This window comes from Akebia trifoliata, chromosome 12 (assembly GCF_017979445.1).
Source record: "Akebia trifoliata isolate Shusen 1 chromosome 12, ASM1797944v1, whole genome shotgun sequence".
NCBI lineage: Eukaryota > Viridiplantae > Streptophyta > Magnoliopsida > Ranunculales > Lardizabalaceae > Akebia > Akebia trifoliata.
Genome location: NC_141386.1, coordinates 9597472 through 9669560, shown reverse-complemented (window position 1 = coordinate 9669560; position 72089 = coordinate 9597472). Strand labels below are relative to the sequence as shown.

The window sequence follows — 72089 nt, the reverse complement described above, 5'->3', positions numbered from 1 at the left end:
TAACGACATTTTTTTTAGGCCTCAACAGCCTCAAGGGTTAGCGGGAATTCTTTCCAATTATTTAGAACTTCCCCTTCTCTAAGAGGGTGAATGAGATGAGCAAGTGATTTGTTGGATGATTTGATTGGTGGTTCGGAGATGACCATGATCTCTGATTGATTGTTGTCAGATTTGGGCATAGTCCCTCCCAAGCTTGGTGGGATGACCACTAATGCCCAGTCGATGCCAGTGGGGAAGGGTGATTTTTTCTCTTGGCTCGTGGTGGTTTCCACTTTTGTGGATTCTAGAACGGTCTCTGAGAGACTTTCATCGGAATCCCTATTGAATAAGACATCAATGCCTTCTATGAAGGATGATTAGGACTTAACAACTAAGTCTTCTTGACTGTGCGCAGGTTTGAAATTTACCATTTTTGACTTTTTTGCTGGTGGTGGTTCTGATAAGTTGTCGGGTCTGATATGTGATTTTGGGAAGCTAACGCTGATATGTGGAACTCCGCCTAGATTCCAAACATTCGGTTCACAATTTTGCCTTCTCGCTAGTCGAAGCTCTTTTTTCTTGTCATTCATTTATGTAATATCCCTTTTTATGGGCCTAAACCCCAGACCAAAATAAGGAGTATGCTTTCTTGCTTCGACTGGTATATCTCTTCATCTTCCTCCCGGTCCCAACCCTTGCTTGGGTCGATAACCTACCATTTTCATAACCCGACCAATGATCAGATTTGTTCTTGATAGCTTTGCCCTTACCTTCTCTTTCCCCTTCTCAATATGATTGACAGCAGCGAATTGATAAGAGTGGTACATCGCCTTATCCTTCGTCATCTCAATGTCGATGAATGGCACATCTGGAACTCTCCCTACTGGGATAAGATTTTCTACCAGTACCGATATCATTCTCTGCCCCATAATGAATTTGATTATTTGGTGCAACGAAGATGGTACAACCCCTACTATTGGATCCATGGCCTGCCCAGTAATAAATTGAAAGTTGTCGGTATCTCCATGACCTCAAATGTCACTTCAAAGGTGCAAGGACCTATTGTGTTCGATAAATCCACTTCTCCCAAGGAATCTCTTCTTGAACTGTACAAGCCTCAGACAACCTTGTTGTTTCGCTTGACATGTGACCAATCAACGTTGAGTTTCCGGAAGGTCTCAAGAGGACAAACATTAAGTGCTGAGTCATTATGAATCAGCACCCTGGCAACCATCATGCCCTTGCATATGACCATAATGTTTAATGGCTTGACGTGTCCCGTTCCTTCCGACACAAATTCATTTTTAATAAAAATAATGGGATTGGGCCATTATCTGGCCAACTGTCTGTTCTAACTGTGCTAGCGAAGTTGTTGCAGGTACATGCGATTTTTCCAAAACTCTCAGTAATGCCTCTTGGTGTTTTTCTGACTTTTGCATCAGACTCAGAATACTGATTTGAGCTGGCTGTTTGTTTAATTGGTCCACTATATTATGCTCACTCTTGCGAACAAGCTTAATGAAATCTATAGCCTCCTTATCTGACACCTTCACCTTATCTTCTTTCTGGTCACTCTCGCTCATTTTGTCCTTTCCTTTTACTTTTCTTTTCTCTTCATCTATCATGCCTTTTATTATTTCTTTAGTCTCTTCCCTGATGCTTACCCCCTTTTTTGATATTTTTTTGTATCACCCTGCCCTTGATCGATATCAGCCACCATCGCTTTCTTCATGGTCTCAACTTCTAAGGTTGTGGTGATGGTGGTCTTATAGCTCTAGGGAACTGCCTGGTCAGAGCAATAGGGGAATGGTTTAGGTGAGCGTATGATCATGGGAGGTGGATCGGGTTTCACATTGAGAATGAGGGGTGGTGGTTGTGTTTTGGCTGTTGTGGTGATGGGAGAAGCTGCTTGAGGGACTGGTGAAGTGTAAGGAATGACTAGTGGTGGTCGTGGAGTGTAAGGTATATGAAGGGCTGGTCGAGTCATATATTGAGAACCTTGCGATGCATATGGTATAATGAAAGGCGGTCGAGTAGCAGTATTGGGAGTTTGATGAGTGAGATGGATGGTGAGGTCAAACAATCTGAGAGGTGATAGTGAATTTTGGGATGAGTTTGTTGTGTGGTGGTTGACTGTGTTAACCGCATGTGCTTTTGATTCCTTTGTTAAGTGGACCCTGATTTTTGCTCCGATAGGCGCTATTAAATCTGAGGGATTGAAGTCGAGTTCTCCACAGACAACATTTACCCTGTGCCCACTCCCCTCTCCATTGTGAGTAGATATGGGGTTTTGGTTGATGTTCTGCTACTGAGTGGGATTCGCTGGTCCATCCAGTATGAGTGCTTTTTTATCTATCAAATTTTGCACCTGGTGCTTGAGTTGCCAGCACTGATCAGTAGAGTGCCCCGGTGCACCCATATGAAATTCAAAAATAAGCTGGGGTTATACCCTGATCCTTTCGCAGCCTTTGGATTTGGTGGTCGTTTCGTGAGGTACTCTCCCCTTAGCAAGAGCGGAAGTAATTTTGTCAGCGTCATAGGCAATCTGGTGAATACTCTGTTTACCTTGTTGAGTTGTGCTTGTTGATTTTGCCCATACTGTGGTGCTGTTATGCTTGCGGAGGAACTGTCTGAAAGGGATTCTGCGGTGCTGGAATCCAAGTAACTCGAGGTACTAGCGCCCAAGGGACTTGTGGTGCCTGCGGCCTCTGAACTGGTGCCTGAATGAAAAGAGGTTGGCTGGGTTGTACATTGTTGATTTGAGTTTCCACTTTCTTTTTGACAAAATGCACTAACTTCCTCTGTGCCGATGTCCCTGCTACTGCACTCAAGGCTGTAAAGTCAAATATTAGACCAGTTCGGATCCCGTCCTCAACCCGGTCTGCCACTTGAACTAAATTTGAGAATGTACATGTAGTGTGTCCAACCAAATGAGTATAAAAGGCATGTCCTAGTGTTGAGATGAACGTGGTGTTCATCTTTTGTTCAGTCATTGCAGGCCTCACTTGTGAAGCAAACTCCCGCCATCTCTGGGCATATTCTTTTACTGTTTCCCTCTGTTTTCTCACCATCTTAGCCATGTCGTTTCGATTTAGTCCCACATCCGTATTGAACCGATAGTTGTGCCAGAACATCTCAGCTAGGTCCTGCCAATTCTTGATGAGTATATGGTCCAATCCGGAGAACCACTTGAGGGTCGACCCTGTTAAACTCCTCTGGAATAATTGTACCAACAGCCTGTCGTCCTCGCCATATTGGCACATAGACCCACAATACAACTTTAGATGTGACAGCGGACACCCTACCCGATTGTATTTTTCAAATTCTGGACATTTGAATTTGGTCGGTAATTGAGCATTGGGGTAGAAACAGAGGTCCTTGAACCAAGTTCCCCTCATAGTGTTGATGCCTTTCATCCTCCTCATTTCTTCCTGTAGAGACTCGATTTGCTGAGCCAATTTTTCATCTGTGGCACTCTTGGCCTATGTGACCCTATACTCGCATTTGTCATCAGGAATGACCACAGGGGGTGGTCAATTCTGTGGAATATAGAGCGGGAGCCCTTGGTATTCAGGCACTACAAGAGGCATGGTGGTCTGTGGTCCCTGTGGAGGTTGTTCGGGTAGATCCTGATTTGATCCGGACGCATGTTGCTGTATTGTTTGGGCTTGCATGATGCTGGCGTTGGCTAACACAGTACTTACCATTTTTTCTTGCCTCTCAATTATTTTCAATAGTGCTGCTATTTGTGGATCTATACCTGACATTTCAACTACTGGGGGTTGTGCTAGTTCGGAAGAACTCATGATGACGGTGGAAGATCTGAGAAAATACGGAGGTTCCTCTGGTTGCTTATATTTCTTTTGTTTGGCCACCTTTGGGTACAGAAGACCAATCATTACCATCTTATTTACAAAAAGAAAAATACATGACGTTTTATTAAGTCAGGTAAAGTTATTTATTTTAAAGTAAACGAGTTTTAAAGAAAAGAGTTATTCGGCTCAGTGCCGACATTAACGCGAAGTTGGCATCAACACGGGACTGGCAAAACATTTAAAAAAAAGAATTACATCAGCCGGAGCTGGCATCGACACGGAGCCGGTGAAAATTAAAATGATTACATCAGCACAGAGCTGGCATCAACACCGAGTCGATAAAATTTTTTGAAAAAGAATTACATTAGCCGGAGCTGGCATCGACACGGAGTCGGTAAAATTTAAAGACAATTTCATCAGCACGGAGCTGGCATCGACACGGAGTCGATAAAACTTTAAAAATGATTTCATCAGCACGGAGCTGACATCGATACGGAGTCGGTAAAATTAAAAATGATTACATCAGTATGGAACTGGCATCGACACGGAGCAGGTAAAAAAGATTTTGAAAAAGAATTACATCAGCCGGAGCTGGCATCGACACAGAGTCGGTAAAATTAAAAAGATTTCATCAGCACGGAACTGGAATTGATACAGAGTCAGTAAAATTTAAAAACGATTTCATCAGCACGGAGCTGGCATCGACACGGAGTCGGTAAAATTTAAAAATGATTTCATCAGCACGGAGCTGGCATCGACCCGAAGTTGGTAAAATTTAAAAATGATTTCATCAGCACGGAGCTGGCATCGACCCGAAATTGGTAAAATTTAAAAATGATTTCATCAGCACGGAGCTAGCATCGACACGGAGTCGGTAAAATTAAAAATGATTACATTAGCACGGAGATGGCATCGACACGAAACTGGTAAAAAGATTTTGAAAAAGAATTACATCAGTCGGAGCTAGCATCGACAAGGAATCGGTAAAATTAAAAAGATTTCATCAGCACGGAACTGGCATCGACACGGAGTTGATAAAATTTAAAAACGATTTCATCAGCACTAGGGATTTTAGCCCAGTACATACTTACCTCCAAAAGTGAGGGTCAAAATATTCCTGAGTCTTTCATAGACATAACTTCCCAGCTCTCCAGAAAAGTCAACCCTGTACCTCTTATTCTAATTGAAACCTTCAAAGGTTTGGATGCTATAAAAAATGGTGAGGGAAGGGATTTCAAAGGAAGTCCTCACCTACTTTATATGTGGCTTGCAATCGTCTTAAAATTGTGGACATTCCTTCAACCCTCGAGTATAGGCCAGAGCACTTTTCTAAGAGAAATATGTTAGTGTGTTACAACTCAATTAAGGCTTGAAGCAAATGGTTGGATTCTCGCCTTGCCCGTCATATTGGTTTGAGATGCCCTTGGTGGATGACGGACTACCCTGTTTTAGGTACCAAAGGATCCTATTATGTCCATTTGATTGGACTGGAGGAGACATCTTTTTACCAACCTGCCTTGATCCCAGAACAATACGGAGTACCTATAGAGTTTTCGTTACCTCAACACAAAGAATTCTTTCTTCCCGAACCATTGAGTGAAAAGTTAATGCATCTCATTGAGAAGGCTTGGAACAAGCGCACCTTAGGATATCCATATGGACTAGTAGAGTTCAAAGAGCTAGTCGTTAGAACCAAGAGAAGCAAGCCTAATTGTCCTAGCAATCTTGATGACGATCAAAACAAATCCAAGCGTCCATGTAAAAAAGTCTAAGTCAGAGTTATTGAAAGTTGTTCTTCAATGGAAATCATATTTGTCAAATAATTTTCAATAGTTCAATAAAATTTCTTTTAATTTCTTTGTGGATAATCATTGTATAAATGAATGTTTAATGGGTTGGTGTACAAAATTCAAAATGTAATCTTCTTTTTCAAAATATTTTACCGACTCCGTGTCGATGCCAGCTCCGTGCTGATGAAATCATTTTTAATTTTACCGACTGCGTGTCGATGCCAGCTCCATGCTGATGAAATCATTTTTCCGATAGTCTCTAGTGGCTCGCCAGGCTTCTAGTTTTATATTTATGGGATGACTGCGGGAGTGGTATGAACTCAATAAGGGTACTAAATCCAATTTCCTGTTGCGGACTAAGGCCTTGACTTTTTCTTTTGAAATGTTTAGGCCTGTGGCGAGGTCACTAGAATATCCTGTCTTCAATGAAGGCCTGACTAGAGGACCTGAAGTAGATATCCCCATGATGCCACAATAGTCTTCATGAGTAGAACACAAGTGCATATGCCCAATGTGGAAGATGTGAAGATAAGGGTTCCAACGCTTAGCCATAGCGCCCAAAATGTTCCAATTTATCTCAAACTCGTAAAAGTACAGGGTGCATCTCAACATGAATTTTTCAAAGTTGAATTTCACTACGGTGTGCATCCCCGTGATGGTTGTTCTGACCAATTGGTCGATTGGGTTATTACCTGCAGCTAGCATCCTGAGTTGACACAAAAGAATAGTTCAGTACATTTCCAAAGTCCATGTAAAATTACTTTTCTTTTTGAAAAAATTTGTTCTTATGGAAAACTCTTTCTTGAAAACACTTTTTTTTTAAACATTTTTTCCTAGAGAACACTTCTTTTGGAAAACGTACTTTCTGGAAAATATTTTCATTTTGTAAACTACTTTTCTTCTTTGAAAATTTGATTTCCATTTTGATTTAAATGGCCCGGCCTATCATGATCGTTGGATCGAGATGGACTGGGTCATTATTGAATTTTTGCAAGAAATAGATTATTTATTGGATTGGTGCACCCATTTTAATTTCTAAAAATCAAAATTTTGATCATTGAGGACAATCATACACTCTGATCTCATCATTCATATCATTCACATACATCAATCATCAGGTTCCATTCAATGAACAACCCGGGAACACCCACGATAAGTTCGAGTCGTGACTTATAGAGAAGGTTTTTAGACTCTAAGCTTACTACGTGCAATGCATTTTTATCTAGCCACCCTTGCTCAAGCATACCTATATACCTCTCAAACACTCAATTAGACGGTACGTGGTGACTTGGTTTGATATACCGTATAGGTGATAATCTAAAACTTCAATTCACTTCTCTGAAGCTAAAAACAACCAGTTTGATCCCTAATTAAGAGGTGGCGCACAATGCTGAGCAAGGGCCCACTTAAATATCTCTCGTCTAGAATAGACGTAGTCTATCCCCCTCGTACAGTAGGGTACATCAGGGCAGGATCTCGCTTAGGCACTGGTTTTGACCAAGAAGTGCAATTGATGTACTTGGATTATCTTTTATATACCTACGAGTACGAGTCAAGAGTTGTAGCTTTCATAAATGATTTTCGCATCCTGCGAGGGGACCGACCACGTACTAGTATTACGTTGACAATTGGGACATTTGACCGTGCGGTTTACAATAGGACAAAGGCTCAGGTCGTTCCAACATGAGTGTATCAATATACCTTTCAGAATCACCCGATCAAACGGAATTGATGCCCCAGTTTTATATACCTTACGGTACGTGATTAGAGTTGTGATTTTCATGAATGATATCGCATCTCCGAGGAGATCGAGCCACGCACTAGTGCCACGCACTAGTGCCACGTTGGCTATTAGGGACATGCAAGCGTGCAATGTAGTAAAGTAAACGTGCTAGTGGTGTGTGCAAATATGATAGGGTGTGCCCGGGGCATTTTCCAGATGAGTGGGCTCGTTGGCCAGATCAAACCATTTCTACATGGACGCCACAAAGCTCAAAGACTACAAAATCTATTACATCCACATGTAGGCACATTAAAATATACTTATAGAGACCATGGCCTTTTAGATAATCAGTCCACAATGATAGCACATTCATGGTTACACATCAACCAATCGATTTTTTTTTCGTCATTTTTTTTTCAATTTTTTTTAACGAATGCACTAATAACAAAAGGATTTTTCTTTTTATTTTTTATTTTTTTATGGTCCTATCGATGATCGCTTTGAATTTTCATTTTGATCAATAAAAAAGTGGCGAGCGGTATGCCCTGAGTTTTAAAAAAAAATGATCCGTTTGATCTTTTGAAGATTTAAAACTTGAAAAAAAAAAATTCCAAGAGGAAAGTTTCCAAGAATGACGTAAGGAACGAGCTGAGAAAAAAAAATTTTAATTAATTTTAAATTTTTTTTTAAATTTTTTTTGTAATTTTTTTGTGTGCTCATTTTGGGGCACATTGCCTCTGGTTTTTGGCTTGGGCCAAAATTTTTTTTTATACTTTTTTTTTTCTACTCATTTTGTATCTCGACAAGACGTCAAACATAAATACTAGCGTAAACGAGCTCAAAAATCGATTCTGACTTGACAAAATCTTGTTGACTTTGTCATATTTGGAAGAAAGTTTTGTTCTACCTCAAATCGATATGCACCAATAGTTAATCGGAGATCGGAAGAGAAAGTTACAATCAGTTTAAGTTCGACTGTTCATTCGACAAAAAAAAAGGAAAACGATTTTTTATTTTATTTTATTTTTTATTTATTATTTTTTTATACTCATTTTGAGGCACATTGCCTCTAGTTTTTGACTTGGACAAAAAAAAAGAAATTTTTTTTTATTTTTTTGATGATATGCATGTTTAAAAGGACACATAATCGGATAAATAAAGTAAAAAACCTATTTTTTTTATTTTTTTTTTCACTCAAGGGAGTAAATAAATAAAAATAAAATTACCTAAAAAATAAATACAACAAATAATGTTAGCTTGCAAATAAGAATATTTTAAAATTTATTTTTTTCAAAATGACCGAGTTGACACGAGGGTAGAGCCTTTAGTCCCCAGTGGAGTCGCCAGCTATAGATACGTGATTTTGTCATTACGATGACCACATCTACTAAGGTAGGAGTCGTCACCATTCATATTGTAAGTGGGTGTGAGTGGTCACCCGATGTGCATGTTTTGAAAAAGTGACATTTTGACATTTAGTGACTCTCAATGGATAAAATACGGATCAAATCTTGAGATTCGGGATAAGCGGCTCGGTTGGAGAAAAGGGAAGGTGTTAGGCACGCTTTTCTCCCCGCCAAGTCATGGTAACCTCAACTCAACTCGATCATTTTAATCGAAAATATAAGTCAAAAGTGAAGTGCCACGTGTTGTGTATTTGTACCCTAAATAGGGGTTTACTTTCGGCTCGACCATAGGATCATCCCATTGATAGAGATGATCCTTATGGATCCTTAGCCTTAAGGTCCATTCATCCTAAGTCATCTAAAATAAAATGAAGAGGAGAGGGGATAATAGAAGAGGGAGGAGGAGAGGGTAGAGAAAGATATGGGGGATTGCCTTGAAACCACCTTGAAGCTTCAAAGTTTTCTTTTCTTTTCTTTCCTTCATTCTCCTTCTTTGAGTCTTTTTGAGTCCTTAGTAGAATATGAGATTATGAGAATGGGAAGAGGTGATTAGAGAGAGTAGGGATTTTCTTTTTTTTTTTAGTGAGACTTGGTGTGGAGTTAATGAGAGATGATTGGTAGACTTGATGAGAATTGGTGATAGTTGTTAGTAGTGAGAGTTGGGGGAGAATTTTTGTAGTGAAAGTTGGAGGATTTTTTGGGAAAAGGATGAGGGTATTTATAGATGTTGAGAAATTATTTTAAGGATATAATGGGGTAAAATGAAGAGAAGTGATAGAATGGTATGGGGTTTAAGAGAAAGGTGGGGGTAAATTAGAGATGATTGAAGGGCATTTGTGTAAGAAGGGTAATGGATTGTTTTACAACCCAAATGGGTTGAAAGGGCATTTGTGTAAGAAGGGTAAATGGGTTGTTTTACAACCCAAATGGGTTGGATCTTTCAACCCATTTGGGTTGAGTATTAGATGGAATAAAATAAATGAGAATGGTTGAGAGGATGAGATTGTGTAAGAGAATAATTAATTGGTGAAGTGAGTTGAGGGGATGCAATTTTAATTAAAAGAAGGGTTATGTAAGAAGGTGATTGATGATATTTTGGGAGGGTGTGGGAGATGAGGTCATGTGTCAAAATGGGTGGAGATGAAGAGTTGAGATGGGTTGATGGGAGAGGTTGAGTGTTTGACTTGAGAGGATGGATGTAGGTTTAGGTTATAGATGTGGGTTTTGTAGGAAATGATGAGAGTAGATAAAGAGGAGGTATAGGTTAGGGGTGTGGGTAGATTAGATTTTTTTAGAGAAAAGGTGATGGGTTGATATGGGTATATTAGGGGAGGTATAGGTTAGGGGTGTGGGTAGATGTGTTTGATTTGAAAGAAAAGGTGATGGGTTGATGTGTGGGTAGATGAGGTTTAAAGAAAATTAATGGGGTAGGTAGTTGGATAAGGGAGGTGAGATGGGGTGATGACATATGTCACATTTTGATGATAAAAATAGTGATTAGTTGATGTGGTTTGTGGTTTGTGGTTTATGGGTTAGGGTTGTGGGTTGGATGTGAATTGGATATGGATAAATGTTTGTGGGCTTTTTAGTGTATTGGGCTTGGATTAATTGGATTCGGGAACGGAGCGGTGAAGGTAGAAGAAGTGATAGATGTCCCAAGTCTCACATTTTTAGTTTTATCCATTTTTTTAGATTTTGAAATTATTGAATTAATCAAAATGCCACGTATTGGCAAATTGGGCTTTTTAGGCCCGTTGGTGAACTTTATCGAAAATTTGGCGTTTTTGATTTTGGAAGCGGAACGGTGAATATTGGGAACGCGGAGGGTTGGCCGAGTCCTCTTAGCGGACCTCCCAAACCATTAAGAGGTCTTAGGGGCCTTGGTTAGATCAAAATGTTACTTTTCAATGACTTGGGCCCTTGAGGCCCGTTGGCCCATTTATTTGAAAAATCTGTATTTTTGGGCCCTTTCGAGTAGTGGCCTGTTCAAATTGAGGTGTCTACAAGTCCTTTTGAATTTATCACTAGCCAGCAACCTTTAACTCCTCATACTATTATTTCAGGCAATCAGGGACCGTGTCAAAGGGCGAACAAGTTTGTAAAACTTTAGCAAGACAAAAATGAAATTGTCAGATCTTAACTTGAAAAAGGGTCAAAGAAGATGAAGAAATGGGCTTATGGACATCGTCGACCAGATCGTTTCAAAGTTAGTGACTTAGTTCTACTCAAGACAGATCAATTGAGAAGGTTCAACCGAGTACAACGAGCACACAGAGGACTACTACAGCATTATGAAGGTCCAATGCTCATCCTCTCTTGAGTCGGCAAGGTCTTTTATAAGCTGAAGTTACTGCACTGGTTACGCAACATCCACCATGTCTTCTATGCCAGCTGTCTCAAGCCGTTCCATGCAGATTTAGCGCACAACATTCCAACACGTACACCATCTCATTCAGTAATCTCGCCAAAACATGTTGTCAACAAATTTCTCGCAGAGTGTCAAGTTAGCAACAGTTCAAACAAGTAGCAGCACACAGAGTGTTTCGTCTCTTGGAAGAACATGCTAGAATGTGAAGCTACCTAGGAAAGTGCAGAAAACCTATAACCTTTCAAGCAAAAGATTGAAGAGTTTGTCAGGGACAATGTGATGAAGACGTCTGCAAAATAAGTAAGGGAGACTGTAACGGCCATTTACTCTGACACCTAGAGTTTAGGTGTAGCTTGCCCCAGAGTCACCCGAAAGCACCCATGTAATATTATGTAAGGCTCACTATGAAGCTATGTCAGCTCCGTGCCAAGGTGTATCTGTTAGCTTAATGACATTTCTGTAATAAAGGGAGTATGATCGGTTTTCAATTTTGATGTTTCCTTCTGGAAACCTAGGAAAAGAACATTAGCATCCTTGTAGAAAGGGTGTCTAGTGCTTCCCAATCCCCAGCCTACACCCATGTTGACTAAAGCCCTCGAGCCAAGCTACGTGGAGTCATGCGTGTCATAAGATCATCTATTGCTTGTAACACACCTATTGCTTTTGTTACGTGTTACACCGTGTAATCTCAATATTATATTAAGAAAGTTGCCTCTAGGCTTTGTCTCGTATTGCCTCGTCTACTTGTTTGCTAATTACGTTTGTGATGTATGATCATTTTTACAAGCTTGCTTGTGGATTAGGACCCCTTGCACTGCACGACCTCGCTTCGAAAGAACACGGTCGTGACACTGGGACTAGAGAAACCTAGAAATAATAATAATAATTAAGTTACTTATGTATACATAATTGATGAAAATGAAAATTCAAGTTTCATTATAGAAGACTTTAATAGAAATTTTATGCTTAAATAAAATATTTGGCATGACTATCACAAAAAAGATGAAAGATTGGGACAAGAGCTTGGATATTATTTTTACTCTAAATTAACTAGTAAATTTGAAATTATTGTTCTAAAAATTCAAAATAAAAAAAGAAACTATATTTCTTTAAGGATTTGTTTGATTGTAAGGTAATTCAATTTCCATGGAAATTTGAAATCCATGGATGATGGGTAAGGCAAAAAATAAAAAGTAAAAATTAGTGTATGATTGCATCTAGAAAATGAAGTGAAAAAATAAAAAAAAAAATGGGAGGAGGAAAAATCAGGAGGAAAGAAATGTGTAAATAGCTTGCATTATATTTTTGGGGAGAGAGACGCATTTAGCAATTAACGCTTTTATAAGTATAGATCTTTAGGGTTGTAAAATCGAGGAAAGAAAATAATGATTGTTTTTATTCGATTCATGGACATGGACACATCGTCGAATCATGTAAATCGTTGCTCTTCATTTGCGAGTTGTATTTTTGGTTTTCTTTACAACTTCGTTGTTGTTTCAGAAATTGTTATCTCATACGAAAGCTTAGTACAAATCAATTGTGTTTTTTTGAGATCATACTTTCTTTTTGTTTGGAGTTTAATACGATGACAGTGAAGAGTTCAAACACGAAGTTTAAGGTCAGAGATTCGATGGGAATGTTAGTTTCAATCTGTGGCAAAGAAGGGTGACTGACATTCTGTTTAAACAAGGCCTGATTAGGCCATTGAAAGAGTGGTCTGATGAACCAGAGAATATGATAGATCCAAATTGAAAAGATTTGGAGGCGAGAACGGTTCGTATTATTCAATTTTGTCTTGCAAATAACATTTTGTTTAACGTTATGAAAGATGACCAACACTAGAATTGTGTGAAATTTTGGAAAATCTCTACATGGGTTAGAGGTTGACCAACAAGTTATTTTTGAAAAGGCAATTGTATGACTCCATCAAACATTTTAATTTTTACCATACTAACGTCTTGATATCACAAATAAATCCATCAACAAGGAAACAACACATATCTTTCTCTCTTGGATCGTATCAAAATATATGGACAAAACAACCTAAACTAATATCCATTCATCATGAAAAAAAGTGTACATGCCTTTGGAGACTATGAGAACATCTTCATGGTCATCATCATTTTCTACTGCAATAGTCGCGTTATCAGAACTATCCTCATTTTCTTTATGTTTCTTTTCTCACAAGTCTAACAATCCCTTTCGATATGATCATATTCTTTGTAGTAGTAGCAACATTGTATGTTGCTCTTCCCCTTTGTTTTCTATTTACTAATAATATTTTCAAATCCCTTATCTGAAGTCCTTCCTCGACGATTCCCTCCATGAATAATCAATCTTTGATCATTAATTTCAAGATTGAGTCTCCTTCTAATATTATTTGATATGAGCATTGTTTTGACATCCTCAAACTTCATCGTATCTTTTCCATGTAAAAATGTGGTCACCAAATTGTCGTAAAAGTCTGAAAGTAAGGTAAGAAGTATAAGGACATTATCTTCTTCCTCCAAACTTAATTCATATTTTGGGTAGTATAGCTTTTGTCTCAAAAATGCAAAATGATATAATATCATTGGGCAAGTTGGACTCCATGGGTTGTAAGTATTTGGTTGGAGGTGTAGTTTTGAAAATCACACATAATTACATATTTTTAATTATGAGAAAGGTGGTGAATTGTATCGTCTGATAGGTAATACAATGATGCATGGTATTCCCAAGGCCTCGATAGGTGGTTGAAAATGAGAGGACAAATTTGTATTTTTAAGTTGCAAATGATTGTGAAGAGGTTGTTATGGTTCAAGAGGACAAATTGAGGTCCTCTTTAAAGTTGGTTGTGCAGTTGGCTCGCGGAAGCTACACATGTGCCTTGTCATGTGATCGAGTTGAGGTGGATCAAGATGATTCGATAGTGTATCTAGCTGGTGATTTTAAAAGGCCAATGATTGTTTGCGATGTTAGAAGACATGTGAATGAGTCAGGTCAATTCAGGTCAATTCAGGTTTGAAGTGGAGTTGTATCTAAGGTATATGTGATGCAAAATTCATTGTGTGAAACATGTGTGATTTCTCTCCAAGGTGGTTCTAGTATTTAGGCAAAGGTGGAGCGATAAACATCTGTAATAGGTTATTGTCCCAAGTCTTTGATATGGTAGAATTCAAGCCAAGGTGGAGATTGTTGTTTAAGTGGCTCATATTCTATTTTTAAGAAGATAAACTCATTTAACAACTCCCGATTTTATAAATAGAGATCTCTAGGGCTATAAAACCGAGAAAAGAAAATAGTGATTGTTCTTGTTCGATCCATGGACTTAGGCACGCTGTTAAACCACATAAATCATGATTCTCTGTATGTGATTCATTTTTTTATATCTTTATTGTTTTATTGTTGTTTCAAAATAAAGAAGTAGGGAGAGAGAGGGAGGTGGTAGAGTAGTGAAAAATGGTGACAATGGAGAAGCAAGGGGCAAAGGTAAGATGAAGAAGGAGGTGAAGCATAGGACAAATGCAAGGGGTAGAGTTGGAAAAGAAGAGAGGTAGAGAGAGAATGGCATCAATGGCTAATGACAACCTCCTCGATAATAGTGATTGAGGATGACAACAACAGAGTAAAAGTATCACGATAAAAGAGAGAGAGAGAGAGAGAAAGTTGTGGCACAGTAACGAATGGGCGATGACAACAACGGGGTGGAGGCAAAGGATGGAGAAGAAGGCAAGAGGAATAAGGAGGTGGAGCATAAGTGGGGGCAGGGGTGTAAAAAGAAGAAAAAGATGAAGAAGAGAGATATAATTAGTAGGTGAATGTGCAAAGGCACATGTATTACAAAAGTTAGGTTTTATGTATGCACGTGGTGTTGAATAGTTTCATATCTCGCCTATACAAACACACTATCTCACCTATACAAACAATGATGTGTTTGAAGATTAAATTATATTTTCAACAAAATATATGTATTTTAATTTAAACTCATTAATTAGTAGGGAACCATAATTTAAATTAAACAATTAATATATATATATATATATATATATATATAGGGGCGTTCAATGGCAAACATTTTGGCAAAACATTTTTCAAAACATGAGTTAGAGGTTTTGGAATGGGCTGATTTTTGGTGAGGATGATCTCTACGGTGAGGAGATCATCATCACCAAAAATTAGTCCATTCCAAAACTTCTAACCCCATCAAAAATAGTTTACAAAAAATGGACGGTCCACGATTTTTCAGCTTGTAAACATGGGTCAGAAGTTTTGGAATGGGCTGATTTTTGGTGAGGATGATCTCTACGGTGAGGAGATCATGCTCACCAAAAATCAGCCCATTCCAAAACTTCTAACTCATGTTTTGAGCTGATTTTTGGTGAGGATGATCTCCTCACCGTAGAGATCATCCTCACCAAAAACCAGCCCATTCCAAAACTTCTAACTCATGTTTTGAAAAATGTTTTGCCATTGAACGCTACCCATATATATATATATATATGAAAATGCTGAATTGACTTCATTCATACTACACTGGCGTGGTAGTGTGCAAACAACCATAGATTTCTTTCCTTGTATCTCGAGGAAGAAATCTATGGTTATCCAATGCAGCGCAATGTTGAACGAAGTCAGTGTAGCATGACTCATAAATATAATCAATAAATTATTCAAGTCGTCAATATCAAATGATATCATGAAATGATCTACTATACATCTAATTCATATTGATCATAAGCATATTTGATTGCTTCAACTACGGTATGTCTCTTTCTTTTAATTTTTCTATGTGTTTGACGTTCTAAACCTAAATGGATCTCCATCATCAGTTCCATTGGTTTCATCTTTCTTGATATAATCCACTAGTTTGTATTGAAAAAAATTATCATCTTTGAAGACTTCTTTTTAAATAAAGTTATACAACATTGTACAAGCAATGAGGATGTCCTCTGTGTAAAAATTGCTATGAATGTATGCTTCTCAAAATGAACCATCTTTCCTTCAAGACTCTCAAACATTGTTTGATCATGTTGTATAATAAGGAATTCAGATGATTAAATACTTCTTTCTTTTAGTTTGCTCATGATCCTTTCTGAAAATCCTAAAAATGGTGTTGAACATATTTGTATGATGGTAATAACTCATTCATCAATGGTACCCAATGCCAACCACTTAATATTTTTCTATTAATGAAAATATTAAATTAATAACTAGTTTAGAGATAGATCTAATACAATAACTACGAAATTATACCTCTTTGATTCGATTATACAATATTTGTACTTGTATATATTCAAAAACTAATAAAGGTTGGACATCAACCTTGGCCAAAGATCGACTTTTTTTAGTTCATTAAAAAAGCCCTTGATGATATGAATCTTTTCTTGGACTACTTCGAGATTTTATTTAGCTTCCGTGGAGCCCATTTCTATCACGTCGCAGAAAAGGCAACAAGTGCTTCCCACCATTCAATAAAATCCGAATTGAGTATTGTTATTGCTTGCACAAAAACCCAAGAAATATAAAGTTCCAAGCGTTAAAACATTGACCCAGGAAAACCTCAACCAAGGTCGTCTTTTGAGAGAAGAAACCTTAGACATAATATGACAAAGAATTTAAGGCGGTTGTTATCGAGTCCAAAACTAAATCTTCATATTAAATACGATATCCACAAACACTTATCAAAGCAGCGTTGACGACGACGTTCTCTAACTTACCAACCGCTAAATAGTAAAATAAGAACAACTTAATAATTAATGCGTTGAGACACTTTGAATCAAATTCGAGTACTAACATTTAATGAGATGTGGGAGTGATAACCAAGAGTGCACTCAGCTATTATAGCCAATTGATAGCTTTCTCAATGGTACACCTGGACCAACCATGTGGTGACACCTATTCCAAACTTGGAGCTATAAAACCCCCACTCAAAGTGGGAGAGAAGGTTTATAAAAATTTTCAATAACACAGACATAAATTTGAATTCGCTCTGCAACTTACTATTTATCATCTTTTTCATCATCATTTAAACATATGCTTGTTTCTCTTTCATCATGATTTCTGATTTAATCTTCGGAGGACTTTTGATAGGTACCACACCGGGGGGTCGTCATTCTTTCTTCAACCTTCTTAAAGGAGGAGATCCACCACATCAACAACAACTGAGGAACAAAGTCAGATGATCAAGCATCAGAGAAGTAGAGTTGACAAATCACAATTTGACCAAACAGATCAAGGACTTCACACATCTCGAGGAGTCCTCCACAACTTCTATTTACATAAAATCAAGGTTTGAAGGTCGGGAAGAAATAAGGTTTTGACAATATCTTCTCTGAAATGATAGTGTAGAAGAAAAATGGGAAATGAAATGATTTATTTATATTCATATATACTTGGTTTTCTTTATATTCATTTATACTTCTATATTTTTAGATATTAGATATCTTCAGCACGCTTCTTAAACCTTCAATTTGGATCATCTGATCTTCGAATCCAGCAATTCTATATCTCAGATTGAATAAATTTTCGGTACGGCCTATTAGTATGGTTAGAATAGATTATCCAAAAGACCTCCCTCAGGGTGCATTAAGTAATTTTCCATGACCCTAATAAATACACGACGTGTCGTAATCAAATCGCGTGTTCAAAAGTTTAAACTTCAAAAACATCACGACCTTATCTGTAAATTCAACTAATTTATCTTTTTTTTTTACACTTCTGAAGTTTGAACAGTACTCAGTCCCGCTCACGCTCCACTTATTTTAAAGACAGTTTTTCTCTCCATTTCTCATTGCTCTCTCTCTCTCTGCTCTTCCGTGTCCGTACAAACCCTACTCTGTTCTTCGGGCCGCCATTGTAGGTCTTGGAGTTCCAAAGGCAGAGTAAGGTGAGATATCACAGATTTTTTTTCTTCCAAATTTCCTGTATTTTCTGAATTTGGCTACGATTCGACACCTTAAATTTAGATCAATTAGGGTTGATGGATGGATTTGGTTTTAACTTTGATAGTCTAGCAGGTTTAGATAACAGATCTGCGATCGATGCGCTTTTACACTCCACATTCCGTCGTTTTGAAGTTTTTATCTCAGTTTTTGAATGTTTATCCGTTTTCGTTTCTGTGTCTTTTTTTTTCTTCATGGTTTTTTGTTGTGCTTTGTGTGATTTTTTTGATCCAGGTGGTTTAGTGGAGAAATTAGGTTTAGATGCTTTGGGGAGGAAGAGTTTGAATTTGTTTGATGGAATTCTGCAGCTTTAATGTATAATGGATCTGATTTTGAAGAGGTTAGGGTTTGGGATGTGGTTTGTTGTTTTTTCATCTTCAAATTATAACAATGTATGTGTTTAAGATTTTGAAATTTAAACTTTTTTTGATTGATCTATGTGCTTGATGAAGTAAAATGCAATTTTTTGTTAAACAGATTTGGGATCTATCGATGTAAATTTCATTTTTTGTATCTTACTTCATTTTTATGGGAGTTTCTGCCAATGTCTTAAACATATTGAGTTCAACTTTACAGTTTTCCTTGTAAAAATGCTGTTTGGTTGGGTCCTTGCTTGTCAATTGTTATTCTCGTAACCATCAATTATTTACTAAGTAATAATAGTAGCTTGTCAATCGTTATTCCCATAACCATCAATTATTTACTAAGTAATAATAGTATAAGTTGAATTCTTGAATTTGATTTGAAAAATGCAAGGCTACCTTCTTAGTAATGTTGACTTAAATAAAGTTTCTCTAGTAAAAAAAATCACCTTTAAAAAATTATAATTGTAATATTCTTCATTAAATTGTGAATATGTTTGGGTTAATTGGGTTGATCTCAAAGTGAACATTGAGAATGCTTTCCTTTGTGATACTCTTGAATACTTTTTCTATTCAAATAAATAAATATTATCATTCCTAAAAATACATAAATTGAAATTGCAAATAAGAAGGCTTATGCTTTGGTTGATCCTTAATATACAATTCAAAAAGAATAGTAGGAAAAATATACAAAAACTTCTAATTGATAAAGAACAATGTTAAAGTTACAAGACCAAAATTGCTTTGCCGAGACTCAACATCTTGATTTGGGAGTCATCTATCTCAGCCATTTCACTATAAAACTTATATGTATGTTGACTGAGACTAAGATAGTACAGATTGGATGTCTTGTGACCCATGTTCAAATCTTGTTGAACCCACTTTCACATTATCTACTAACCACCTTGTTTGCATAGCAAAAAAATAAAAAATCATTTACTGTATTGCATTTGTGAAATTACTTGTTGCCTACTCAGTATGTTCCTTACAGATATTGAATTGGTCATGAATGTGCAGGTTTGAATTTGATGATCGATTTTCCAGTTTAAACCCTTGTTTTGATCTTCTACAAGGCTTTTGCAAATATGAAGAAAGCAAATACATCTGCTGCTAGTTTAGTAAAACCTCCTGCCCGGATCACACGAGCTCGAGCTGCAGCTTATTGCTTATCTAGTGGAATGCTGCCCCCTAGACCATCAACGAAACAAGATCAAAAGCGGGTTCTGCGTGAGAATTCGAAAATATCTGCTTTAGATGAAAACAACCCATCTGCTCCGGTCAATGCATGTCTGCAGCGTAAAAGGAGGCCCGTGCTTAATGATGTCACTAATATCTTCTGTGAAAATTCTTATGGGAGTTGCATCAATGCAACTAAAATTCAGGTCATGTCTCTAATAAGAAATAAGAGATGGATGATAATTGTGTAACTTAGTGTTTCTTGCATCATAGAAAGCTTTCTATTTTACTTTGCTCAAGAATCTCATTGGCATCTATTATTGTTCTTGGTCTTCAGACTAAGAAGAGCAAGCAGGCTAAAACTGGTCCGGTGAAGAAGGCTTCCATGGTGGCTCCTGTTGTTTCTGTAGAAATTCCAAAGATTCAGGAGATTGCTGGAACTGAAGACACTGAAAAAACAGAGGTTTCAGAATCATGGGGGCTTGCATTATCAGTAAAGGTAGAACACAATGTATCATTCCAACCAAAAATGGGGAGTGACAAAAGCAAATGTGGTGGAGTTGATCCTCAACTTGAGGAACAGATTTCCAGAAAGCCTTCAGAGCACCTGAACCCTTCAGAAAAAGGTTTGTTTCTCTTTCAATATTACTCTCTGAGAATGAGACAACTTCTTTAATTTGAGGTAGGATTACTTGCCTCAACCCCAAGGCATGTCAAGTTATTTAACTTGTGAGGAAACAGATGTTTTTTCATATACAGAAGTTGGTATGCTTTGAACATGTCTCCGTGTTAGGAATGTGGCACATAATGGCATGCTTATAAGGATAGACATTTTGTTTAATTTCTCTTGTTTTCAGGCATTAATCCTACAAACATGTGATTTACACACATTAGAGTCTGGGGCCCACCTTTAATAGGTTAATCAAGCAGATCTTTTAAAAAAAAAGACTAAGCCTGATAATTAGAACCATTCCTGTTTATATATCATAAAAAAGTGATGTAATTTGAAGCTTAGGTTTATTTCATTAGCCGAGTTTGCGGTAAAAAATATCCAAGGTTGGACCTGTTGAATACAGGTTTTAGGCCTCTTTTGGTGTGCTATGTGTATGGATTAGACTCAGAGCTTAGCTTTCTTCCGATCTGACTAAAGTATCCCTATTGATATGATGCTAAATGTGAGTATATCTGTGTTAAAGTATGTTGTAGACATAAGTGTACGTATATGCATTTCTCTGCTTATGCTGTGTTTGCCTCTTAACATAGTAGATCAGTTTAAACTAAAAGAGTTGAAGTCACTTTTATGTACAAATACATTGAGAAAATATTTGTATTATAACAGGAGCAGGGGATTTTGCTTCTTTCACGAGAAAATTTCCCTTTTTTCTTACCACTTATGACAATTCAATGGTAGACTCTTAACAATAGTTGGAATAAAAAAAAATGCTAATGGTAATACCAAACCTGAGTTTTCAAAGGTATATTGCTTGCTGTGATATATCAGTAGCTGGTGGAAGGAGGTTTGAAGGAATTGGATTAAACTATTTGGTGATATTCTGAAGCAGGAGCAGCATCTTTAGATGAAGATTCCTGCATTAAGGGAAAATTTATTTGAAACAAATATCTCAATTCCGATAGTGTATGTGGTGCTTATTAACCTTTTTTTTTTTTTTTTTTGAAATTATGTTTGATACCCTTTTTGTGTTTGAAACGAGCACATATATTCTTGTCAAAAGTGAAGTATGTTTGGCTACTTCAATGTTATGTATCTGAATATATTAATGGAAAAAGCTCTTATCCAAGTCAACCATATGAAAAGTAAATACTGGCTTCTCAAATGTAAATGAAATTATTCATGGAATTTATGTATGTGGTTGACATTTTAAGAATGAAATCTAACCCTGCAAGAACAGGTTATTTGTTCATCTTGAAGGCATTTCTTTTCTCAACTACTTTATTTTGCTATCAGAAACATAATTAGCTGAGGTTGACATTGTTCTGATTGGATAATTCAGACAAGGATAAGCTTTGGGAGAATTCAGGAAGTGGCCTAGACATTGCAGACATTGATTCTGAACACAAAGATCCTCAAATGTGCTGTCTCTATGCCGCTGATATCTATAGTAATTTACGTGTTGCAGAGGTTTGTTTTAATTTAATCTGTTGACAATACCCTATGATGCTGAGACTGCATGATGCCCTAATTCTAATTCTACATGATTCGAATGAATCTGCTACCCAGTTTGATATTATTAAGGTCAAAATATTTTGGTTTGACTTGTTTTTTCAATCAGAAAATAGGGGTATATTTGATGTAACACTTGGTATTCACTAATATCCTTTCTTTCCTCAGCTCATACGGAGACCTTGTTCTGATTTTATGGAAACACTACAGCGAGATATCACTCAAAGCATGCGGGGGATTCTGGTTGATTGGCTTGTGGAGGTTAGATTAGCATTTGTGGCAATGTGTGTGTGTGTTATATAAATATTACGTTTCAGAATGCTTTTATGGATAGGACTCTGAAGGTGTGAAAGTACCATCAGTCCAAATTGGAGTGCTTCCTTTAATTTGAACTGCTTGGAAGAAGATCCTGCCATATTTCTGTACTTCTAAGACATTTCACGGTCTAGTTCTGTATTAGATTTTTCAAGTACTTACATGCAGTTCTTTCATTTTTTGAAGTCAAGTACTGGTTTTGACCCTTCCATGTTGCTGCATATCTGACCTTAATCAGATGTTTTGCTTCTACATATTCTATTCTTTTCCCCTTCCCTCCTTTTGTTTAATTTTTTTTTCTTTTATGGTTGTTGAGTCACATACTATGTTACTATATTTTTCTGTAAGCAATGGACTGTAACAATATTACTTCTTCGCTTATCCACTAAGCCAAATGAAAGTGTTTTGTGGCTTTACCATGTAAAAGCATATGATATTTGTGGCTTGGTAATTTTGATTAAAAGGGTTCAGTTCTAATTAAGGCCTTAGGCTCCTATATTGAATGGAATGGAACTTTTCTAGTCTACGCATCCACAATGCCAGAATGTTGCATCATAGCAAAGGCTTCTGCCAGGAGCAAACCTGTCTCTGCCTTTTCAATGATTCAACTCTGAAAAAATGGTTAAAATTCATGTGCTTTTTTATGTGGATATAGAAATATGGTGAAACAAAATTCAGGTTGGGTACAGAATACGATATCTATGTTGTTGGAATGCACACTTAAAAAATAAGGTTTAGTGAGAATACTGAAAGTGCATTTTGCAAATTATGTATTTGTTTCAGGTTTCTGAGGAGTATAAGCTGGCCTCGGATACACTTTACCTCACAGTGTATCTCATTGATCGGTTCCTCTCTCAAAACTACATTGAAAGACAACGACTTCAATTGCTGGGCATCACATGCATGCTAATTGCCTCGTAAGCTTTCTTGTTTTTAGTGGAACTCAACTCCTTAATTTTTCTTTCTTTTTTCGCTTTAAAATTGCAAATCTGAATGGTGCTCTCATTTCTACTACATATGCACACTTGTATATATTTTTCAAATTCTCAATGCTATCTTAAGAATGGTTTAAATTTTTGAAATTTGATCATCTATTATTTGTTTATTTTTAAATTGAAGTCTCATTTAGAAACTGAAGCAGATGATTCACTAGTGGTTCTCAAAATTGTTAGATGAGTACATTGAGGCAATCTCACTTCCGGAACCCATGTCCAATCTTATGTAAACTAGAACAGGTTTATCTAAGTTAGACTTATTGAGAAAGGTTTAACTTTTGAAACTTGATTCTCTATTTTTAATAATGAAGCAGCATCACTAGCAGTTGTCAAAATTGTTAGATGTGAGTACACTGAAGCTGTCTCACTTCCAGAATTTGCGTCCAATCTCATGGAAATTAGAAAAAAGTCTATCTAAGTTAGATTTGCTAAGGGAGAAAACTTTCAAAGTGTTAGTATTTATTGGTTGCGGGCTCGATCCCCTGAATTAGAAGTTTCTATGTATTTCTCTCTTCCATTTTTCTATTTTTGAATAGTGAGATGGGCCTATTGAGACCCACTTTTGAGTGGGTTGTAGTCTACTTGGTCCAGCCCAAATCATAACCTCTTATTATCAAGTGGGGACATGAGATCTTGGTCTTTGATCGACCAATAAGGTATTTGGGTAATTGAGAAATCGAAGTCAGAGTGCTCTCGTTAAAATGTTTCTTTAGCATTTTCTTTTGTGCAAAGTTTTAGCTCTATCATGTGGGATATTGCTCTCTTTGTTCTAACATTAGGTAAAGTCACTCTAGAATAAGGTCTATGGTAGCCATGTGCACACACACGTCATGTTGGGCTAGGTCGAGCTTTGTCTGCAAGCACAAAACATGGGCCTACATTTGAGCTTTGATTTGGTGATCCATTCTTTTGGGCAACAAAGTGTTAGACAATTAGTTTAATTCTTTATATGTCTTGTTACTTAAATATCATTTATTTGCAACCCTTGAAATTCTTCTCATGTCATTAATGAGTAGACTTGATTGTGTCATGTGTCACAATTGAGTATGGTGCAATTGGAGACCTCTTGAATGGTAAAATCTCCAATTTAACATCATATATATTAATTAATTTTATTTATTTTATTTAAGTCTCTAGTTTGATGATCTATATTGCATCACTTGGCATGGTCCGATGAGGTGTCTGTTAAGTCCCCAAGTCCATAAAAGGGGATCCTTCCCCTTCCTCATTGAGACATGAAAAGATCAAGAACTTTCTAGTCTTTTTCATATTTTTTCTTTTAAATTTTCTAAGTTATTTATTTATTTTTTCAATTGCTAGTTGAATGGTTAAACATATTGTTTGTTCGTTTGATTGGAGAAAGTGGATTGTTGCTTTTTCTTTGAACCAAGGTTGTTGAATCTTGGGGGTAGAGGTCTAAAAGTTTTGCAACAACATAAAATCATGTGGATGAAGCTAATTTACCTTAGGACATGTGTTTTGATTGTTCTCCCTACTTTGGATTAAGTCCATTCGGGGCAATTATTACATGTCTGTTTGCTATTATAGCAAACAAGAAGTGGCTATCATAGCGAACAAGATTTGCTATTATAGTGAATATCAATATATTTTGTCCTCTTCCTTTTGTCTTCAATGTCTCAAGCGTCTTCCGAATTCTTCATTAACTGATCTAATGCATTTAGACCTTCATCATAACATCATCAAGCTTTCCTGTTTTGGATCAACCTTTCTCGTGTCTTCTCAGATAGGTTGAAAAGTGCCATTGAGCCCATTTTCACTTATAACATCAGTTTACAATAGATAAATTGATAAGATCATTTCTTATCTGTCATTGTTTACCGATTCAAGATTATTCTACCGTGATGTATTGGATTTTGACTGGTAACTTTTGTTAAGTGCTAAATTTAATCAATTTCTTTCTATATATTATAATTTCTATTTATTAGAATAATACACTTGAAACAACAATCTAAGGTAGATTGGGTGTTGTCTTGTTCAAGTTAAAATAAACCATTTTACTATTGAGAAGCATGAGAAATTTATTGGACAAATTTCAAGAGATGGCTACAAAAAATTTTGTTTTATCACATGACCCTTAATGTATCTTACATTTTGGTAGAGTACCTATCACACGTGTATAAATTTGGTAGATTAGTAGCAAACAAAGATTGGGAAAAAGATGATTATCTTTGCCGCAACCGCATTTTGAATAGATTATAAAATTCCTTGTATGATTTGTACTCAAACCTATAATTGGCTAAGAAATTATGGTACATGCTGAATAAAGAATAAAAAGATTAAAGAGGTTGAGACCAATAAATTTGTTGTTGGTGATTTTTGGGCTATGAGATGGAAGAAAACATATCGGTCATGTCACAATTAAAGGACCTCTGAATAACCATTCATGAGATCATGGGAAAAATATTTCAATTTGTGAGTGTTTTCGAAGTGCTTCAATTATAGACAAATTACCGCATTGGATGGAATTTAGAAATAACTTGAAACAGAAAAGGAAAGACATGCTAATAGAAGATCTGACTTGTCACACCCCAAAATCCCAACACGAATCCCTATGATTCATCGGTTAGAATCTCGAGGTGTGAGGTAATCAATCACACAATCTGACGGAATATTCATAAATAATAATACTTATAAAAAGAAAATATACGCAGCGGAATAAACATTTAACTAACATCTATACGAGAGTCTAGAGTAAGTAGAAGAAATCGACAAACACTGATATAAGTCAAGATCTTTAATCTCATAATTCATCAGGTTACAAAAATTTCTAAACTAACATGTTTCTTATCTACAACCAAAAACCGTTAGGATCCTCTACTAGTCCTCAAAGACATGGCGGTGGCAAGACATCAATCTGATCCTCCTCAAGGACCTCCTCAAAAGACTCCTCAAAGAACGGTTCTTCAAAAGTTGAATAATTTGAAAGGGGAAGGATATGGTGAGTAACAGGGGAATGTTACTCAGCAGGATGAACGCCGTTCTAACAACGAGTCATACATGCACGAGTAATCAGTTGAACAGTTAAATAATGTAAGTTTTTCATAATGTAACATACGATAAATGTCTAAGCATATTCAATAAACAGTTAAATAATTTCAACCTATCATTTCTATCATTTAAAGTAACCTATGCATCTTTCAAATAAAAACATATATCAAACATCACAAAATAAGAAAAGATACATAATAAGAACACGGCGGTGTAATCGATAAGAGAGCAGAGGAACACGCCGATATAACCGCCTCGGCTATGGCAATACGATATTCCAAACTTAACCTCCGATGTGGAATCCCATCGTTATAATCTGATTTTTGTGGCCGGTCTAGCATACAACGGTTGGATGACCATTTATCCGGCTCAGACTGGCCGTTGACCAAGAACCCAATACTGAGTTCAACTACGGTGAGGTCGACCGTTTGACCACTACAGACTAAAAGTGATCACTAACTAGCCCAGGAGACCCCTCGCGTCGAAGCCTATCAAGAGACAATGCATGTGAACCCCGCCTAGCTCTACACTATACAGAGACCGCTTTTACACACAACGTTCCCCAGGAAATAAGTAGGAGAAATTCCCGGATTTCATAAGCTGTAATATGCTCTAAGGTATCCCATACTACCGAAGAGCATATGACATCTAGTGTTATCCTAGATTGACTCGCCGCTTCCGGACACACAGCAACGCGTCACTCTTTATGGGTTTTCTACAAACCTTTACTGGTAAACAAAATAATTTATTTTGTATATAATATATCATTTTTTTTTAATCGAAAATACAAACAAAGTCTGGTAGTGCCTTCCAGTGACAGTTATCTGTCATTTCCATCCATCAACCATCTCATCCCTCTATTTATCTATCACGTTTTACGTGGCATGGCCACTACGTAGAACTAGAGGCATTGTCCCATCAATCAGTCGAGAACATACGTTCTCTCTATCCATCCATCAATTAAATCGATTAATCAATCATCTAATTTCTTACATATCTATTAAAGTAATTTTTCCTTTAAAGTAATTCGAAATCCATAAAGCATCAACCAATTCCATTCGATGGTTTTGGTTGAGTCGAGAGACTCGAAAACAAAGATAAAACCATAAGACATAAAAGCTGAAAATCTATGAAAATTTAACTAAGTGTTGAAAAAATGATTTTTCAAAGTCGAAATTGAAAACGAGCTATTTATTTATTTATTAAAGAACTTAAAGTAATACTTAATTGTTTTTAATGAAATAACGGTAGGAAATGGGTATACATACTATATGGAAGCAACACAAAAAAAATTAGAACCAAACTCAACACTCGGATACTTTTCCGAATTGCTGATTTTTCGTCGAAACTCGACCAAAATCGATCCAAATATCATATTAACTATAAAATGATTATATTACATCAAATGAACTAAAATCAATCATAAATAAGCATGCAAACATGATTCAAATTGTTCAAATATGTATAAACTTAATGAAACAATCGATTTATCAACAATCATATGGATTTTCTATGAAATTATCGCATAACTAGAAGGTAGAAAGGAAGGCAACCTACTTCAAGCTAATTTCAACGGTTGAACGAACTTTAAAATCGCCTCCGGCCAATCTTCAAAATTTTCTTCCGGCGAAAATCGGATTTCTTTGCATCCACGCGTAACCCTCGGCGAGAGGAACAACTTTCCTTCTTGCGCCTAAGCTCGGATCGTTCTCGTTTGGCGTAGATCTGAGTTTCAAATATTGAAGGAAAAGGGTTGAGATTTGTTTGGAGAGGAGAATAAGAAAAATCTGATTTTTCTAATAGAATTTAGATATTTATATCACTTAAGTTGGGACATACTTGTCATTTTGGGAATTGTTTTTCCCGAATGCCGAATTGGACAAACTTATACTCTATTTCGGGTGATTTTTCGACATGAACCTAATGGTATGATCAGTTTCCTCAAATTAGGTCTCTAAGGTGTCATTTACTTATTGGAAAAATATCTAATGCGAAACTCGAGGATTTGATAATTTTTTCAATCGACTTCAGATTTCGGCGTGCTTATAGGCTAAAGTATATTTCTCGATCCTTCTAAATCTATTGGTGAAGTTAATTTTCCTCAAATATTAAAAATTAACAATCTATACTTTTAAATCAATACACGGATCTAAAATTCTTTCCTTGAGATACATTTTAGGATTTCAAGTCATTACATGACTATTAAACTGAGGATTGAGGAAGACAACAAAAATAAAGAGAAGGAAACAACTATGATAATGGTGTCAAAGATCAATGTGGTTGAAGGTAGCTAAATACTAAAACGGGTTTTGATTTCCCATGATTATTTAAAAAAAAAGAATGGAAAATTCAAGAACTCAAGGAAATATCCAAAAGATTAAAGGGGTTTGTTTCACTTGTGACAAGCTAGATCATTGGGCCAAGGACTACAGGTCCAGAAAGAGCCATGCCAACCTTGATAACAAGAAGAAACTCGTTCAAGCCGATGTAACCAAAGAGGAAAATTTGTCAGTATAGTGTCAGAGGTCAACCTAGTTAATATGATAGTGTCAAAGAACATTTATAGAACTTTGTACCGCCTACATACAATATACTTGTTATGAAGCAAGGACAATACCTTAGAGAAATTTAAGAATTTTACGAAGTTGAAAACCAACTTGTCAAAGAAGATTAACATCCTAAGGTTTGATAAAGGCAGATAATATGAATCTACTACATTCTCAAAATTTTATAAACTAAATAGAATAATTCACCAAATAACCAAATAACAATTGTTGTTTTTGATATATTATTATGATAAATAGAAATCACATTATAGATAAAGTAATGTATTCAATTTACAACTTAATGGATTTGCCAATCCAAATTCATGCAATAAGGTACAATAAGCTTGCATCTTTAAATAAAGCTAAAGAGAAGATATTCTTGGTTGATTTAATTTTATACTGAGACACATGCTGTATACATTGTCCTAAGGTAAATTGGTCCCTTTTACACAATTTCATGTTGTTTCATGTCTTTTGGGTCTTTATCTCCAATATTCAATAGTCTTGGTATTGAAGAGAAGGCAACAATCCACTCTCTAATTAAATTGAATGAACAATGTTTCACCTTTGATTAATGATTGGAAAAGGTAAAATAAAAACTTAGAATATCAGAGAGAATAAAGAGAAAGAAGCTTAGAAAGCTTTTGGATTTTTTCTCACTACAATAAGGAAGGGAGGATTTCTTTTTATAGACTTGGGGGGCTTACAGATACTTTATCATATTATGTTACGTGGCACAATCTAGTTTTCTAACAAGAGATTTAAATAAAATAAAAACAATTCATAGAATTGGTGTTAAATTGGGGGTTATAGTATTCAAGAGGTCTTGAATTGAGACTTCACTTGATTGCAACATGTGACACAATTAATTAATAACATGTTGGTAATTTCAATAGATAAAGTAGATGATATTTACATAATAGAACATATAAGGAATTAAAATAATTGTCTAATACTTTTTGTTCCAAAAAAGAATGGATCATTGGACCAAAGCTCATATGTGGTTCCATGCCTCTTGACTCGAGCTTGGTACTGTCCTATGTGGCATAATGTACATGTGTGTTTTTTTTTTATTATAAACTTTTTAACATAGATCTTGTCTTCTACAGCCTTGTCTAAAGTTTGAATAAGGAGAATAGGGCTTAAAATGGTATGAATTTTATCTGAAATCCAAGTGATCTGAATTCAAATTTAGCTGGTTTGGTTTCATCAAGTATATCCAAATTAAAATATGGTTCGGATATGGGTTGATGTCCATTGACCCGAGTCGGATACGGTTCCATCCTTATATCCACCAAGATCTGAATGATGTAGTAATTTGCAAGTTGTATTCTTATATTTTTAAGTCATCTTTCATCAACCAACAATGGTTGGGTGTACTGGTCAAGGTCTCTCTTTAAATGGAGAGTCTTGAGTTCAAGACACCATTTAGCAATTTTATTTAAAATAATCTTAAATGGTTTGACATTATTTGACCTAACCCATCTGAATCAATGAATTCAATCGGATTGAATCCGGATATAGTTTTAATAAAAGTAAAATGGTTTGGATATGGTCTTTAGCTAATGATCCGAGTCAGATTCGGATTTGGATATGGACACTCGTATTCGGCCCGTATCCTACCCATTTTAAGCCTTAAAGGAGAACTTGTATTTCACAAGACCGCTTTTACTTGGTCGATGTGGTACTAACAATTTTTTTGTTGGAATCGAGATATCTGGGCCTCTTAGAACACCCAACTAATCCTCGGGACACGTGAGTTCCCCTCCCCCACACGCACTAGGTAATGTATAGGATAATTCCTTGGGGGTGGCCCTTAAGTTGGGATTTGAACTCAAGACCTCTACTTCCTAAGGCTTGGTCCTGTCCATCTCACCAACCCTTAGATGGTTGTGGGACTAACATTTTGCCGTAGACAGAGGACTACAAACATAGTGCAATGAGACTACTATGGGATTTATTTTCTGAATCTCCTAAGTAATTTATTTGTTTTCCAACAACTTATATCTCATGTCCCCACTTGATAGTAGTGGACCATGACTTGTGTTGAACCAATTGAGACTTACAACCCCCTAAAAAGTGGATTCCACCAGGTCCCATTCACCACTTGAAAATAGAAATATAGAAGAGAAATTTATTGAAAATTGTGACTTGTAAGAATCGAACCTTGGCCAATAAATTATTACTAATAAATTTCTTCTCTCGTATGCTTTTATTTACATATTCTAGATGATTTGATGTTGTTGCATTAGATTTGGACTGGTAACTTCGTCCATTTGAGTAGTGTAAGTAGTAATGATCACATGGTAATTTTCATCATTCACGAATGCATATTTTGGTCCTGATAATAGAAAACTAGACAACTGTTTACCTGCTTGTTTAACTGGAGTTTTAATGTGTCTCTTCTCTTTATGCCTTGAAGGAAGTATGAAGAGATTTGTGCACCCCGTGTGGAAGAATTCTGCTTCATCACGGACAACACTTACACAAGATCAGAGGTGTGCCCATTGTTACTGATTATTATGTATATTTGAATACTCATGAACCAGACATTAATATTTAGCAGAAAAAGACAATACATTGAAGTTGGACATAACTATTTAGTTAAAGAAATGAGTTAGCTCTCATTCATTCTGTAATTATTTCCTTCTTTCGCAAAATCAATTTTAGCTGTTCTTCAGTCATGAATGTTGGCAATGCTGTGGTACATCTGGAATCAACTATTTATGATTGACAATGCTGTGGTCCTTATGGTACTTCCACTTGAAGCCCTTTGACAACACCATTAGGGTGTTTTAAGGAGGTGATGGTTGTTTTAACGAGTTGAAATATGGCGTAACCATAGAGTTCACTTCAGACTCATCAAACATGTGTTCAAGTTGCATTTCAGTTGGTTAATATTTATTAAAAAATGTGTGATTTTTTTTCATATACGGGTAGCTGTACTTGAACCCAAAATAAATAGTTTCAAACCCATGCCATTACTAACATATTGCATCAATTTCATGAATCATAGAGTTTTTATATTGAAAATCAGTAGACCCTTGTTTGTTTTTTTTGTAGATTTTGATTCTTATACCATTCATGCAGAATGCCTTTAGCCCTTTTAATCCTTCTCAATGGTTGCATAGTTTTTTGTGGTTACACATATTCAATTTTGATGTGGCATGAACCTTGTGCTCATTTTCAAACCTAAAACAATTATATATGTCAATTTTTTTGCATGCACCAGAACTCTGAAGACAGTAAAAACATGCATTCATTTACCTGTCATTAGTTTTGGCCTGAAGATTCCTGCTTATTGAATTTAATGGCAGGTATTGATAATGGAGAGGCGAGTGCTGAACTATTTGGGTTTTCAACTATCAACACCCACTGTACGAACCTTTCTCAGGTAACTACAGCTATTCCAACATCTAACATTTCTTGATGGTAAAAGTTTCTGTTGCTGTACATTCTTGGAGGTTCTAATCCACGTTTCGTCCTTCAATTTTGTCCTGTAGGAGATTTCTTCGAGCTGCACAGGCTTCCTTTTACAAGGTAGGTAGCTAACTGCGTTTCATTGAATCTGTCCTATACTTGATAAGTTTATTTTTCTGAACTTTTCGGTAAACTATAATAAGGCTTCCCAATTCAAAGGTTTGGAGTTATACACAAAGTGAAAAAAATCGTGATTTTAATAGTTGTCAAATTAAATTATGATTATTTCAAAAAATTAAGAAAAAATCTTTGATTTTACAAAAAAAAAAAAAAAAAAAAAAACTATTAATTGTGATTTAATCGATGATTTTTTAAAACATTTTTAAGTGGTATTTTATTATTTAATATACGAAATATATATATTTTTACATTTTATAGTTTTAAAAAGTATTTTTTATTTTTAATTTATCCGATGTTTTCCTGACTTAATCGACTTTTTCTGAAGCTTTCTCTTACCGAATTATTCCAGAACCCCAACTTTGTCACTATGGTTATACACAAATTATTTGGCAAATGGTTTGAAATTACAAGAATCATTCAAAGTTTCTTAATTTTTTCTTCCTTATTCTGCCAAAAATTTCAAGCACAAATCCTAAATTATACTTGAATTTTTTCTGTATCCAAACTTTTCAGTTTTCAACTAGGAGTCTGGCATAAATGTAACACAAGTACACAACTTTACTTTCTATTTCCTGTTTAGGAACGATTGCGTTTGAATTTAAATGACTCTCATTTACAGGTCCCTAGTCTCGAGTTGAAGTTCTTGGCATACTATTTAGCAGAATTGACTCTGGTTGACTACGGGTTACTTAAGTTCCTTCCATCACTCATAGCTGCATCTGCCGTATTCCTTGCCATATGGACACTTGATCAATCAAGCCACCCATGGGTCAGCTTTCTTCCTTGTCTCTTCTCTTTCCTTTGATTTTATTATGCTATGTTCAGAACCTCACTTCATTTACATTCCTGCAGAATCCAACTTTAGAACACTATACCAATTACAAGGCATCTGATTTAGAAACTACAGTTGTTGCCTTACAAGATCTGCAAATGAACACCACTGGTTGTCCTCTGAATGCTATACGTGACAAGTACAGGCAGCACAAGGTAACAAAAGTAATAGAGTAACATGTGTATGTGATTGTTATACTTGCTTTCGTTTTTTGGTTCCACTGCTCTCATCTCATTAGTAGATCTAGGTTCAGCTTGGATTTTTAAGATTGTCGTAGAAATATAATTGGGAAACTGATTTCCATAGTCCCAGCCCCCCACGGTGGGATTTGCATGATGTGCTATGAGAGTGATTTACTAACTTTGAAAAATGGTTTATTTTACTTTATAAGGTAAGTAATTTTGTCGCTAAGCCTCAAATTGGATGTAAGTGTACATTATGTTCCTGGTTTACTGTGCACCATTGGTGATTACCAACTAGATTCAAGACATCTATTACAATGCATGATATTTGGTTTAGCACTTTTTTTTTTAATATATTGATTGTTGTTAATATGACAGTTTAAGTGTGTGGCGGCTTTGTCGTCCCCGAAACCACTCCAGACTCTCTTCTGAAGATAACATTGCTGATTCCTCAATTCTGTATTATGGTTAACAGATGGAAAGTCTCTGGACATCGGTATTTCTCTCTTGATGGTGTCCGTGATATCTAATCTCAGTTTTTATTTACCATTTTTTTTTCGCTCCCTTCTCTTTCTATTATATCTTCATCGATGTTGTAGCTTTTTTCATATGGTTCTGGTTCCCAGACCTCTCTTGTAGCGTGGGTTTTTGAGTGCAAGGGACAACGAATCGACGATGCTTGGCTGCTATTAACTTGAAATTTAATTTCCTAATGGCTAATTTATTTCAAGCTTTTCTAGCCCATGTAAAGAACTCATTTAACAGTTGACCAAGATTAATCTGTTGCGTTGTAACTAATTGAAGATATCTTTTGTATCCCAGACCTCATTTGATTTTTGTAAATGACCTTTTTATACTGTTTCATTTGGTTTTGTTATGGAGATGACTTTGTTCCAACAAGTTTTTTTTTTTGTTTTTGCTATTAATTTTTTTTACTTTAAAAGAGTATTTGGACATATTAGATTGTTATGTGCCAGGGTGACCATATACTTTTTTGTGATAAGGTTTGACGGTGAGTTCGATTATATCACATTGCAAACCATTCCGACAACAGCATCAGAATTCTATGTCACCCAAACCATGCATATGAATTCCAAACAACAAAAAGTAGATTCAAGATCCATTATGCTGTCCTATTCCTATACAATAGTATAGGTGTTTGTGTGGTATGTTTTAATTGGAGTTTAAAATGTCTCAGTGTGAAGGCCATGCACTACGACACCCAGAGTTAGGTGTAGTTTGCCCTGAAGTCACTTAGGAGTACCGATGTAAATCCATGCAAGACTCACATATGAAGTCATGTTAGTCCCGTGTCAAGGCATATCTGTTAGCTTAGTAGCATTTTTGTAATAAAAGAGTATGACTGGTCTTTACTTTTGATGTTTCATTTTGAAAACTTAAGAAAGATTTTGTGTACTTTTAGTAGGAAGGGTGTTTTTGGTCCTAATCCCTGACCTACATCCACATTGACCTTGAGTCTTTGCCTAAGTTACGTGGTGTCTCGCGTGTACTAGATCACCAGTTACTTGTAACACATTTTATTTGCTTTTGTAAGGTGTTTTTTCGTGTAATTGCATACTATATCAATAAAGTTGCTTTCGGGTTTTATCTCGTGTTATCCCCGTTTTCTTATATTGCTAGCTACGTTTTGTGTGTGTGAGTTATTTGACAGTCTTGTTTGCAGGCTAACACCCCTAGCGTCGCACGACCTCGCTTTGAAAGGACAACGTTGTGACAGTTGGTTTTAGAGCCCAATTCTTCCTCAGTTCCATTTAGTTTACGCAAACAATGGCAAGAGGAGAGAAAATCATCGTGGATCAACCCGTTTCAACTCCACCACCCTCATATACCAACAAGGAAAATATAGAGTTCCTTGAAGTTCAGATGACCCAGCTATCGGGTTTCGTTGATGGTATTGCTCAACTAGGTGATCATCAAGACACATTGGATAACGAATTCATGACCCTCAGCGCTAGATTGATTGACTTCGAGTAAAATACCTGAGGATCCCTAATACAACTATAGGAATAGATCAAAGAACTCACTACCAAGGTAGGTCTCTTGGTAAGAGTCGTTGGTAATAAATGACTTATTGGTGTTGAAGCTCCTCTTGCACACATGCGAGTCTCCGAGCCATGCGTCTTTAGTGGTGCTCGTGATGTGAAAGAACTTGAATTTTTTTTGTTCGATATGGAGCAGTACTTATGTGCTGTTTGCCTAAATTCATAATAGGTGATGCCAAACTATGATGGTGTATTAAGTACTCCGAGATGGAAAATGACCATCGATATATGGAATGACCTCAAATGAAAGTTGAAAAATCAATTCCTACTAGAGAATGTGGAGTTCATTACCCTTAGAAAATTGAGGCAACTCCGCTAGACATGTATTGTGCACGATTATGTCAAGTAGTTTTCCATCTTGATGTTTGATATCCGTGACATGTATGAGAATGACAAACTGTTTTTATTCCTAGAAGGACTTAAGCCTTGGGTTCAAACTAAATTCTAGAGGTAACGTGTGCAAGATCTTATATTTGTAATTGCCGTAGTTGAGCAGTTGACTGATTATACTCCTATGGATGGGGGCAAAAAGAAGGTATATCTTCACTCGAAGGGGTACTCCCATCAGCGTGAGCACACTTAGGAGTCTTCCAAAGGTAGGAATGGAGGACCTAGACCTAGTTTTAGCCAATGATCCCAGTGAGATTCCTCCCCTTCGAAGAATACAAGTACCTCGCTTAACAATCACCACAACAAGTTTAAATGAATTTTGTGTGATGGTCCTCATAAGACATTCAAGTGCCTACAGCGAGCCAAGTTGAACGCACTATTAACCTCCCAGAGCGACTTTAGTCACGAGAGTACAAGTGGACGAGATGATGATGTGTCTCCTCACATGAGAGCCTTGCATTTGCTGAATGCACTCAAACAGACCTCTGAGACTCAAAGCCTTCAACGGAAGGGTCTCATGTATGTAGACATCGAAATTGGTGGTAAGAACACTCATGCATTAGTTGATACATAAGCTACATACAACTTGATTTCCCCTACAAAGGTGAAACACCTCAATATTTGGCTCAAGACATATTTTAGTCGCATGAAGCTGTTGACTCCCAAGTTACTCTTATCCAAGAATTAGCTAAGGCTGTGTCCATCAAGATAGGCACATGAAGGGGTAAAGCTTGACTTGCTCGCAGTTCCACTTGATGAATTCAGAGTCAACATTGGGATGTACTTCTTGCAACAAAACAGGGCCGTTCCAATGCCATTCGCCAACATACTAGACATGCTAGGTGAATGCCCAAACTTCATTCCCATCTCCATAAGCAACGAAGAGGAAAATATTATATCAACCCTTCAATTGAAGAAAGGGGAGCAAACTTACATTGCTACTCTACAAGTTGAACTTGATGATCAAGACCATAGTTCAACTCCCACCCTGGTTCAATAGGTATTAAGAGAATTCGCTGATGTGATGCCAAATGAGCTTCCTAAAACCTTACTTCCGTGCAGGCTAATTGACCATAAGATTGAACTAGTACCTAGTACCACACGTTTTGCGAGGGGGCCTTACAGGATGAGTCCTTCAGAACTAGTTGAACTATGCAAGCATGTCATCAAGTATTAGGGTGTGCCCAAAAATATTGTCAGTGATAGAGATTCAAGATTCACAAGAAAGTTTTGAACTGAACTGTTTAGATTACTTGGGTTTCAGCTTAACTTTTCGACCAGTGGGTATCCTCAAACAGATGGGCAAATGGAACGATATAATGTTATGTTGGAAGAGTATTTAAGGCATTTTGTCAATGTCAACCAGAAGGATTCGGCAAATATTCTTGATGCCGCGTAGTTTTGTTTCAACCTTCAGAAGAACTCTTCTTCCAATAAGAGTTCTTTTGAACTTATAACTGATCAACAACTTTTAACACCTCACACTATTATTGTAGGCTATCAAGGACAATGTCCAAGGGCATACAAGTTTGCTAAGCTTTGGCAAGAGAACAATGAAATTGTTAGGTCTTACCTTGAAAAATCGTCCAAACGAATGAAGAAATGGGCTGTGAACATTGTCGACCAGATTCTTTCAAAGTTGGTGACTTAGTTCTTCTCAAGACAAATCAGTTGAGAAGGTTTAACCGAGTTCAGCGAGCACACAGAGGCCTAATACAACGTTATGAAGGCCCAATGCTTTTCCTCTTGAGAGTTGGCAAAGTCTCCTACAAGTTGAGGCTATTGCACTGGTTATGCAACATTCACCCTATTTTCCATGCCAGTTGTCTCAAGTTGTTCCATGCAGATCTAACAGATCCCGCATGTAGCATTCTAACACGCACACCTTCTCATTTAGCATTCAACCAGAGCGTGTTGTCAACAATGTCCTCGTAGAGCATCAAGTTAACAGTAGTTTAAGCAAGCAACATAATGTGGAGTACTTCGTCAAGTGGAAGAACATGCTAAAATGTGAAGCTACCTAGGAGAGTGTAGAGAACTTACTGTCTTTCAAACAGAAGGTTAAAGAGTTTCTTAGAGATAATGCGACGATGACGTCTGTAGAATAAGTGGGGGAGACTATGAAGGCTATGCACTATGACACATAGAGTTAGTTGTAGTTCATCCTGGAGTCACCAGGGAGTACTCATGTAAGGCTCACATATGAAGCTATGTTAGTCCCGTGCCAAGGCATATCTGTTAACTTAGTGATATTTTTGTAATAAAAGAGTAGGAACGATTTCTATTTTTGATGTTTCCTTCTGGAAATCTAGGAAAAACTTAGCGTACTCTTGGTAGGAAGGGTGTTTTTGGTCCCAATCCCCGGTCTACACCCACATTGACTTTGAGCCCTCGCTCAAGCCATGTGGCATCTCGCGTGTATTAGATCACCAGTTGCTTGTAATACACTTTATTTGCTTTTATAATTGTTACTTCGTGTAATTTCATACTATATTAATAAAGTTGCCTCCGGACTTTACTCGTGTTGTCTCCATTCTCTTGTATTGCTAGCTACGTTTTGTGTATGTAAACTATTTGATAGGCTTGCTTGTGGGCTATCACCCCAAGAACCGCACGACCTCATTTCAAAAAAACACGACTGTGACATTCGGGCTCCTAATCAAGTTGTTCATGTAGGACAATGGGTTTATTTTCTAATCAAATTATGTCACATAGACACCGATCCTTTCTAATAACAACGAGACACCTTATGGGATTTCAACTCCTAAAAGTAAGGGTGATTTGCCCTGGGTTTTCAAACTTCACCCATACTTGGGATGCGGTCTACTATTCAAAGCCAATACAAATGATTAAAAAGCATGTTTTCAACTTTTTCCCAAAAAGCCTTGGTTTGGTTTGATTGCATGGAAATTCAATTTCTATGGATTTTGAAATTTCTGGAAAAATGGTGGGTAGAAAATGAATGGGGTGGAAAAACAAATATTTTATCTTTAATGAAATTTAGAAAAAGATAGCTGGAAAAAAAATCAGAAAAAGGGGAGATGAGAGAGAGAGAGAGAGAGAGAGAGAGAGAGAGCAAGTAGTTTGTGTAGGCAAATTAGGATGGAGAAGAAGAAGAGATTAGGGTGGAGGTAAGCAAGTTGGAGGCGGAAGGAGGAGAAAGAAGAAGAAGTAGAAGAGAGGGGCGATGGTGGCCAATAGAGATCGACTGAGATGGCGGTTGATAGTCATGGTGGGGTGCGAGGGAGAAAAAAAGGTGTTAGGATTTTAATTTTGGGGTGAATTTCATTTTTCTACCTATAGGTATAGGTACAAAAATGAAATTCAAGTTTTGTTGAATTTTTGAAAAACGGTGAGAAGTCATTTCATGACAAAAACCAATCAAACACATGACAAATGATTTTTTTCATGAAAAATTATTTTTCACCCTATTTTCCATATGCAATTAAACACACCCTTAAAATTTGTTTTTTTTTTTCTCAAAAACATTTTCACAATTAGAAATAAAGTGTTTATCTAGACAACCTTGCCAAATAAATCAAGGGTTGATAATGATGGGTCTTTGGGAAAAACAATGAGGAGTTGCCAAATAAATCTAAGAGGTCGACCGGTAATTATTCTTGTAATGGATTATAAAGATGATTTGGTATTACAGCAAAAAATCAAATGGGCTTGATCTTGTAAAAAAAAATGTCGTGACTCAGCTCATCGTTGCACAATCATCTATACTATATGCTGTGGTTAGGATTAGGATCAGTAGCCTTTCCATATGAGGGGAATGCCATGAAAAGTAGGGGTGCACATTGGATTGGGTAAATCCGAGAACCGAATCAATCCAAAGCCTTTTGGATTGGATTGGTTCGAATTGAGCATGGTTTGGTTCGGGTACGGATTGTATATAAAAAAATCCGCTTGATTTGGTTCGATTTCGGATTAGGGGTATAATAGAACCGAACCAATCCGAGAACCGAACTAATCCGAAATATCTATTATAATATATATATGTTATGAAGAGGTAAGTCATCAAAGTCTTCAACTTTATCTCCTCTATTTTTTTCTAACAAAAACTCATAAAAAATGTACACAAATCTCTCTCTCAACTCTCAAATGAATCAACCCATTTATGGAAAAACTTTTTCAAAGAGTTTGATTCCTTGTTTTTTTACGAGAACCTTTATACCGTGTTTGTTAGATGAAATTTACTATACGAATATAGGTTTGGATTCGTTAATCTACCATTTATGGATTAGTTTCCTCACTAATCCATCCAAAATATCAATCTTAAAATTGTAATTTGTTTTAGTCACATTGAGCTTTCTCTAATTTTCAATTTATATAGATTTCAGTTAGAATTTAATCATAAAATCATTTTCATTTTAAAAATAGGCATTATTTATGATCTGATCCAAAAGATTCTTTTTTTGAAAGAAAAAATACTTGTTTTTCTATTTTAAAAGTATGAGAACCGAGAACCGATCCGAACCAAGTTTAGTTTGGATTGGTTCGGTTCTATAGGGTAATTGGATTGGTTCGGTCCTAAATTTGTAAAATCGATCATGTTTGGTTTGATTCCAATTTTGTCAAAATCCGAACCAATCCGAACCATGTGCACCCCTAACGGAAAGTCATATACAAGAAGGATTCAACCATATGAGAGGGTATTTCGGTTGATTATCACGAAAGATAGATAGATAGATAAATACAACAACAATCCAAGACAACCATTACATATTTAATAATATAATACGATATAATATATAATATAGTGAAATTAAAAGGCATTAATCCAAAGAATGAACGTAGAACAACAATTCAAGACAAATGAATTCAACCATTACATGTTTAACAATACAATATAATATAGTGAAATTACAAGTTTTTTATGATTAATTTGGAATAAGTAGGATCCAGGCCAGGAATGCATGGTTAGTAAAATTCTTCAAAAACCAATACAATTCGGTTTGAGTAATCTTGATGATCTCAAAGTCAAGGCAACTTGCACACATTTTATATTTTTTTAGGGGCAAAAAATTCAGTATTAACTCAAATAACGATCTTAAGATCCATTTCATCCTCTTTCATATTATATGATTCATGTAAGAATAAAGATATTTCTGACTGATTTTCCTTTGGGATTTAATTTTTCTCAAAGAGTCGTGATAAATTGATGCTCTTTGTATGCTTCCTGCTGTGGTAGTGCATAGAACTATAAATCTTTTTCTTCGATATACAAAAGGAAAAGTCTATGGTTCTATGCAGTATATAATGCCATGTCAGAGAGTGTACAAAAGATGAGAGATTGTTTGCTCACAACCCAACATCGGTTTAACATGTGGGGCTGATGATGTTAGTAATAAGAGAGAAATTTTCTCTCTGCTGTCTGCACATCCACTACCCAAAAATCTCAATTTTTAGATTTCAAATCTTAAAAAGTATCGTGGGATCCACATGGATTATCATATTGGCAATTGAACACCGCAACCTTCTAGATTTCATGAAGAACTCATGGTAAAAAAAAAAGTTATCCGAACTCGATAAAGGTGTTTAAAATGGATAACTAGCGAGCACCCAAATTTAAAATTAAAATTCAATATTGAAAAATAACTTTAAAAAAAAAAAAAAATCATAGAAGTTCATCCTCTACAACATTGTGTTATTGGATCATGTTTTTAAATGCCACAAGGTTATCTAATCAGGAAAGAGTTGTGATAATATGACTCCCCCATGTGATATACTCAATCGATTCTCCTGGCGTGGGGTGGGCTAAAACCATAGACTATATGCCTTGGGATACAAAACCGCACATCCTCATAAATCTGTGCAGTTGTATGTATGGGGATGTACGATTGTGTATGCCATGTGAGGGGAGTCATATTATCACCACTCAATCAGAAAATTTTATTTTTTCACCGTTGGTAGGAGAGAGAAAAGTTCTCATCTTACTGCTTGTGTTATCAGCATCACATGTCAAAACAGTGTTGGACTATAACCAAATAATCACTCAATTGAAGATAATACGTGCAAAGGAAAAAAAAGAGTCGTGATAAATCACTCCATTCTATGGTTCTATGCCCTTGCCACATTATCCGCATACAACCCGCATATTTTTAAGCAAGTCGATTTATAATTAGCCCAAAAAAAAAAAAAAAAATGTAAGACTTAGGGTTTAGTCCCTTAAATCAAACCTACAATTCTTTATGGTGTGCTTAAATACTTTTCTTGTAATATCAATAAATTTTTTACTAAGATGTGAAATTTTCGATAATTTAGTCTTATTATAACAATTTAAATACTTAACCTTTTAAGTAAGGGTCGGTATTAGGTTATTCACGGAAAATAACTCGTATAAAAACACATGATCTTTGACTATACAAACACAAAATCCATCGATTGAGATTTATGAGTATCTTAATAATATATATCTCAATGATACTTATCCCGAGGATAAATCTCAACTGTTGAATATTGAGTTTACACGGATGGGCCTCATGTGTTTTTCACAAAAGTCATTTTCCATGAGTCATCAAAGAGTTGACTATGAAGCGGTCATCCCGCTTCAAATTTCGAAGGAACCCTTTTCACTACTAGACATGTGGCATTTTTTATTTATTTCACGCACCTACATTTCTGTCAAAATTTTTAAATACTTCATTTGAAATGCCATGTGGAATCTAATGGAGAGGGTTTCTTCAAAATTTTGAAATAGGCTGATCGCTTCAAAGTTTTTTCCATAATCGTAACCTAACCCACTAAGGTGGTGTTTGTTTGCGCTATTTTTCAGCGCTTATTGCTGAAAAAAATTAAATTCAGCACTTTTGTTAAAATAGCGCGTTTGTTTACTCGTGCTTATTGCTGAAAATAAGTGAAAAAAATTCAGCACTATTTTGATGCTGAAAAAAAGTGCTGAAGCGGTAAGCACTTCGCTTTTTTCAACACAGACAAGTATGCCCTTTGTTTTTTTGAGCATGGACAAGTATGCTCTTATTCTTAAAAAGATATTACCTCTTATATCCCATGGATAAGTATATAAACACCCTACAAATTAATAAATCCACACCATAGCTAAATTATTTTATCTTATATGGGTTAAAAGTTTTGGAATGAGTTGATTTTTGGTGAGGATGATCTCTACAATGAGGAGATTATCCTCACAAAAAATCAGCACATCTTGAAACTTCTAACCCTATCAAAACAAGTTCAAGAACCGTAAATTGTCCATTTTTTTTTTTGAAAACTATTTTTAACGAGTTAGAAGTTTCAAAATAGACTAATTTTTGGTGAAGATGATCTCTATACGATATAAACCATCCTCACTAAAAATTTGCTCATTTCAAAAATTTTAATCCATATAAAACAAGACAAAAAATGGTATAGTGTGGGTTGCCCTTATTAATTCATAGGGTGCTTTTATAATTACACATCCTTCATTTCCATTGAATATTATTCATAAAAAATTAAGTTATTTTAAAGTTGATTTCAAATTTTGGTGACTTGTATGACATTATTATTTTTAATTTGAAATTTGTGGGCTTTTATAAATAGAAATTATTATTTATAAATTGAAGATTTGAGTATTATTTATTATTTAAAAATAAGTTATTTTTTTAATTTTATAAGAAATAATATATTTTATTGTGTTTGATAATAAATAATCATTTGAAACATGTAAACAATGTATAATATGATTGTAAGGGTAACAAAGACAATTTATCAGTTTCAGCAATGTGTAACAAATATAATTCAGCATCTAAACAAACAACTTTTTCAACACTTAAATTCAGCGCTTATAAGTTTCAGCGCTTAATGCTATTCAGCACTTATTTTTTTCAGTTTAACAAACAGCACCTAAGTAAATATTGTAAAATAGAGGATAGTTTAGTCTTTTTATTACAACTTATCAATGGTCAAGACCCGTGATTTTGACCGAATTTCACAAATGCAGAAGGGACAATAGGCCATTTCACAATCACCAATGATTTAAAGCTTTAGCATCTATAAATATAATAAGATTTTTGTTAGTGCGCAACCACTACTCCACCTTATAATAAAAAATTATAATTATAATTATTTAAATACAAGTAAGTGTGTATGACAAAATTTAGGATTTCAGTATATTAAATATTTTATTATTATTTTAAAAATTTTCAAACAAATTCAAATATGTAATCTTGATAGAATCAAACCTATTAAACTAGTTAGCACCTAATGTAATATAATTTTATTTTATATTTTATGGGTAGCGTTTGGCAATTCACGTTAGTCAGTCAATCTCGGGAGTTAAAATTTGTCCTATATGACTTTAAAGTTTTCGATTTAACTGATTTATCCTCATGAAAAATCAGTACAATTCAAACTTTTAACTCATATAAGACGAAGGCATTAACTCCGTTGTCGACTTCCTAACATTGGTTGCCAAACATGACCCAAATTTTATTATATAATACATCATAAGTTTTTTATAATTTAAAATATTAATTAAGACATTTTAAATACAATAATAAAATGATAGTTTTATTATTTTATAAAACTAACTAATTTGGTTATAGTTGTTATTGGGTGTGTGTGTGCGGGATGAGAGGTCAGACTTTATAAATAATAATAATAATAAGTTTTTATCTGATGAACTTTAATTTCAGATACCATTTTACATGAACTCCTCTAAAGTTAGATATGAATTTTAAAATTTTTCTAGATTGCTTAACTCAAATTATTATCGCTTGTAAGATATTTTTGTTATTTATTTATTTATTTTTTTAATTTTTGTAATTGAATTTTTAAATGAAATGTTAAAAATATATTCCAAATTATACTCTTATTAATTTCACTATCATTTTCCATATTACCTTAGTAAAAATCGTTTTACTCAAATAAATTATCACATTGGCAACACAACACCACAATCCTTTAGATTTTGTGGAAAAACTCATTTAGAAAAATCAAATTTCAATAAAATATTTCTTTTGAACTTGATCCAAGATTTTGAAAATGGACGACCATTGAATTTGCATATAACTCCAAAATTAAAAATTGAAATTTAACGATAAAAAATAAATTTTTTTAGAATTTATTTTTCAAAGTTCATAGAATTTTGTCATTTACAATTCTAAAGTATCATATCATGATTTTGGATGCCAAGTTGTGCCTAGGGACCTTTAGTGGTGAGGGTGAAATCCTTATTGGACTCAATTAATTTAGTAAAATTTTTTTTTTATAGTACACCCCCCATTGCTAACTAAAGAAACCCTTTTCTTACTGAGATAGTGAGGAAAAATGGCTTATTAAGTCTCATCCACCATAAAATAAAACCTCGAGATTTAAATCACAAACCCCAATCTCAAGGTGTAGTTTGGCCTGCTAGGAATCCGTATGTAACACATGTCCAGGAATTTATAGCCTCCACAATTATTGTAATATTAATAAAATTAATAGATATATCTATATTTTTAAAATTTATATATATATATATATATATATATATATATATATATATATATATATATATATATATAGGGTCAGGTTCAAACGACAACAATTTCAACACACATATAGACAACGTGTTTTGTCTTATATGGGCAAAAATGTTTGGAATGGGCTGATTTTTTGTGAGGATAATCTCTGTGGTGAGGAGATCATCCTTGCCAAAAATCAGCTCATTATGAAACTTCTAGACCGTCCAATTTTTGTTGAAAAATTATAGACCGTCCAATTTTTGTAAATCAATTTTGATGGGGTTACAAGTTTTGGAATGTGATGATTTTTTGCCAGGATGATCCCCTCATCACAGAGATCATCCTTACAAAAAATCAGCCCATTCCAAACATTTTTACCCATATAAGACAAACACGTTGTCTATATGTGTGTCGCAATGTGTGTTGCAGGAACCCGACCCTATATATATATATATATAGGGTCAGGTTCAAACGACAACCATTTCAACACACATATAGACAACGTGTTTTGTCTTATATGGGCAAAAATGTTTGGAATGGGCTGATTTTTTATGAGGATGATCTCTGTGGTGAGAAGATCATCCTTGCCAAAAATCAGCTCATTCCAAAACTTCTAGACCGTCCAATTTTTGTTGAAAAATTATAGACCGTCCAATTTTTGTAAATCAATTTTGATGGGGTTACAAGTTTTGGAATGGGATGATTTTTTGCCAGGATGATTCCCTCATCACAGAGATCATCCTCACAAAAAATCAGCCCATTCCTAACATTTTTGCGCATATAAGACAAACACATTGTCTATATGTGTGTCGCAATGTGTGTTGCAGGAACCCGACCCATATATATATGGGAAATGTTCAGCACCCTTAGTTTTACCACACACTTTAACAAACGTTTTTTGTCTTACATGGGTTATAAGTTTTGGAATGGGCTGATTTTTGGTGAGGATGATCTCTATAATTAGAATATCATCCTCCCCAAAAATCAGCCCATTCCGAAATGTTTAGCCCCATATTTACACGTTGAAAAATCGTGGACCGTCCATTTTTTGTAAATCATTTTTGATGGGGTTAGAAGTTTTGGAATGAGCTGATTTTTGGTGAGGATGATCTCCTCACCATAGAGATCATCCTCACGAAAAATCAGCCCATTCCGAAACTTCTAACCCATGCAGGACAAAACACGTTTGTTAAAGTGTGTGGTAAAGCTTAGGGTGCCGAACGGGACCCATATATATATATATGGGTCCCGTTTGGCACCCTAAGCTTTACCACACACTTTAACAAACGTGTTTTGTCCTGCATGGGTTAGAAGTTTCGGAATGGGCTGATTTTTGGTGAGGATGATCTCTATGGTGAGGAGATCATCCTCACCAAAAATCAGCTCATTCCAAAACTTCTAACCCCATCAAAAATGATTTACAAAAAATGGACGGTCCACGATTTTTCAACTTGTAAACATGGGGCTAAACGTTTCGGAATGGGCTGATTTTTGGGGAGGATGATCTTCTAATCATAGAGATCATCCTCACCAAAAATCAGCCCATTCCAAAACTTCTAACCCATGTAAGACAAAAAACGTTTGTTAAAGTGTGTGGTAAAACTTAGGGTGCTGAACATTTCCCTATATATATATATGGGTCAGGTTCAAACGACAATCATTTCAACACGCATATAGACAACGTGTTTTGTCTTATATGGGCAAAAATATTTGGAATGGGCTGATTTTTTGTGAGGATGATCTCTGTGGTAAGGAGATCATCCTTGCCAAAAATCAGCTCATTTTGAAACTTCTAGACCGTCCAATTTTTGTTGAAAAATTATAGATCGTCCAATTTTTGTAAATCAATTTTGATGGGGTTACAAGTTTTGGAATGGGATGATTTTTTGCCAGGATGATCCCCTCATCACAGAGATCATCCTCACAAAAAATCAGCTCATTCCAAACATTTTTGCCCATATAAGACAAACACGTTGTCTATATGTGTGTCGCAATGTGTGTTGCAGGAACCCGACCCTATATGGGTCAGGTTCAAACGACAATCATTTCAACACACATATAGACAACGTGTTTTGTCTTATATGGGCAAAAATATTTGGAATGGGCTGATTTTTTGTGAGGATGATCTCTGTGGTAAGGAGATCATCCTTGCCAAAAATCAGCTCATTTTGAAACTTCTAGACCGTCCAATATATATATATATATATATATATAGGGAAATGTTCAGCACCCTAAGTTTTACCACACACTTTAACAAACGTTTTTTGTCCTACATGGGTTAGAAGTTTTGGAATGGGCTGATTTTTGGCGAGGATGATCTCTATGATTAGAAGATCATCCTCCCCAAAAATCAGCCCATTCCGAAATGTTTAGCCCCATGTTTACAAGTTGAAAAATCGTGGACCGTCCATTTTTTGTAAATCATTTTTGATGGGGTTAGAAGTTTTGGAATGAGCTGATTTTTGGTGAGGATGATCTCCTCACCATAGAGATCATCCTCACCAAAAATCAGCCCATTCCAAAACTTATAACCCATGTAGGACAAAAAACGTTTGTTAAAGTGTGTGGTAAAATTTAGGGTGCTGAACATTCCCATATATATATATATATATATATATATATATGGGTCCCGTTCGACACCCTAAGTTTTACCACACACTTTAACAAATGTTTTTTGTCCTATATGGGTTATAAGTTTCGGAATGGGCTGATTTTTGGGGAGGATGATCTTCTAATCATAGAGATCATCCTCACCAAAAATCAGCCCATTCCGAAATGTTTAGCCCCATGTTTACACGTTGAAAAATCGTGGACCGTCCATTTTTTGTAAATCATTTTTGATGGGGTTAGAAGTTTTGGAATGAGCTGATTTTTGGTGAGGATGATCTCCTCACCATAGAGATCATCCTCACAAAAAATCAGCCCACTCCAAAACTTCTAACCCATGTAAGACAAAACACGTTTGTTAAAGTGTGTGGTAAAACTTAGGGTGCTGAACGGGACCCTATATAATATATATATATATAGGGTCGGGTCCTGCAACACACATTGCGACACACATATAGACAACGTGTTTGTCTTATATGGGCAAAAATGTTTGGAATGAGCTGATTTATTGTGAGGATGATCTCTGTGATGAGGGGATCATCCTGGCAAAAAATCATCCCATTCCAAAACTTGTAACCCCATCAAAATTGATTTACAAAAATTGGACGGTCTATAATTTTTCAATAAAAAGTGGACGGTCTAGAAGTTTTGGAATGAGCTGATTTTTGGCAAGGATGATCTCCTCACCACAGAGATCATCCTCACAAAAAATCAGCCCGTTCCAAACATTTTTGCCCGTTAAGACAAAACACGTTGTCTATATGTGTGTTGAAATAGTTGTCGTTTGAACCTGACCCATATATATATATATATTTGGACCTGTTTGGCTCCACTGTCGGAGAGTCGGTTCTCTCTCTCAACACATTCTACCTGGGTCCTGGAGCACGCTCATTCTCTCTGTCGTCTCTCCATCGAAACCCTAAGCTGATAATCTTTCTATTTGAGCTAAAGAGCAGAGAAGGAGAATCGAAATGGAGAAATTTCTGATCCAACAATTCGTAGTGTCTCTGTTGATCTCATCTACGATCTCCATTACAGCTTACAAGCGGAAGTCTCTTGATCTTTCGGGAGCATTTCTAGGGTTTTTAGTCATGTCTTTCCATTTTGTAACTGGATACAGGTTCAGTTTTCCATCTTTATATATTGAACAAATTCATTTTTCTACTAGTATATTTCTTGAATTTTATTATTTTTTCTGTTCAAATTAATGAATCTTTGAATAGGTTCGGAGCTCTTCTGCTCGTCTTCTTCTTCACATCATCTAAGCTTACGAAGGTAGGAGAGGAGAAGAAGCGAATCATAGATGCTGAGTTCAAAGAGGGAGGACAGAGGAATTGGTAAGAGTTCTTATTTATTATTTTCCTATTTGATTATTGATTATTATATTGAGATTAGGAATTAATCATGGATTATTGGTTAAATTTTGTTTTTTTTCAGAAGGAATTTTGGATTGATATGTTTTAGATGAGAAATATCAGGTTTAAGAATCTGGTAATTGAAAATTTATATTATTTTAGATTAAAAACTGTAAGAGGATTCTCCCTTAATATACAAATTACAACTTATTGTTAATCAACTTAAATTTGCTGACATTAATCTTCAAAAGGAATTTCAAGAAGGCACTATTATCGCCAAATTTCCATCAAGTTGGAATGAGTGCTACACAAGTTCTGAACCCTAACCATGGATCAACTTCAACTTCATCTTAGAATTGAAAAGGATTCAAACTTGAAGATTCTAAAGTCGATAGAGAGGTTGGTCCGAATTTTTTGTGTTTATAGTTGAAGGTGGTAAATCCAAAATTAAAAGAGAAGATTACCTTATTTTCATGTTGAGGGTGCCCCTACCCCTCTTTATGATGTATTTCCATATCGATGATGAAATGGGATCCTTATTATTTATTTTTATTTTCTTATACCTTGGGTATCCGGGCCTCTTAGAGCACCCGACTAATCCCACGTGGCACACATGTCACCCCTTCCACATGTACTATGTGTATTGGGATAAATCCCAGAGGGGGGGGGGGATTGAACTGAAATGAAATTCTTATTATTTAGTAATATTTTGACCTTAATAGATTTATCCTTGATTTCAAACCAGTTGGTTGTAAGTGGATCTTTAGAAAGAAATTAAAAGCGGATGGTTTTATAAATAAATTTAAGGCTAGATTAGTAGTTAATGACTTTAGGAAAAAAATAAGGAATTAATTATGTTAACACCTATGCTCCAATTAGAATTAAGAGAGAATTGTAATTAGATTAATTAGCCCTAATTAGGTTATGTAAGTATTACATAAGAGAATAAAGAAGTGAAAAGACTAAAATAACCCTACAGACTTATTTAACACTCCCCTCCAAGTTGGTGCGTGGATATCAACAATGCCCAACTTGGACAAGACATCTTCAAAGGAGGTTTTACTAATACCTTTAGTAAGAACATTAGCAAGTTGTTGAGAGGTAGGAACAAAAGGAGTACAAATCTGTCCAGAAACTATCTTTTCTCTAAAGAAATGATGATCAACTTCTATGTGCTTCGTTCTGTCATGCTGAACCGGATTTGCAGCTATGTTAATAGCTGATTTATTATCGCAATATAGTAAGAAGGGGACTGGCACAGGAAGACATAAATCAGCTAGTAAGATTTTGAGCCACAATAACTCGCATACTCCAAGTGCCATGGGTCTGTATTCTGACTCAGCACTCGACCGAAAAACCACATCCTGCTTCTTACTACGTCAAGTTACCACCAACTTTAGTACAATACCCAGAAGTAGACCGTCTATCAGTTACTGAACCAGCATAATCTGCATCTGTCCATACCTCAATGCGAAGATGACCATGATTGTTGAATAAAATACCTCGACTAGGACATCCCTTAAGGTATCTAAGAATACGATAAACGGCAGCAAGATGAGATGTTCGAGGCGAGTGCATAAACTGACTTACAACACTAATAGCATAGGCAATGTCAGGGCGAGTCATAGACAAGTAGATCAATTTTCCCACAAGACGCTGATATTGGCCAATATCTGACACACACTCCCTCTCAGAATCAGCCAACCTGTGATTCTGCTCAATAGGAGTATCAGCTGGGCGAGATCCAAGTTGACCAGAGGTATTGAGTAAGTCAAGAACATACTTACGCTGAGAAATAAATATATCAGACTGGGACTGTGCAACCTCAATACCCAGAAAATAGCGAAGATGTCCAAGGTCCTTAATTTCAAATTGACGGCCTAAGTAAGTTTTGACCTCAGTAAGGCCATCGGCATCATCTCCAGTAAGAACAATATCATCTACATACACAATCAAAGCAACAGTTTTGCCTTGGGAGTGACGCAGGAACAATGTGTGATCAGCAAAACTCTGATGGAAACCAAACTGATGCATGGCCTTAATGAAGTGTTCAGACCAAGCACGAGGAGACTGCTTCAGACCATAAAGAGACCGGTGAAGACGACAAACATGTGCAGGAGAAGCAAAAGAAAGAAACCCAGGAGTTGGACCATATAGACTTTTTCCTGAAGATCACCATTGAGAAAAACATTCTTGACATCTACCTGAAAAAGTGGCCATCCTCGGATAGCAGCAACAGAAAGGAGAACGCGAATGGTGGTCATCTTGGCAACCAGAGCAAAAGTTTCCTGATAATCAATCTCATAAGTCTTACCATAACCTTTGGCCACCAGACGGGCTTTATAACGAGCAATGGAACCATCCGGATTATGCTTAAGCGTGAATATCCAGCGACAACCCACATCTTTCCTTCCAGGTGGAAGATGCACAATTTCCCAAGTTTGAGTCTTGTCAAGAGCAGTCAATTCATCAATCATAGCTGCGCACCACTCAGGATGAGCAATAGCATCTGCAACAGTAGTAAGAAGAGAAACAGCGGAAACATAAGCAAGAAAACTTCAATAGGAGGGTGAGAGTGCAGAGTTAGATATATAATTTTAAATGGGATAAGTACAAGTGCGCTTACCCTTACGAGTGGCAATAGGACGATCATCACAGGAAACAGACGGAGGCGGAGCTGGAGGCGAGGAGGCGAGCTGGTCGGACATAGAAGGGATGGGAGTATCATGTGGACGTCGAGAGTAAACTTGCAATGGAGGAGAGGACGAACTGACGGGGGGTGGAGAGGGAGGAACAAGCAGGGGAAGGGGAAATAAAGAAGGAAAATGATCATCAGGTGAATCTAGAGGAAATCACTCAGATTGAATGCCAACGGACCCACTATAATAAGGAGTATGCTCAAAAAAAGAAACATCTCGAGAAATGAAACGTCATCGAGAAGGAGGATGGTAACAACGGTATCCTTTCTGGGTAGAGGAATAACCTAGAAAGATACATTTGACGGCCTTAAGGTCAAGTTTAGAATGATTTTTGTCAAGAATTTGAACAAAACAGACACACCCAAAAACACGCGGAGGAAGTGGAAACACGGGACGATCTGGAGAGAGCTTAGAGAGGGGTGTGACAAACTGAAGAACACTGGAGGGGGTCCGATTAATAAGATAAACAATAGTAAGAACTGCATCAGCCCAATAGGATTGGGGCAAGTTTATGCCAATCGAAATGGCACGGGCTAACTCTAGAATATGACGATTTTTTCTTTCTGATCGGCCGTTCTGCTGAGGGGTCTTAACATTGGACATTTGATGCTCAACGCCAGACGCTAAACAAAGTTTTAGGAGCTCACTATAGGTGTACTCAGTACCATGATCAGAACGGAAGGTCTTGATGGTACGACCAAATTGGGTTTGAACCATAGCAAGAAATTGCTTGAAGATCCCATAAACCTCACTCTTGTGTTTCATAAGATAAACCCAAGTGGTACGACTGTGATCATCAATGAACAAGACAAAATAGCGAAAACCAAGAGTGGATGTGACAGGGGAAAGACCCCACACATCAGAATGAATTAAGTCAAACATAGCAGGTGTAGTAGGATTCGTACTAATAGGATAAGAAGAACGCACATGTTTAGCTAATTGATAAGTTTCACAAGAAAAATCAAGTACATTGTTATTATTAAATAAATTAAGGAACATGTGTTTCAAATATTCAAAAGAAATATGGTTTAAGCGTAAATGCCAACGCATTACAAGAGCCTTATTAGATTGACTACTAAAACTACTAAGCTGAAGAGCAGAATGAGTGCTAGGGGAATCGGGAACATCCAGGAGATACAATCCATTTCACTTCACGTCCAGTGCCAATTGTCCTCTTCGACTCCAGATCCTGAAAGACACAATGAGAAGAATAAAAGGTTACACTGCAGTTCAAATTTTTGGTAAGACTACTAACGGATACCAGGTTAGTAGTAAGTTGAGGAACATGTAGTGTTTTAGTTAAGGATAAAGAGGATGTAACAGGTAAAAGACGTTGACCAGCTATGGAAGACAAAGAACCATCAGTCAGGTGAACCTTGCGATGACCAGAACAAACACTATAGGTTTGAAAAAGGGAGGACATACCGGTCATGTTATCTAAGGCACTAGAATCAATGATTCATGGTGACGAAGTGGTGGAAACACTGTTTGCAGATGCAAAGATATCTGAGTGAACGAGGGTAGAAACCGGCTGTGATGAAGTCTCTATCTGATTGAAGAATTTTCTGAACTTGTCAAGCTCGGGTTGGGATAGAGATACCGAGTCTGATGAGGATGTAGTAACTGAAAGATGTGCTGAATCAGTAGTCGACTGAGAAACTATATGAGTTGAAGATCGTTGAGACTGTTTACGTTGCTGATTAGGATGACCATGAAGTGCATAACATCGAGCCTTCACATGACCTAATTTTCCACAATGATCACACTTATGTCGTTGATGGGTAGGCATAGACCCACTGGGGGGTTGTGGAGAAGATAGACGAGTAAGCATAGCAGAATGATCCCCTGAAGAATGAGGTAGGACAACTGCACGACGACTCTCATCCGCTAAGACATATGAATAAGTAGTCTGTAGCGATGGAAAATGATCCATACCCAATAAATGAACTCGTGCATACTCAAATTCGTCCCGGAGACCCGCTAGAAACTGAAAACCCCGATTCTTATCCAGAATTGACGAATATAATGTCTCATCAAGAGGATCCTTCCAAGCATAGGTTGAGGAATAGAAAGTCAACTCTTCCCACCGAGCACGTAGCTGTGAGATATAAGTGGTAACTGAAGAGTCTCCTTAGGAAAGACGAGAAATCTCACGCTCCAAATTGAAGATCCTGATATTATTCTGACGTTGTGAGTAAATACTCTTTGCGGAATCCCATATCTGTTTTGCTGTTGAGGAAAACATAAAACCAGCCGCAATGTGTGGTTGCATAGAAGTAACCAACCAAGAACGGACCATAGAATCATTAGCAAACCAATGGGAGTAAGAACTATCAATCTGTGCAGGTTGTTTGTCTGTCCCAGTTAGATAACCGATTTTCCCTTTTCCACCAATGAACATTTCAACTGATCGTGCCCAAAGGAGATAATTAGGACCATCTAATTTTACGGTAATGATCTGAATACCTAGAAAATTGGTTGAGTGAGATGAAGGACCACTCGATCCATTATTATTACCAGTAATCGAGGAAGATGTCTCAGAGGCCATCAAATAATCTGAGTACTCTGGTTGGACGATAGTTCGAGTAAGATTAGGGCACAACTCCCTAGAATAAAGTGACCGCAGCACCTTAAAGGTGACAATATACGATCAGAAGAGACGTGAAGGCTGATTAACCACTGCTGTGGATTACCTAAGCGGTCATTCTCGCAAGCATAGAGACTCAAGAAGTAATATTGCTGTTAGAACAAACCCAAACAGCACCTTACTGTAATCAAATGCCTCCGTAGGTAATCAAAACACTGTTGCCACTCCCAAATAGCTCTTACGATGATAAAAAAATAAGAAAAAATCTACTGCTGTGATCTCAAGACTTATAACACAGCATATCAGTCACCTATTAACGTCAGCTGCTGAAAAAACAATCACTTGCTGTGATTAAAAAACTAATCAGAGTCACCCACTACTGTCGCACAAGGTAGAACATCGTTGGCTGTGATTGAAAACATCCAGACAGTTACCCACTAGTGTTGCACAGGGCAGAGAGGCCACCTAAAGGTGTCGCCTGCTCCAAATACAGCACCTACTGTGATCATAAGGCTCAAACAGTCGCCTATTAGCGTCGTTCGAGGCAGAACAGCCACTCACTGTTGTTGCCTGTTAAGAAACTCTCTTCTACTGTGATCGCAGGGGTTAAACAAGGCTATGTTGGGTGTCGCAGGGCTTAAACAAAGTCATTGTGGGTGTCGCTGATCTCAAACAGCGCCATAGTTGTGAATACAGCCTGATTGCAGGCTCTCTACAGATATTAATCCCTATCGCATGCTTCGATTAGGGGTATACTGAGATGGAGAACCCCCTCAGGGGTGATCTGAGTTGAAAAACCAACGTGAAGTTAGGGTGTTGTTTGAATGAAAACTAGATCGATGGGATTTGTTGCAGAAGAAGTTCGATGAAGGTAGAGAAGGAGGCTCTGATACCCAATTAGAATTAAGAGAGAATTGTAATCAGATTAATTAGCTCTAATTAGGCTATGTAAGTATTACATAAGAGAATAAAGAAGTGAAAAGACTAAAATAACCCTACAGACTTATTTAATAGCTCCGGTCGCAAGAATCACAACCTAAAGGCTTCATAATGAAAGGGAAAAAACTTCAAATTAGTCAAATCCTTTTGTGTTAAAGCAAGCCCCTAAATTACGGACAGAAGATAACCCATCCAATAAAGTTGTTTTGACATTGTCATGATAAGGTTATGGATAGAAGATAAAGCTAATAAGAGTCTAATAGTTGTGAATCTTGCAAATAAGAGTAATTGTTGTGAATGGGTTATCTTCTGTCCATATCCTCTTCTGTTATGGATTTATTCTACTTGAATTATCAAATTCAGAAGTCAATTAGGTTTATTAATTGTCCTTTGGGAAAAATACTGAGAATCAAAACCAGTCCACCCTGAGTGAAGCTACTCAATAAATTCTTGTACAGATTCGAAATTGTACAATGCAACTATTCAACCCTAAGCTGAGCTCTTGAAAAATTTATATAGACATTCAAAACACTGAAAAGGTATTATGGTTGAGTTCTCTCCACCATTTCTCAATCCTTGGGTCTGAAATATTGTTTTGAAGACTAAACTCATTATGAAAAGCATGCCTGTTCCATTTCCCATGTCATAAAGTTATAGTACAAACATCCCCACATAAAATATTTTCTGAATCTGTGTTGCTTTCTTTTGATGGGGCATATGTTATTCTCCTTTACAGGATTCAAGTTCTAGCTAATAGCGGCATTGCGACTATTTTGGTTGTGATTGCTGGGACATTGACGGGATGGCAAGACAAGTGTTTAGACTCAAAAGACTCATCACTTATAACATGCCTTATTGGTGGTATTATTGGACACTATGCCTGCTGCAATGGAGATACTTGGTCATCAGAGATTGGGGTGCTTAGTAATTCACAGCCTCGATTGATCACAACCTTCAAGGTATATATCCTTTTTTGTTTTAATAATTCATATAATTTCTTTTCATTATGCTTTAGAAAATTGCTTTGATTGAGGCTTGCTTGATAGTGCCCTCCCACCAAAAGACCAGTTCATGTGCTTGAGATAACGAACACAGTACTTGGGAGAAGTTATTTCTTATTATAGCCGTCCGTCCTGTTTGGTTTTGTGTTGTCTTTGTTGCTGCTTTAGTTTCTGATTCAATGGTTTTTCTCTTTACTGGTTTGCCCATTCTTTTAAGCTTTGGTACACTATCATAAAGACCTTTTTACCTTCTACATTTATTGGTTCTATCACTAGTAGATGTTAATTTTCTCTATCTTGATAGAAGATTGCATCTTTAATCGGATATTTTTCTGATGCTTATTGAATGTCTTCGATGGTGACATGTTGGGGTCAGTTCACTCTGTACATGGTACAATGAATTCAGCTTTAATCGTATATTTAAAAGAACAAAGACAGATGGAAGGAAAAGGTTTGGGTAATTCGGACTTCCTTTACATTATGCAAGTAGGGTAAACTTGAGATGTGACTTGGGTATGCTCATCCATTATAGTCCACTAGAAAGTGGCATGTGCAAACACACATGTATCTAAAGGGCTTATCTTTAATTTAAAACATTGATTAAAAGGTTTCTGAAAATTACATAGCAAGAAGGATATTTTGTAATTTTGAAAACTATCCAACATGATTCTAGGGCCATGTGCTGCAATTTTCTTGGTTTTTGACCAAAATGACCCTGATTATATTGCGTTAAAATGTAAAAGTGAGGGCATTTGTGGGATCCAAAATTTGATGTCGAACCACTTGTACTCCGCCTTCTCTCATTATAATAGTAAAGATATTGATTACTGGTGTACTTGTACTGCCCTTTCATACATAATTTCCATCAACCTCACTCCAGCACGATGGAGGGTGGACAGTTGATCTCCAGTCCTCCATGTGATGTCTGTCGTTCCCTTCAATTAAAGCTTTGGTCCTTTTCAGGCTTCTGCTTAATAGTTTGATATCCCTCTTTGTCAATGTATTGTCTGTTTCCCTTCAGAAGGAAGAGGACAAAAGGAAGATGATGGCATGCCTTTGTTTGTATTCCCGTGGTCCAGTATTGTATCATATCAAATCCGTGGCTAAAGGTGGACCGTTCATCTTACCGCTTGAAAGAAAGCAAGGCTTTGACAAAAGTTTTTGTTGTAAGCTGAAGTCGAACCCGTAAATTTGAAGTTGTGTGTTGGCCATCTCTACCTAACAATAAGTGAGCCCGAGTCCTCATCCTAACCATTTTTTCCAGTCTTGAACTAGTTGGACATTGCATTAGTTGTGTATGATTTAACTATAAGTAGTTTAGCTTGACGAAATACAGTCTAATTTTTTTTTTAAACTATAAATTTTCATTAAAACCAAAGCAAAGAGGGTGATCGAGGGGATCAGTCCAATTACAAAGCACCAGGGAACAGAATTATATGACGAAACTAGATTACAAGCTGATCCAAACACACCAAGAAATCTTCAAAAAATACTCTAAAAGCATTTCCCCAAAATAAAAACACAGATAAATTAAGTACAATAAGCCATCTTTTGTTTCAAGCAATCGTTTATTTCTTGATAGTAAGAGCCAAGTGTTGTGGATCATGACTGCATCATAAAATCGACACTATTTTACCTAATTCTTGATTATTGGTTTACTTCTGAACATTAAAATAGATTAGAAGAAATAATTCCTTCTAAGACACTTTCAAATCATGAATTCTAATACTCAATGTGTAGTAATGCTATCAGCCAGTTCGGAAGGGTACAAATGGTGCTGTGACAACGACAGGACTACTAGCAGCTGTAGCAGCAGGCAGCATCGTTGGGTTGACTTTTGTTCTTTTCGGATTTTTTACAACCAAATGTTCTTCTGATGTAACCTTGAAGCAGCTATTGGCAATACCCCTTGCTGCAATGGCGGGACTTTGTGGAAGTCTGATAGACTCTCTGTTAGGGGCAACAGTGCAATTCAGCGGATTTTGTACTGTACGGAATAAGGTAAGAAACATCCATCACTTGTGCTAATAATAATCAACTTCCAAATAGCCTGCAGCCATAAATTTACACCATCTCCACAATTCAATCTGTTGGGTATCACAGAAAAGTCTACAAACTTATGTTCTCCATCGCAATATATATAGGTTGGGATCCGTTGCCTCATGAGAGAAACACATGATCCCAACCGTGTAACCATAGAATCCAACGGTTGAGATTTATGCTTGAAACTTAAGTGTCATCAAGATTTGTGGTATCCGGATACATATAGATTCCTACAGTTGGATTCCATGTTTAATCAGTTGAGATCATGTGTTTTCTCACAAGTCATTCTTCATGAGTCACTGGATCCCGACCCTATATATATAGGGTGGCGTTTGGAGGCCCTAAAGAGAGCCAAACATTTTTTCAATGTATGGGTTAGAGGTTTCAGAATGGGATGATTTTTTTGTGAGGATGATCTCTATGATGAGGAGATCTACCTTACTAAAAATCAGCCCATTCCAAAACTTCTAACATCATCAAAAGTGGTTTATAAAAATCGGACAGTCCATGATTTTTCAACTTGTAAATGAGGGTTAAACTTTCGGAATGAGCTGATTTTTGGTGAGGATGATCTTTTCACCATAGAGATCATCCTCACAATAATCAGCCCATTCTGAAACTTCTAACTCCTATTTAAAAAAAATGTTTGGCTCTCTTTAGGGCCTCCGAACACTTCCCATATAGATATATGGGTGAGAAGTTTTGGAATGGGCCGATTTTTTTGTGAGGATAATCTCTAATCATCCTTGCAAAAAAATTAGCCCATACTGAAACTTCTAACCCCAGTTTAAAAGTTGAAGAATTGTGGACCGTTTATTTTTTTGTAAACCACTTTTGATTCGGTTAGAAGTTTTAGAATGGGTTGATTTTTTTGTGAGGATGATCTCCTCACAAAAAATCGAAACTTCAAACTCATATAGGATGGAACACGTTGGCCAATATTAACTTGGTGACTCATAATTGCCTTTGCAGGTGGTCGGAAAGCCTGGACCAACAGTGAAGAAGATTTCGGGTCTGAATATCCTTGACAACAATGCCGTCAACCTTGTGTCGATTTTGCTAACCACATTGCTTACTTCCATTGCCTGCTTGTACATTTTCTGATGCTTTCATTTGAAAAATGTTAGAGATCCTATTTGCAGTCATGTGTCCAGACTCCAGATGCTTCAGTGCAGAGTTTGGAAATTGGAACCAAGTCTTACCGATCGGATGGATCTTATCCATTTGATACATGGACATTTTCTTTGAATCATTCAAGTAGATCTTCAAAACAAAAGTCTATTTACGAGATATCCCCTATGCTTTCAAATCGATGAGAAGCACCCTTTTACCACGGTCTTCTCAAATAGACTGAAACAAAACGACCTAAATTCCCTCATCTTCAACATCTTCAATCTTCAAGCACCTTTAGAGAAATAGAATGGAATTTTGAGTCGAAAAATGAAGGTTTTCTCCAAGGGGTTGAAAGACTAAGTTGAAAATGATGGAATGAAGACGTGGTTGAATGGATTTAATGTAATTTATTGTAGAGGTAGAAGATGACATTTTGTAGGTGGATGGGTTAAAGGACCTTTTGACTAGGGGATGGAAGATAGGATATTTGTCAATTTCTTTTGATGGATTTAGAGAAGGGTTGTGTCAGAGTGACGTCAATATTGCATCTCATATCACACATCTTAGACGTGAAAGTGTCTAGGAACCATAGATATCAATTACTTTTGTCCTTGTACTTAGCGAAGAGTTGTGTTGGACTGACCTAGACGTGAAAGTGGGTTAGAAACCATAGATGTCAATTGTTTTTGCCCATGTCTTTAGAGAAATTTTGTGTAGGACTGACCTCGACGCGGAAGTGGGTTAGAAACCATAGATGTCAATGTCTTTTGTCCATGTATTTAGAGAAGAGTCATGTGGGCCTGACTTCAAGATTGTACCTCATATCACACATCTTGGCATGGAAGTGGGAACCATAAATGTTTTTGACTCTTATCTCAATGAAAACGTCTATGGCTCTCACACACTTTCATCTTAGGAGGTGTGATATGAAGTACAATCTCGAAGTCACTTCAACATTATTCTTTAGAGAAACTTGTAGAGCTCTCTCTCTCTCTCTCTCTCTCTCTCTCTCTCTCTCTCTCTCTATATATATATAATATATATATATATATATTATATATATATATAGGGTAGCGTTCAATGGCAAACTTTTTAGCAAACTTTTTGGCAAAACATTTTTCAAAACATGAGTTAGAAGTTTTGGAATGGGTTGATTTTTGGTGAGGATGATCTCTACGGTGAGGAGATCATCCTCACCAAAAATCAGCTAACCCATGTTTACAAGTTGAAAAATCGTGGACCGTCCATTTTTTGTAAACTATTTTTGATGGGGTTAGAAGTTTTGGAATGGGTTGATTTTTGGTGATGATGATCTCCTCATCGTAGAGATCATTCTCACCAAAAATCAGCCCATTCCAAAACTTCTAATTCATGTTTTGAAAAATGTTTTGCTAAAAAGTTTGCCAAAAAGTTAGCCATTAAACGGGACCTATATATATATATATATATATATATGGGTCTCATTCAGCACCAAACATTTTGGCCAACATTTTAGCCAATCATTTTTGTCTTACATGGGTTAGAAGTTTTGGAATGGGCTGATTTTTGGAGAGGATGATCTCTACGGTGAGGAGATCATCCGCACCAAAAATCAGCCCATTCTAAAACTTTTAGCCCCATGTTTACAAGTTGAAAAATCGTGGACCATCTATTTTTTGTAAACCATTTTTGATGGGGTTAGAAGTTTTGGAATGGGCTGATTTTTGGTGATGATGATCTCCTCACCGTAGAGATCATCCTTACCAAAAATCAGCCAATTCCAAAACTTCTAACCCATGTTTTGAAAAATGTTTTGCCAAAATGTTTGGTGTTGAACATTTCCCTATATATATATATACAGTTTAAAAGTTTTGGATTGAGTTGATTTTTTGGTAGAGTTTGCTGATGTCACATACTCACTAAGAAGATCATGAGAATGTAGTACTACTGGACAACGATGGAAAACGATTGTTACCAACATGTTCAGAAATGCCATTTATGCTAGATTTATACTAATAAAATCAACGTTCTACCTCAAAAGCTACCACCTAATACTATTTTTCAATTAAAAATCCAAAGCCATCATTCTCTCCAAATCCCTCATCACAAGTCATCCTCACACCCTTTCTTTCTAATCAACCCGCTTAACAGACACTACCCATGCCTTTTTGACACTAGTCATCATCTATTCAATCCTTCAAAAATATCAATCACCTCTTACACCATCATTCTTCTAACAAAAATTCACTCCCCTTAACCCTATCTAACACAATCGAAATGGATTAAAAGATCCAACCTATGTGGTTAAAAAACAATATATTTACATCACCTTTCACATATACCCTCCTCCTAATCTTAAATTGTATATACCCCGTCCATAAACCCCATGTCATTTTACATTTCTCCACACTTTCACTTCATTCTACCTCTAAAAGTTACCTCCAAAACTCTATAAAACCCCCTTATTCTCTCACAAACACCCAAGTCTTAAATTCCTTAACAAGCTTCAACTCTATCAACTACTCTTTCTCTCTCTCTCTCTCTTACAACTTCTATACTTACATCCATCAACTATTAACATTCTACACCACAAACACAGTAATACTAAGATCAAGAAGTTCACACCTGGAAGGAAAAGAAGAAGTCAAGAGCAAGGTAGGGTGAGGACAATAATCCTCTCTTCTACTTCTCCCTTCTTTACTTTTTATTTTACTTTTTCTAACACAACCCTAAGATGTAATGTCTACCCTCCCCTACTTCTGGTAGATTAGGCTTCGGTTTGGTTGAAATTGTAGACGTTGAAAACTATTTTGAAAAACATTTCTTAAAATGGGCCTAAGGCTTATCACAAAATGTTTTAGGTCTAAGGCTTTGGGCCATTTTCTCATGAAAATGGGCCTTTGACCGATAAGTCCATAATTTTTAAAATGTTCAAAGGCATGGATCGTAGAAGGCCCCTTTCCTCAATAAAGAGGTCCTCTTTGGTTTAAGTCGAAATCAAAGTCCCTTGCACTTGAAGGCAAAAAATCAGGTTTTTTTTTTTTCAACTTTTTTATTCTTTTTCTGAAAAACAATCGAATCTAAGGTTACCACTTATGGTGGAGGGAATAGGGTACCTAATACCTTCCTTATTCCCTAACATGGACTCCTTTACCTAGATTTTAGGTGGATTAGCACCCTTATTCGTACGAGAGTCGCTACAAAAAAAAAACAAATTTTCAAAACTATTTTTTAGGTTCCCATTCACACATTTTTCTAAAAAAGAAGGTTGGTGACTCCAAATACAAGTAATAGAGATCTTCCGACTAAAAAAATCTCATATTTATAGTTTGGCGACTCCATTAGGGATTAGGGGTCCACGTTGTGAATGCGAAAGAATACGTAGTCGGTCATCAAAAAGGTAGGCAAATCGTGCATCCTGAACCCTATATCTAAAGCCTCTGAAAGGTCAATAGTAAGAATCGGGGGTCGGGTGGAAGTCCGGAAAAAGTAAAAGCCTAAAAAAGATGAGTAGAGACAATCAAATAATGAACAAGCTAATGAAAGGAAATAACTGAAATACAATTTTACTTAAGAGGGAGGAGGCGGATGAGCCGAAGTGCTGGCCCCATCGTAATGTTGACGATAGTTCTGAAACATCACAAAAAAAAAAAAAAACAACCAAGGATTAATCAATAGTGACATAAGTACGGAATTCAAAAAAATAGGGTAAGAAAAGAATGTACTGTCTCTGCCTGCGAACGAGACTCCCGCATGGCCAACATCATCTCAAGCTTGTAGATGCATTCTGCCTGAGCCACCACCTTTGCTTGAGTAGTCCTTCATTGGCTCTCTATGTTCGCACATCGATTTGCCTAAGCCTCGATCACACTGTACCCCTCCTGGAGACGATGTAGATCATCAACCTGAGAAGGGAATAAGACTATCAGACATTGCATTATACAAAGAATAAAAATGAAAGACGAAAGATTAAGAGCATACCATGTCCTCATGTTTTAGGATGAAAATCCCGTTGATCTTAGTGATCCCAGCACGGACGGGCATCAAACAACCGATGAAGACAGTCTTAAACCAGCTGATATAATCATCCTCCACCAGAAGCCCCTGCACCAGTACCCCACCAACCTGGGCTAGATACTCCTCCGTCATCAAATTCATCGCAGAAGGCATCATAGGAACCGTTGGGATTCTAAGAGACCGATCATGCTAGAAGTACAACCGCTCTCCGAAGTAGTACACGTAAGAGATACGATCGATAAAGCAGGGATATATCTCCCATCTTCCAATTGAAGGCCGTCCATACCTCTTGGTGCTCCTGGATGGAGTAAGGAAGGTCTGGGAAGGTGACAGAAAAGATCTGCAAAACAAAACATAATTAGACCGCAAACATCAAATTAGGAGTCCAACTCTACAAAATGAAACAATACTCACCTCATGAAGGCGACATCGATCGATGTGGGCCCGAGCACTATGGGGAATTGTTCTTGATGGTGTGCAGATCTCAGGTCGCCCAAAAAGCGCCAAAAGGATAGCCCTCGCCGGGATGATGCATGGTGGGGAGGTAATACGGGAAATGGATGTTAACAAAAATCTGAAAGAAAAAGAATGAAAATCAGGCTAATGGGAAGAAATAATGCAAAATTTAAAGGCATAAGCTCCAAGATAGAATATACCTCAATAAGTGGGCAGAAGAATCTGGTAAAAAATCCAATGTCGCAAGGTGGAGTAATGCCCTCAATGACCCGATGTAGACACCCCATTTTTGCACTCGCTTGATTAATCAACTCGTTAACCTGATTGCGACGGTTCCCAATGATGGATGGTTATTCCAATGCTTTATTTTGTTACTAGATATGTTTCAGAAATTCAAGTGAGGTATTTCAAACTAACAAAACTGTAGAAATCACGCTACGCTAGGAAAATATAACTCCAAAAACATAGAAATCATCATTTTTCAGACAAAAAAAAGCTTCACGGTAAAAATCACTAAAAAATGAATAAATTACCAAAATACCCCTAATGTCAAAACATCCCTAGAGCTTACATTACGCTTAGGAAAATCCTTTCAAACACATAAAACAACAAATCGAAATCAAATAAACCATTTTGTCAATTTTCACAAAATTCGACAAAATTACGAAAATGCCCCTCATAAAGTTCATGACCATTTCGAATAAAAAATTTCATAAATGATACAAACTAATATTTTCATTGAATTCCTTACAAAAAATCGATTCCAAAATATCTTGAAACATTGAAAAATGACTTAAAACACAAAAAGTCATCTCCAAGGTCAAAACGGTAATTTTACAATTTAAATAATTAAAAATTTTAAAATTAATAATTAAAACATTAATTAATGTAAAGTAAAATCTTAATTAAAATTAAAGTCAATTAAGTAAGACTTAAGTCAAAATCCTAAAATCTAGTCAATTAAGTGAGACTTAAGTCAAAATCATAAAATCAAGTCAATCAAGTAAGACTTAAGTCAAAACCCTAAATTCTAGTCAATCAAGTGAGACTTAAGTCAAAATCCTAATTAATCTAAGAAGACCAAACTCAAACCCTAATAGAATTCTAATTAAACTCTAAAACTATCTAAAGAATTCTAATTAAACTCTAAAACTATCTAAAATAAACATAATTAAACTCTAAAACTATCTAAAAAGCTCTTTAAAAAATCTATAAATAGGGGTCTCTACAACCTATTTTCGTATGAAAAAGAAATCCTAGAAAAAGTAGGTCAAGAAGCCTCTCCAACCTTCCCAAAATCCTGATTTTGAAGCCCTAACACCTTACCTATCATCCAAACCCCAAATTTTGTTCAAAAAACACCCAAAAAATCTTCCAAAACACTCAGAAATCCATAAATCAGAAAACTCACAGATCTAAGAAGGAGATACATCAACTTGGGGATCAGAAGCAGATTCGGTGACAAGAGAATAACAAGGAAATACATACGAGGATACTCTTCGCTAGTGCTGAGGGAATCGTTGTAATTGACAAGGTAACTTTCTTTTATTTATTTTTTATTATTATTTGTTGTTTTCGGTCTATTTTGCAATGTAATCATTTTTGGGAAGTAGTAGAGATCGGCACTTACCGGGCGGGGTTGGTGGCTAACACTTTCTAACCCCGTAACATGATCCCCGGACCTATTTTCTTTTGTATATTAGTTTTCCTTATCTGTTTAGAGTCGATGTTCGGTTCCTAGACCGTAATAATTAGGTGGCGACTCCCAAACCTCGAAAATCAAAAGCGGATCCGCATACCCTGCAGATCGAGGACGCTTTCACCCGGTCAAAGCCACCTAAGATGGTGCCCTAAATGAAACTCCCCTAGTTGTAGCTAGTGATCCGATGGATATCTTGGAGAGGGAAAGAAACCATGTTATCATGATTGAGTCATCCTAAAAAAAATAGCTCCCGAGGAGTCAAAGGAAGCTGAAGTGGAAGATCGTGGCAAAATCATCATCTCCTTATCGGACAATGCACCCTCGATGACCCAATGTTGACTAGAGGAACCGCATGCTCAAGGGGTGCAGTTTGCCAACCTCGGCAACTAGTATAAAGGGAACATCGATCATATTTGCAATCTCCTCAATGGGGAGCATGTAAGGGAAGATAGGCCTCCCTCCATCTTGATCCCTGTAACAACAACGAAGTTCGACTATCGGATGCCCATCTCGGTCTCGGACACGTGGAAGGTATGTGTAGCTAGGAACCATTACTCCACCATCACCAAGAAGATCGAGCGGTTATATCTAAGATATGGGATCCTCAAGAATGCTCCGAACCTAGCTCAAGTAAATTGCCCCATCAGATCCTTAGTAAATAGGGCATACTTAGTCATGAAGGTTCTCCAATTGTCTATGAAACTATTTGAAAGATAGCGAGTCGGCACGTCCATCTGCAAGTACATTGAGACATAATCGCTCAGTCCTATCAGAAGAGGGTGTCTGGTACACCCTTTTGAGCCTTCTCCAGGATTGCAGTGCGTATTGTCTCTATTCCTCGACCTCTATTACCTCTATCAATAGCACCTTCAACTCCACCAACCCGTCCTCCTTGAAGCACACGTTGAATAGTGGATCAACACTGTGAAGTATTAGCCTCAGCCTCATTCCCCGACGATGAACTACTTGATGGAGATTGCTCTAACGGAGTCGTTTCCTTCACGAGCGATGCTCGGACAGTCTCATGCTCGTAGTGAGCTCTCACAGCCAGTCTGCTTCCGGCCTCGTCAATAAGAGCCACTCTGCCCCCTCGAGTGTGCACCATCTACATAAAAGGCCAACCACTCAACAAAAAATGATCAACCACTTGAACTAAATTGAACCCAAGCCAACCTGTCAACAACCAAAAGCCAAGATTCCATCCAAATCATTGCCCCTCCCTAACCAACCTAACCAAAACCTTAGCCCAACTTACCCTACCCCGGAACCAACTCCAACCCATAGAGACACATTCAAAACCTTCTCAACTCAGTCTTAACACCACCCCAAGCCCGATAAACCAGTTTAAGAACCCGATTGAAATCAAAAGACCTATTTCCCCCAACGACCATATCACACAACCCAAAACCCACAAATACCTACCTCAACCTGATCCAACCTACCCAAGTACCCAAAGAAAACTCACCCATGCATTATCTAAGCCAGTCCATTCGACAACCCAAACCAATCCGAAAACCTAAAAATCTATTTTAAACCCAATTTAATCGCTACATAACCATCCCTACCTACCTGTCACAAACCTAAAGTCTATAGCCACTCAATTGCACCCATGCTAGACATTCAAAATAGACCCTATGACTTCTAAGGGTGTGTGCTCAAATAAAAAGCATCAACATAGCATATGGACATGCGATAAAAGTTTTCAAAAGAACAAGTAAGGCAAACATTAATAAAAGGAAACCTATCATCATCTTCATCACATGTTCATAATCTACAGAGCAAGCATACGTGTATGCGATAAAATCTTTCGAAAGAACAAGAATGAGACAAAAGTAAGAAATTTTTTTTGTTCTTCACGACATGTTCAAAGGAAAAAAAAATGGGCATACAATAAAGTTCTTGCAAGAAAGAGAAGAAGAAAAGTTAGACCAACCTCTATCCAATGAAAAAGAAAGAACCAAAGAGTGTAGCAAGTGATCCTTGAGCAACCTGAATCCAAGATCACTACACACTTGCTCAAACCTTGCACAAAAACCACCTCGACAGCGAGATATTACAATGGAAATAAGAAGAGACAAGAATAAGAAAACCAGAGGGAAATGAAACGAAAGGGCATAATGTAACATGGGCACGCGACTTTTGAATTTAAAAGTATCCTAGTCCGTACACAGAGTACAAACTGAAGGAAAGCAAAGTAGTCCATGCATTATGCATGGTTTGAAAAATTGCAAAATTTAGTTCGTATATAACGCACAGACTAAAATGATGTCACATAGTCCATGCTTTATCAATAGACTCGAAAAAATATAATAATAATAATAACAAAAAATGGCATTTTTGCAAAAAGCCAAGGTCAAAATTTCAAAACTCATTGAAAAACTCTGGTTTCAAAAATTTCATTAAGTCATTACAAATCCAAGGCCTTAAACGAGCTCTGTGCCACGAAGTTGAGAAATTCGAAAGGCTAACCTTGCCAGACACTATGTTTGGGTAGCCACTTTCATAAAATCCGTCAAACTTACTCAGTGTTTCTAAAACTTGTCTTAGCAAAATTCTTGGACCTACACAAATAAGAGTTTCATCTATTTTTTACAGTTCTTTGCATGCAACTCCTACAAAGAGGGACAGTTGTAGACACCCCAATTTGAATGTGCCCCCATGTAAAAATGTCCAAAATACATAAAAAAATTGGAATGGGCTTAAAAGCCTAAACCCTTCAAAAAGAAACTTATTTTATTTTCAAATAATGGCTCACCCTTTTGCTTGGCCCATGCGTTAAAAACCTTCCCCCCTAAACCATCACCACCTCACTTTTCAACCCAACCCAATCCTATACATATCCTAACCTACTCAAATCCAATCCAACCCCTAAACCCATTGGAACTAAAGCACCTCACCTCTCAATCCAACCCAAAATCACTATCCTATCCTAAGCCCAAATCTCAACCCAAGCCTAATGACTACCACCAATTACCACAAAGATAAAAAATCATCAAAATGGGACAGATGCCACTACCACAACCCATCCCCTTAATCCATCTACCCACCCCTATCACCATTCTCTAAAAAGTTAACCAATCCACATCCATGTCATAACCCCCCATCATTCTCTTCAAATTCAAGTAGTAGAGATTTTCAGACTTGAAAATCTCATGTTTATAATAACAAAGTGGATTAAAATGATAGAAGAGAAATTATACTAACATTATAGGAGGTGAAAAATAAAAGAAATAAAGTCGGTCCCATGTCACTCTAGCTAAATGGGATATTTAACGCACAAAACTGTTGATGGTGGGAAGTTTGTTTTGGTTGGACTTGTTTCCTACAACACTGTGGTTGATTGGACGTTTGTGTCACACATAATTGTTCAAACTCAATTGTGTTTTAAAGTGGTAAAAGATGAAAAATAATAAAATAGATTTAAGGGGTAGAAGTGAAAACATAGTAAAATTAGAGGAGGTTAAGAATAAAGAAAATAAAGTAGGTCCTATTGTAGACACCCAAATTTGATCGGGCCCTCGACGCAAAATGCCCAAAAATCGAAATTTTTTTTGGAATGGGCTCCAAGGCCCAAACCTACAAAAATCCAATGAATTTTGTAATTCATTTATTGATAAATGGCTCAAGGCCTCTCACGTGGCCCACGAACCAAATCCCTTACCATCCTTCTAAACCCAACTCAACCCAAGTCCAAGCCTATTCAACCCAATCCAAACTAAACCCATCACCTAAGCCCATCTAAATTAACCCTACCCATCAAAACACTAAAGCCCAATCTACAACCTAAAATCAAACCATTCTTTAATCCAACACATTACCACAAGCCCAAATTTCTACCCAAGCCCAACATCACAACCAATCACCCAACATGACACATGTCATTACCCCCTCCACCTCCCGCATCCAATCAACCAACCAACTCCATACTTCCCTCCAAAAATTAATTCACCCATAACCCTACCCTAACCTATCCTATCCATTCTCTCAAATCAAACACTTATAACCTATCACCCTCCCCTAACCTACTTCCATCATTTCCTACAAAACCCATCTCTACAACCTACATCTACACCCATCCTCTCAAATCAAACACTCATCCTTTCCCATCAACTCATCTCCACCCTTCATTTCCACCAACTTTGACACATGTCATCATCTCCCTCACCCTCCCAAAATATCATCAACCACCCCATTAAATCCTCCATTCTCTTAAATCAAACACCACTTAATCACAACCACCAATTAATTACCCTCTTTAAACAATCTCATCATCTCAACCACTCTCATCAATTCTCTTCCATCTAACACTCAACCCAAATGGGTTGAAAGATCCAACCCATTTAACCCCCCTTCCTTAAATACCCTCCAACCTCCATCAAATTACACCCACCCTTCTCTTAAACCCCATACCATTCTATCACTTCTCAATCCTTCACCCCATTATACCCCTAAAATAACCCTCCAACTTCTATAAAAACCCATCCATTCTCCCCTTACAATAACTAATGAAAATTTGACAAAAAGACTCTAAAAAATTACAACTCTCCTCAACTCTCTACTCTTACTCTATTCTCAACACCCAACTCTCAACTCTCAACTCTCAACCTTCTCTCAAACAAGTCAAACAAGGAAAAAGAAATCAAAGGAAGTCAAAGGAAGTCAAAGGAAGTCAAGGAAGGAACAAGGTGGGTTTGGACAAAAGGAACACCCCCCTCAACTCCCCTCCTCTACTCACCCCTTTCCTACACATTTGCACACACCACTATGGTTTAAATCACCAAAGGACCCCTTCTTCATAAAGGGTGCCCTCAATGATTTGAACCAACATCGAAGCCCCTCACACTTGAGGGCACACATCAAATGTTTTTCTTTAAATTTCATTTTCTTTATTTCAAAAGGCCGAATCCGGATTACCACGTTACGTGGATGGAGTAGGGTGCCTAACACCTTCCCTACTCCATAAATGGACCCCCTTACCTTTGAATCAAGGTTGGACCAAACATGCATTATCCAACGAGAGTCATCAAAAATGTCAAAATGACGTGTTTTTCAAAATATACGACTTCGGGTGACCATTCACACCCATTTTCGAATTTGAATGGTGGCGACTCCAAAACACCCCAAAGTGGAGGGATGTTTCAAAAATGTTGAAAATCTCATGTCCACACCTATGACATTATAACTTGATGGGAGGTTTAACCCATAAAACTATAATTGATTGGACATTTGTATCATACACAACTGTTCCAACTCAGTTGTTTCTTATTATATAAATTATCCTAGTCAAATACATCAAAAAGAGCGACAGGGCTTTGAACCCTATTATTAAATATTTCTTGTCACATATGATTCTAATGTGGTTGATCAATAAGGAGGATCCTTTCTATTTGCTCGTCAAATCAACTGCCAAGAATGAAAACCTTGCATCTCGAACCGAGATTGTAAACTATGAATTTAAAGGGTATAAGAGAAAATTTGTAAAATTAGAGGAGGTGAAAAATAAAAGAAATAAAATGGGTTCTATGACACTATAACTTCATGGGAGGTTTAACCCACATAACTATGATTGGACGTTTGTGTCATATACAACTGTTTCAACTCAATTGTATTTTTTTATATAGATTATCTTAGTCAAATACATCAAAAGGAGTGATTGGGCTTTGAACCCTATTATCAAATGTTTCTTGCCACATAGATTCTAATGTGGTTGATCAACAAGGAGGATCCTTTTATTTACTCGTCAAATCAATTGTCGAGAATGAAAACCTTGCATCTCGAACCGAGATCGTAAACCCTTATTCCAAACTATTTTTAATATTCAATTAGAGTCGGATAAAAATGGAATCTAACCGATTAGGAACTTTAATTGATTGGTTCTACCCTATGGGTACCTGTGGATAATTGGAATTGATTTATTGTAATATTTTTTATATTGTAAATGATTTAAGATTTTCGTACCTTTTTAAAGTTAATAGATATTACATAAATTTGTCATATTTTCACATAAATTAAGTATTCTAATTTAGAACGTTCATCTTTCCTATAAGTTAATTACATGTGAAAAATATGAATTTTTTTCCTCATATTTATTAGAACAATTTGTAATTATATTATTGACGCTTTTAGAGATGATGTATTGTGTTATTGAAAGAATTTTTTTTTTCAATAATTTGTAAATGATATTATTTTTTAATAAAAAAACTTGCATATATATATATATATATGTTAAGTAACAATTTAACCCCTTGGTTAGGGTTGCAACCTGGTTAGGTTGGAGTGTAGATCTAGGTTCAATCCAAGTGATAGAGCCCTCAACCTGACCATCAGGCTTGAGCTCATTAACCTTAGTTCAATGCGAGTTTAAGCTTTTAAAATCGTGTTGAGCTTAGGTTAGGCCAAATAAAATGGTTTCAGCCAAGGTGCACAAGTTGGATGGGTTGGGCTTGTTGAGCAACCCTAATTTCATTTTGATCAACAAATACATTTTATATA

General features: G+C 36.6%; 2 protein-coding genes across 5 annotated transcripts; both read left to right on the top strand.

Moving 5' to 3' along the window:
- The first annotated feature begins 17023 nt into the window (after nt 1–17023).
- Nucleotides 17024–34061, top strand: LOC147388871 (cyclin-A2-3-like). Of its 4 annotated transcripts, none has more exons than XM_086418954.1 (12): nt 17024–17346; nt 19378–19742; nt 19874–20162; nt 21549–21676; nt 21887–21979; nt 22817–22950; nt 31006–31081; nt 31901–31977; nt 32087–32123; nt 32803–32952; nt 33036–33170; nt 33576–34061. In XM_086418954.1, the coding sequence occupies exons 2-12, from the start codon at nt 19446–19448 to the stop codon at nt 33627–33629; spliced, it is 1470 nt and encodes a 489-aa protein (XP_086275080.1). In that variant the 5' UTR covers nt 17024–17346; nt 19378–19445; the 3' UTR covers nt 33630–34061. The 4 variants fall into 4 exon arrangements, with proteins under 4 accessions (XP_086275080.1, XP_086275078.1, XP_086275079.1 ...); XM_086418952.1 differs by having other exon boundaries at nt 17024–17354; XM_086418953.1 differs by having other exon boundaries at nt 17024–17370.
- Nucleotides 34062–48539: 14478 nt separating this feature from the next.
- LOC147388870 (integral membrane protein (Protein of unknown function DUF92, transmembrane)) lies at nt 48540–59622 on the top strand. The gene is made up of 5 exons (XM_086419054.1): nt 48540–48826; nt 48930–49043; nt 56023–56245; nt 58040–58288; nt 59303–59622. Exons 1-5 carry the CDS (start codon nt 48678–48680, stop codon nt 59432–59434), a joined length of 867 nt encoding a protein of 288 aa, XP_086275180.1. The 5' UTR covers nt 48540–48677; the 3' UTR covers nt 59435–59622.
- The last annotated feature ends 12467 nt before the right edge of the window (nt 59623–72089 follow it).

Coding starts and splice junctions, on each gene's coding strand:
- LOC147388871 (XM_086418954.1), top strand. CDS start 19,446: ATGAAGAAAGCAAATACATCTGCTGCTAGTTTAGTAAAACCTCCTGCC. Junction 20,163..21,548: donor CCTGAACCCTTCAGAAAAAG/GTTTGTTTCTCT, acceptor TGGATAATTCAG/ACAAGGATAAGCTTTGGGAG. Junction 33,171..33,575: donor ACAAGTACAGGCAGCACAAG/GTAACAAAAGTA, acceptor TTAATATGACAG/TTTAAGTGTGTGGCGGCTTT.
- LOC147388870 (XM_086419054.1), top strand. CDS start 48,678: ATGGAGAAATTTCTGATCCAACAATTCGTAGTGTCTCTGTTGATCTCA. Junction 48,827..48,929: donor CATTTTGTAACTGGATACAG/GTTCAGTTTTCC, acceptor ATCTTTGAATAG/GTTCGGAGCTCTTCTGCTCG. Junction 49,044..56,022: donor GAGGGAGGACAGAGGAATTG/GTAAGAGTTCTT, acceptor TCTCCTTTACAG/GATTCAAGTTCTAGCTAATA.